Source organism: Dendrobates tinctorius, unplaced genomic scaffold (genome assembly GCF_039654945.1).
Source record: "Dendrobates tinctorius isolate UK_male_01 unplaced genomic scaffold, ASM3965494v1 ptg000011l, whole genome shotgun sequence".
Taxonomy (NCBI): Eukaryota; Metazoa; Chordata; class Amphibia; order Anura; family Dendrobatidae; genus Dendrobates; species Dendrobates tinctorius.
The window spans coordinates 104,738,555-104,810,643 of NW_027361679.1; the positions used below are offsets into that span (position 1 = coordinate 104,738,555).

The 72,089-nt window shown below is 46.6% G+C and overlaps 1 protein-coding gene across 6 annotated transcripts; it reads left to right on the forward strand.

Annotated features, from left to right (window-relative positions):
* The first annotated feature begins 7,238 nt into the window (after positions 1-7,238).
* On the forward strand, positions 7,239-35,207 carry MBD3 (methyl-CpG binding domain protein 3). 6 transcript variants are annotated; one of them, XM_073545779.1, is made up of 7 exons: positions 7,239-7,700; positions 15,621-15,680; positions 22,632-22,791; positions 23,525-23,662; positions 23,747-23,837; positions 24,290-24,467; positions 33,306-35,207. In XM_073545779.1, exons 1-7 carry the CDS (start codon positions 7,591-7,593, stop codon positions 33,475-33,477), a joined length of 909 nt encoding a protein of 302 aa, XP_073401880.1. In that variant the 5' UTR covers positions 7,239-7,590; the 3' UTR covers positions 33,478-35,207. The 6 variants fall into 6 exon arrangements, with proteins under 6 accessions (XP_073401880.1, XP_073401890.1, XP_073401915.1 ...); XM_073545789.1 differs by having other exon boundaries at positions 7,240-7,658; XM_073545824.1 differs by lacking the exon at positions 7,239-7,700 and adding an exon at positions 7,889-7,905.
* The last annotated feature ends 36,882 nt before the right edge of the window (positions 35,208-72,089 follow it).

Consider the following 72,089-nt stretch of genomic DNA (forward strand, 5'->3'; position numbering starts at 1 on the left):
TGTGGGTGGCTGTGGAGGACCACTGAGTAAGTCCAAAGGATGAGGTAAGTGACAGGAGTTTGGAGGCTGCTGGCTGGTGGGTTGCAATGGGTATGTTGAAGTTCCCAATGATGGTGGTGGGATGTCAGCACAAAGTGGAGGAGACAGGTGGAGAATTGGTCGATGAAGGCAGTGGCTGAGCCCAGTGGTCGGTATATGACAGCCATGTGGAGATTAGAGGGAGAGTAGATACGGACAGAGTGGACCTCGAAAGAAGGGAGGATAACGGAGGGTGGGGGATAGATAGGGTTGAAGGAGCAGTTTTTAGAAAGGAGGAAACCCACTCCTCCACCATGTCTGTTGCCAGGGCGAGGAGTGTGAGTAAAGTGGAGGCCACCATAACTCAGTGCGGCGGGGAGGCCGTGTCAGGGGGTGTCAGCCAGGTCTCAGTGAGGGCCAGGAAGGAAAGGTTGCGGGAGGTAAAGAGGTTGTGGAACACGTGGAGCTTGTTGCAGATGGAGCCAGCATTCCAAAGTGCTCCAGATAGAGATGGTGCGGGAGGGTGGGGGTCAGTGGCACAGGTTTTAAGTGTGAGGGATTGCAGCAGTTTCTCTTAGTGTGAGAAAGATAGGGGTGAGGATCAGTGGGATGTATGAGGTGGGGGGCAGGATTGGGGGATATGTCACCAGCAGTGAGAAGAAGCAGAGAAAGGGAAAGCAGGTGGGTGAAAGAGAGTGACCGACTTGTATTGTATTTTAGTGTGGAGAACTTCTAGGACATAGCAAGGGATTAATTCATAATGAAAAGACCCCAACCATCAGTCTTATGTTATAAACAATCTGTGACAGAGCTCTCTGTGAAAGTGGTACGGAGTCGATGGCATAAATAGGAATAGGCTTTGCAAGGTTGAACAAACTAACCCTTGACTTCTAGCAAACTCAGCATCAACCATACTGACTCCTTCTCCATGGTCTACAAACACAAAAATTTTCTCAGACCTGCTCACTAGCACCATCTCTGCTGTCAGGACAAACCGAGAATTGCAGATTGATCAGACTCCTGATGGAGGACCTCCTCTATGGTGCACAGGAGGACCTCCTCCTGGCCTGCTCTATAGTGTACAGGCTCAGTCTTCTGATGGAGGACCTCCTCCTGTCCTGCTCTACAGTGTGCAGGCTCAGACTCCTGATAGCGGACCTCCTCCTGGCCTTCTCTATGGTGTACACGCTCAGACTCCTGGTGGAGGACCTCCTCCTGGCCTGCTCTGTGGTGTATAGGCTCAGACTCCTGGTGGAGGACCTCCTCCTGGCTTTCTCTATAGTGTACAGGCTCAGACTCCTGCTAGAGGACCTCCTCCTGGCCTGCTCTGTGGTGTATAGGCTCAGACTCCTGGTGGAGGATCTCCACCTGGCTTGCTCTATAGTGTACAGGCTCAGATTCCTGGTGGAGGACCTCCTCCTGGCCTGCTCTATGGTGCACATGCTCAGAATGCTGATGGAGGACCTCCTCCTGCCCTGCTCTATGATGTACATGCTCAGTCTCCTGGTGTAGGACCTCCTCCTGGCTTTCTCTATGGTGTACAGCCTCAGACTCCTGGCAGAGGACCTCGTCCTGGCTTTCTCTATGGTGTACAGATCAGACTCTTGGTGGAGGACCTCCTCCTAGCTTTCTCTATAGTGTACAGCCTCAGACTCCTGGTCGAGGAGCTCCTCCTGTCCTGCTCTATGGTGTACAGACTCAGACCCCTGGTGGAGGACCTCCTCCTGGCTTTCCCCATGGTGTATAGCAGGGGTCCCCAACCTGTTGCTCGGGAGCCACATGTGGCTCGCTGTCCCATGAATTGTCGTTTGCGACTGTCTGCTAGACCTGGAGCTTATGCACCACACTGGCAAACAGGTATGAATAGTACATCTCACAATGGTGAATTTTATGAGTAGCCGTGCACAGAGGAGCAGATCTGGATGCATTTAATTGGTCTTAGGGGTTTAGAGATGTTTTAGGCCTGGTACACTGGAGGATGATACTACCTGTTAGAGGAGGTTCTTGAAGCTGGATGTGACTGTGTGTTGGGAGTCCTTGATGGGAGAATACTGAATGGGGGTATTGTGGGAACCCCTGGATCTCAGTGTACTGCTTTGAAGTGATTTCTGTGGAAAAGCTTTGGTTATCATTATACCCGTAATGGGGGCTTTGGTTCACACTACTTTGAAGGGGGTGGGAGCTGGCTGTGGCTCGCAACCCTCTCTCTAAGCTGGATGTGGCTCGTGACCCTCTCTCTAAGCTGAATGTGGCTCTCAAAGGTCAGAAAGGTTGGTGACCACTGGTGTATAGGCTCAGACACCTGGTGGAGGATCTCCTCCTGTCCTGCTCTATGGTGTACAGGCTCAGACCCCTGGTGGAGGACCTCCTCCTGTCCTGCTCTATGGGGTACAGGCTCAGACCCCTGGTGGAGGACCTCCTCCTGGCTTTCTCTCAGGGCTGTGGAGTCGGTAGGCCAAACCTGCGACTCCGACATTTCCCTTACAACGACTCCGACATATATTGCTTATATTTAAGTGAAAAATTTATTGTAGTACAATGTGAACATCAGACATTGAATCATTTTTATGATACAATAATCAAGATATTTAGATAGAACATAATATATATTTATTGTAATACAACTTTAGAACACAAAAACCTGTAATAAATTGTAAATATGTAATATTGATTACATATATATATTGTATGTATGTACAGTATATATAACATTGTGTAATAAACTATGTAAGTGGCAAAAAACAGTTTTCAACAAAAACATACTAAATAACATTTGTGCAGTCTATGAATTTGTTCTAAGAAATAGAATTGCCTCCATCAGATCCTCCTTCATAGAGGACCTCAAATCTGACCTAGTAATTTTAAGGCCAGAGAACAACCTCTCTACACTAACTTGGGTTGGAGGCAAAGCTGTAACCACATGGGCAACATCTAACAATTTCCGGGTATAAAGGAATTGCCTCATGCACAGTCAGTTTTGATGAACGGTTGAATTTTTCTATTTCTTTGAGAGCAAGTGAAACATTTTGCTGAAATATGGTCAATCTGCTTGCTATAGGAGACGGAGTGAAATCTTTTTCCTGGCGGCAACGCTTTGCCTGTTTCATGTCATCCAAATACTTGTCATAGTCAAACTCATCTGATAAGGATGAAGATATGGCAGCAGTAGCACTGTCAGGACCCAAGTCCTCTTGCGTCTGGCAATTCTCCTGTAGGCCACTCATTCTAACTGCTACCTCAGTCAGAGCTTCTTTTCCTTTAGTAAGCCGTTGATCATCAAGCAGTATACGATGACTTGGGTCCACATAAACAGCTGCCAGAAAAATTTTATTTTCCAATAGCTGTGTCTCTCTCCGTTTCATTGAAGCAGAAATGCCATCTGCGATTAAACCTCCTCTTTGGGACAGGCAAAATAGCAAGTTCTTCCACTCCCTTATGAAAATACCAGGAGTTAAATCCTCAGCTCGTAATTTTTTAGTCATGGTAAATAGGTGATTAAGCAATTCCTTCAATTCAGCCACCTGTGTCCATTGCCCTTTATTTAGGGTTACCTGAGGGTTCGCCATATCTATAAGAAACGGTTTTAGTTCAAGCAATCGCTCAATCATTGAATAAGTGCTGCCCCACCGAGTGGCTTGATCGACAATTGCCCCTTTCCCAGCACGTCTCTTCAAGATGGAATCAATTTTAGGGGTTCTGGCGGCAATAACCAATTTCCTCACTTTTCCAATCAGATTTCCAGCATGTCCATCTTGCAGACTATCTCTTATTGCCAGCTGCAGCGTGTGCACAACTTTCTCCAGCTCGGGGCCCAGGAATCGGATCCTGTGCAGGGCAGGCACCCTTTCACCTCATCTCTCTGGTGAAGACAGGACAGAGGAGGGGAGATTTCCCTCCTGCAGTCTGGAGCAGGTGCAGGACAGGAGCACTGCAGCATACAAGTGAGTTTTGATAGGTGTGTGCCCCTGCTTCTGGGTGGCGCGGCGGCCCCCCCTGCCTACGGCCATGATTCACACACGTTTTTGCGGATCCGTTTTTTGCAGTAAAATGCAGTGACTCTGGGCATCCCAGCAAAGTCAATGGGTTTCAAGACATGACATTCAGACATCGTTTTGTGAGGATCCATTTTTGGGCTGAATGAGCATGTCAGTTTGTGTGGCGCTTTTCTAATCTGATTTTGCTATTGAAAACATTATCTATGAGCTGAAAAACCTTTCAGGTGATGCGGTTTTTTGAAAAGCTGATCTGCTTTTGCAGTTGAAACACGTATCCTCAAAAAATGCAGCAAAAATGCTGTGTGTGAATGTAGCCTTAGATCTGGAATAGAACAGCCATTTATAGGACATTTCATAACTTTCCCAAAATCCTATGAAAAATATTCAGCACATTCTGCATTGAACTACTGTACCCAATTTATCATATATTTCAGGAGTCGGTCCATTTTATACCGACTCCAACTCCACCAAAATGAGCACCGACTCCACAGCCCTGCTTTCTCTATGGTGTACAGCCTCAGATTCCTGGTCGAGGACCTCCTCCTGTCCTGCTCTATGGTGTACAGGCTCAGACTCCTGGTCGAGGACCTCCTCCTGTCCTGCTCTATGGTGTACAGGCTCAGACTCCTGGTGGAGGACTTCCCTATGGCCTGTTTCACACTTCAGCTTTTGTCCATCAGTCAAGATCCGCCGTTTTGCAAAAAAAACGGATCCGCCATTTTGTTTGGCGGATCCGTTTTTTTCCCATTGAGTTGCATTACCAGCGGATCTTAACGGATGGCCATCCGTTTTTTTGCGGATCCGTCAAAATTTTGCCGTCCGCCGACATGCCCGAGCGTAGCATGTAACATTTTTTCGGCCGGCAGGATCCGCACTTCACACTGCGCATGCCCGAAAGTCTTCACTCAGTCTGAAATTTAACCCTAAAGTCTGTTCTGGCGGCTGAAAAAAAATCTCTCTCTCCCCTCCCCGGGCTGCGGTTCCTTTAAAATTCTTGATTCATCGGATCCGTCAAAAAAACGTTCCGGTGGCATCCGTTCACATCAGTTAGCAACGGATCCGCTTTCCGCCATTTTGGCGGATTTTAACTTACACAAAAAAACTGAAGTGTGAAACAGGCCTATGGTGTATAGGCTCAGACACCTGGTGGAGGACCTCCTCTTGGCTTTCTCTATGGTGTATAGGCTCAGCCTCAGACTCCTGGTGGAGAACCTCCTCCTGGTTTTCTCTATGGTGTACTGCCTCAGACTCCTGGTGGATGACCGCCTCCTGGCTTTCTCTATGGTGTACTGCCTCAGACTCCTGGTGGAGGACCTCCTCCTGTTCTGCTCTATGGTGTATAGCCTCAGACTCCTGGTGGATGACCTCCTCCTGGCTTTCTCTATGGTGTACAGTCTTGGACTCCTGGTGGAGGACCTCCTCCTGGCTTTCTCTATGGTGTACAGCCTTGGACTCCTGGTGGAGGACCTCCTCCTGGCTTTCTCTATGGTGTATAGCCTCAGACTCCTGTTGGAGGACCTACTCCTGGCTTTTTGTATGGTGTACAGCCTCAGACTCCTGTTGGAGGACCTACTCCTGGCTTTCTCTATAGTGTACAGCCTCAGACTCCTGTTGGAGGACCAACTCCTGGCTTTCTCTATAGTGTACAGCCTCCGACTCCAGGCGGAGGACCTCCTCCTGGCTTTCTCTATGGTGTACAGCCTCCGACTCCTGGCGGAGGACCTCCTCCTGGCTTTTTGTATGGTGTACAGCCTCAGACTCCTGGTGGAGGACCTCCTCCTGGCTTTCTCTATGGTGTACAGCCTCAGACTCCTGGTGGAGGACCGCCTCCTGGCTTTCTCTATGGTGTACAGTCTTGGACTCCTGGTGGAGGACCTCTTCCTGGCTTTCTCTATGGTGTACAGCCTTGGACTCCTAGTGGAGGACCTCCTCCTGGCTTTCTCTATGGTGTATAGCCTCAGACTCCTGTTGGAGGACCTACTCCTGGCTTTCTCTATGGTGTACAGCCTTGGACTCCTGTTGGAGGACCTACTCCTGGCTTTCTCTATGGTGTACAGCCTCAGACTCCTGTTGGAGGACCTACTCCTGGCTTTTTGTATGGTGTACAGCCTCAGACTCCTGTTGGAGGACCTACTCCTGGCTTTCTCTATAGTGTACAGCCTCCGACTCCTGGCGGAGGACCTCCTCCTGGCTTTCTCTATGGTGTACAGCCTCCGACTCCTGGCGGAGGACCTCCTCCTGGCTTTCTCTATGGTGTATAGGCTCAGACACCTGGTGGAGGACCTCCTCCTGGCTTTCTTTATGGTGTATAGGCTCAGACACCTGGTGGAGGACCTCCTCTTGGCTTTCTCTATGGTGTATAGGCTCAGCCTCAGACTCCTGGTGGAGAACCTCCTCCTGGTTTTCTCTATGGTGTACTGCCTCAGACTCCTGGTGGATGACCGCCTCCTGGCTTTCTCTATGGTGTACTGCCTCAGACTCCTGGTGGAGGACCTCCTCCTGGCTTTCTCTATGGTGTACTGCCTCAGACTCCTGGTGGAGGACCTACTCCTGGCTTTCTCTATGGTGTACAGCCTTGGACTCCTAGTGGAGGACCTCCTCCCGGCTTTCTCTATGGTGTATAGCCTCAGACTCCTGTTGGAGGACCTACTCCTGGCTTTCTCTATGGTGTACAGCCTGACTCCTGTTGGAGGACCTACTCCTGGCTTTCTCTATGGTGTACAGCCTCAGACTCCTGTTGGAGGACCTACTCCTGGCTTTTTGTATGGTGTACAGCCTCAGACTCCTGTTGGAGGACCTACTCCTGGCTTTCTCTATAGTGTACAGCCTCCGACTCCTGGCGGAGGACCTCCTCCTGGCTTTCTCTATGGTGTACAGCCTCCGACTCCTGGCGGAGGACCTCCTCCTGGCTTTCTCTATGGTGTATAGGCTCAGACACCTGGTGGAGGACCTCCTCCTGGCTTTCTTTATGGTGTATAGGCTCAGACACCTGGTGGAGGACCTCCTCTTGGCTTTCTCTATGGTGTATAGGCTCAGCCTCAGACTCCTGGTGGAGAACCTCCTCCTGGTTTTCTCTATGGTGTACTGCCTCAGACTCCTGGTGGATGACCGCCTCCTGGCTTTCTCTATGGTGTACTGCCTCAGACTCCTGGTGGAGGACCTCCTCCTGGCTTTCTCTATGGTGTACTGCCTCAGACTCCTGGTGGAGGACCTCCTCCTGTTCTGCTCTATGGTGTACAGCCTCAGACTCCTGGTGGAGGACCTCCTCCTGCCACCCCTGTACTGCCTCCTGAGACAACTACTGTTGATTATCAACAATGAAGTAAAATGAGCGCCTACAGTCACGTGGCCTGAGCGTAATTTACTGCCGCAAGTGTCGCGATATTTGGACTCTTCCACTATGACCTGCTTGTAACAATAGTGGTCGCGCATTCATGTCCGCCCCCCACAACATACTATTCAATCAGCGTGCGTAGTATCGTGTGCAGCAGACAAGCCGTCAGTACGTGCCGGTATCGGCGGAGGGATACGCGCGGTGGATACCCCCGAGAGTGACCGGACCGGCGGCGGCAGCAGCATGGACCGGAAACGTTGGGAGTGCTCGGCTCTGCCACAAGGCTGGAAAAAGGAAGAGGTGACCCGCAGGTCAGGCTTGTCCGCTGGCAAGAGCGATGTCTACTATTATAGGTTGGTTTGCTTTGCTCTAGCGGGGATACACGCCGTTGTAGTGACACGGCCAGCAGTGAGAACAGCCCCGTCACGGCGGTGCCCCCAGGTGGCGCTGCACGTTACTGCACCGCGCCGTGGTGAGAGGCGGCCGCTGCTAGAGCTTTGTCTGTGTGTCTGTCCTCTGTCACTGCTGCGCCGAGGGGAGACGGACACACAGCACAATGTACGGCCAGGTTCAGGAGGCTGTTCTCACACTGCGGTTAGCTCCCATGTGTATGACCCCAAAGCCAGGATTCAGACGGCACCAGCGACTGCGTTATTTCGTGCAGCCCTGCCGCGTGTGGTCTCCAGTGAGGCCGGCGGGGAGACCACGTGAGGCCACGGTTGTGCGTGTTGGCTCCTTCGCTGCTTCCATCTGAATCTATTCATTTTTTAGGAGGGGGTTGAGGAGAGCAGGGGTCCTGGAAGGGCGGGTGAGGACCCCATAGTGGGGAAAGCAGGGGTCCTGGAAGTGTTGGTGAGACCCCATAGTGGGGAGAGCAGGGGTCCTGGAAGGGCGGGTGAGGACCCCATAGTGGGGAGAGCAGGGGTCCTGGAAGGGCGGGTGAGGACCCCATAGTGGGGAGAGCAGGGGTCCTGGAAGTGTTGGTGAGACCCCATAGGGGAGAGAGCAGGGGTCCTGGAAGTGCGAGTGAGACTCCATAGTGGGGAGAGCAGGGGTCCTGGAAGTGCGGGTGAGAACCCCATAGTGGGGAGAGCAGGGGTCCTGGAAGGGCGGGTGAGACCCCATAGTGGGGAGAGCAGGGGTCCTGGAAGTGCTGGTGAGAACCCCATAGTGGGGAGAGCAGGGGTCCTGGAAGGGCGGGTGAGACCCCATAGTGGGGAGAGCAGGGGTCCTGGAAGTGCGAGTGAGACTCCATAGTGGGGAGAGCAGGGGTCCTGGAAGTGCGAGTGAGACTCCATAGTGGGGAGAGCAGGGGTCCTGGAAGTGCGGGTGAGAACCCCATAGTGGGGAGAGCAGGGGTCCTGGAAGTGCGAGTGAGACTCCATAGTGGGGAGAGCAGGGGTCCTGGAAGTGCGGGTGAGGACCCCATAGTGGGGAGAGCAGGGGCCCTGGAAGTGCGGATGAGGACCCCATAGTGAGGAGAGCAGGGTTCCTGGAAGTGCGGGTGAGGACCCCTTAGTCCTGGCAGTGCAGGTGGAGACCCCATAGTGGGGAGAGTAGGTGTCCTGGAAGTGCGGGTGGAGACCCCATAGTGAGGAGAGCAAGGGTCCTGGAAGTGCGGGTGAGGACCCCATAGTGGGGAGAGCAGGGGTCCTGGAAGTGCGGGTGAGACTCCATAGTGGGGAGAGCAGGGGTCCTGGAAGTGCGGGTGAGGATCCCATAGTGGGGAAAGCAGGGGTCCTGGAAGTGTTGGTGAGACCCCATAGTGGAGAGAGCAGTGGTCCTGGAAGTGCGGGTGAGGACCCCATAGTGGGGAGAGCAGGGGTCCTGGAAGTGCGGGTGAGGACCCCTTAGTCCTGGCAGTGCAGGTGGAGACCCCATAGTGAGGAGAGCAAGGGTCCTGGAAGTGCAGGTGACGACCCCATAGTGAGGAGAGCAGGGGTCCTGGTAGTGCGGGTGAGACCCCATAGTGGAAGTGCGGGTGAAAGCCCATATTGACCAGGCTCCATCTACAGGTCTACCCAGTGTCGCTTCGTGGTAATAACTCTGGAACGCTCCTATGTCCCCCTGACTCTGAGGTTGGGTTTTGTGACACGTTGTACTTTATATTAGTGGTAAACTTAACACCATATAATTTGTGTTTATTTGTGAAAAGATTGCAAAATAGGAATAAAAAATGAACAATCCCAAACACTGAATTTTTCAGACCCTATAGCAGTCATTTCACACGATAGAGGTGGTCCGCTGCGCTGTCTAATGCCCCCATCGATTTACACCTTGTAAGTAAGTTTCTGTAAATACCTGCTGTTTCCATATGTGCCTGTAAGTGGCGCTATCACTGCTCACTCAGACCGCATCATGTGACCCCAGCTGTAGCCGCCGCTGATGGCACGTCAACTTCTGGATTTCCTGGATTCACCCAGGCGGGACCCAGTCGCATGCACCCCCGATTGGCTGGACTGTGGGTGGTGTTTCACCGCACGTCACAGTTCATTGTGGCCAAGCGTGTGCAGGATACTTGGTGAAACGTTTAGACGCGTTTTTTTCATTATTTTTCAAAGAAATTTATGCAACATATTTTTTGAGGGCTCCATTAAGTATTGAAGTTTAACTAATACTACATTTCTTTCTTTAAAGGGAAGGTGCCATCAAAACATTTTTTTTCCAGTAATTGAAAAAATGTAAAGAATTAATGTTTAAATTTTCTTTAAAAATATAATTTGTTTATACTTTAGTAAAATATGAAAAATAAGTTTAAAAGGTTTGGTATTTCCACTTTTAAACACTACTGAAATTTGACAAAAACCTAGTGTACAACTAGCTCACATTACTGCCCTGGAGTAATTATGGGGGGAATCTGTTGACATAGGTGTGATGTCACTCCTCTCCTCCCCTTCTGGGTGTTTGCTAAGGGATAAGGGAGGATGACATTTAGGAACACAGTGAGCAGCCATTTTGTTGGTGACTACAAAGTTATACTGACAATTAGATGGTCACCGAGGATGGCAGGCTGCAAGGATTCTGGGAGATATATGGTGGAGGGAGCAGGGTGACAGCAGCACAGAGTATTTCAGGAAAGCAGCGTGCTGGTCTGGGGGGCACCCTGTTCGGTGAGCGGAGCAGCCATGGATTGTACATAGAGCGCTGTGTTTTATACACACGGATGGACCGTCTGCTCCACAGAAATCCTGGAAACATTTCTGCTGATTGATCGCCTATTCTGATCCAAACTTTGCAAGCAAAGACCCCATTCCCCTCCTCAGATCCTGTCCTGGCGATGTGTGAAAGCGAGGCGACAGGCGCAGTCTGGGGTGACGCTGGGAAGCAGGATGGGGGGGAAATGTAGCGATATAGCAACACTAAAAATGAGACCCCTCTCTTCAGCTGCATCACCAGCCCTTCCCTGACTGCACCTAACTGGAGGGCATGCTGCCCCCTCTATTACCCCAGACCCATGTGCAGGTGCTCAGCCAGAACCACCCTAGAATGGGTCCCCTTTCTGCAGATAATACTGCCATAGTGTTCGCACATAACGCCGCCCCATAGATCGCACATAACGCCGCCCCATAGATCGCACATAACGCCGCCCCATAGATCGCACATAACGCCGCCCCATAGATCGCACATAACGCCGCCCCATAGATCGCACATAACGCCACACATGGAAGGATTAGATACACTGCTCAGCACACAGTATCACACAGGATAGGATTGGATACACGGCTCAGCAGTCAGTATCACGCAGCATAGGATTATATACACGGCTGAGCAGTCAGTATCACACAGGATAGGATTAGATACACGGCTCAGCAGTCAGTATCACACAGCATAGGATTAGATACACGGCTCAGCAGTCAGTATCACACAGCATAGGATTAGATACACGGCTCAGCAGTTAGTATCACACAGCATAGGATTAGATACACGGCTCAGCAGTCAGTATCACACAGCATAGGATTAGATACACGGCTCAGCAGTCAGTATCACACAGGATAGGATTAGATACACGGCTCAGCAGTCAGTATCACACAGGATAGGAATAGATACACGGCTCAGCAGTCAGTATCACACAGGATAGGAATAGATACACGGCTCAGCAGTCAGTATCACACAGGATAGGATTAGATACACGGCTCAGCAGTCAATATCACACAGGATAGGATTAGATACACGGCTCAGCAGTCAGTATCACACAGTCTAGGTTTAGATACAAGGCTCAGCAGTCAGTATCACACAGGATAGGATTTGATACACGGCTCAGCAGTCAGTATCACACAGGATAGGATTTGATACACGGCTCAGCAGTCAGTATCACACAGGATAGGATTAGATACACGGCTCAGCAGTCAGTATCACACAGGATAGGATTAGATACAAGGCTCAGCACACAGTATCACACAGGATAGGATTAGATACAAGGCTCAGCACACAGTATCACACAGGATAGGATTAGATACACGGCTCAGCAGTCAGTATCACACAGGAGAGGATTAGATACACTGCTCAGCACACAGTATCACACAGGAGAGGATTAGATACACGGCTCAGCACACAGTATCACACAGGAGAGGATTAGATACACGGCTCAGCACACAGTATCACACAGGAGAGGATTAGATACACGGCTCAGCACACAGTATCACACAGGATAGGATTAGATACACAGCTCAGCAGTCAGTATCACACAGGATAGGATTAGATACACAGCTCAGCAGTCAGTATCACACAGGATAGGATTAGATACAAGGCTCAGCAGTCAGTATCACACAGGATAGGATTAGATACATGTCCCAGGGTTGCTGCTGGAGGAGGCTGGGATGAGGGATGTGTGCTGCTGTGGGACTTCGGTGGTGCAGGGGCTCTGCCGACATTTTATGAAAGCCCAGAGCCCTCGCTCTTACATCGTTAAGGCTGTGTGCCATGTTGCATTTTTTTAAGCGTTTTTGAAGCGTTTGTGCCGGATCAGACGCTTCAGAAATGCTTTAAATAAGTTTCCCATTCAATTTAATGCATTTTGGCCTTTTTGTGCCAATGCATGCGTTTTTTCCGCTCAGAAAACGCTTAGCGGCTAAAAACGCAGCATGCTCATTTTCTGCACTGGTCTGTGTTTTTAGCTGTTTCCAATGTTTCCAGAAAACGCGTGGGAAAAAGACGCATCAAACGCGCGGTTTTTGTGCAAAAATCGTGCGGAAATAAAACGCGCGTTTTCTGGGATGGAGTCCGTTTTTTTGAGCGTTTTAAAACTCTTACGTGGGCACATAGCCTTACTGTGCGGTGGACTCCAGGAAAATGGCTGCCGTGGGCGGCGCATGCGCAGATGGAGATCTCAGCACCAAGATTTCAGGAGACGAGATCTCAATGGGTTTCAAAGTTACAAACTTCATCAGGACAAAACCACACTGTGGTTGTCCTAAGGAGTCTAACTTTGAAATACACTGACAGGCATTTTTGCAGCGGGGTTTTTTAACGCAAATTTTCAGCTGTTTTACAGTACCATTAAAGTCTATGATATTTCAGGAATCTGAAGCACACACATTGTTGGTGGGGTTTTTTGTCATCGTGAATTTGTGCTTTGCATGTTTTGTTTTTTTTTGCACAATTGAGAATGTCACTTTCAGCGTTTTTCACCCATTGAAATGAATGAATGGGTGGTGAAAAAACGCTGCAAAAACACAGGTATCAGGTCTTGCTGCGTTTTTTTTTTTGTGCCAAAACCTGATTCTATAGAATAGTACTTATTTTTTTCGACACTAAATTTTATCAGCGTGCACAAGAGACAAATCTAGCATGCCAAAACTGCAGCAAGGAAAACATGTTTTGTTTTTCTGCAGCTTCTTTCCTGCCAAGAGAACAGGTTTTGCTGCAGAAAAAAGCGCTGAAAAAATGCCTTTTTTGAACTTACCCTTAACCCGTTTTGTATATCCTTTGGTTCCTGGATCCTTGCAAGTTGAGCAGCACAAAGTAAATCCACTTTCCTGATATCTTGGTTGTTGAATCCTCGTGAATGCCTCAGCAGCTGATATTAGACGGCATATTTGGGTTGTGTCACACACACAACCCCATCAGGTGAGCATGTAATACCTGGAGAAGACCCCATTTGCTCTGTACGTTCTTTTATAGCATTAGAATCAGTGAAGTGGCAGTTGCACGGAAGCTCTGCGAATCTACCTTTCGGGATCCCTGGTGTAGCATTTGATTATCTGTGCTGGTGCGACCTCAACCTCCAACTAATGGAAAGTTAGATCGGGGATCGAGGAAGGTAAGTGATTTGCAACTCTCCTGGCCAACGGTCACAGAATACTGATCTGGCCGATGGACCCCAGAGTCCTGTGAATTGATCCACTCAACTCCACTTGTTTGGGTGATGTTGATTTGAGAAAATCAAATTCTTTTTTTTTTGGTAATTCATTTTCTATGCAGGACAAAGGTGCATCAACTTCTAGAGGCGCACGGCGCATAAGGATGCAGCCCATCTTAGTAATGGGGTGTGTGTCGGCAGATTTATTACTTTTGTCAGGGACTTGTTTCTGGCACAAGAAACGCCGTTCTTTGCCTTGTGTTTGACTGACAGACGTAGCCATGGCGTGTGCCTCCCAAATTCTATAGAAAGAACACCGTGAGCACAACTCAAGATGGTGCTAAGGTTAGGTTCCCAAACCGTTAAAGCAACAAATATGAACCTAGCACTCAACTTAAAGGTATTTGTAAGGCGGTTTATTGTAGTACACGAAAAAAAGACGTTTCGGTCAATGTGACCTTCTTCAGTTACGTGTGGTATATAGATTGTGTCTCGTGGACACCGCATCTTGAGGCACGTTTGCCCCTCTCCTATATACTGACAAACTCATTACCTTAGACAGATCATTCTCCTCAATGCCTAAAGCACCATCGTCCTTTCTGATAGATGCCTATAAGCTCTACACAATCTATATACCACACGTAACTGAAGAAGGTCACATTGACCGAAACGTCTTTTTTCGTGTACTACAATAAACCGCCTTACAAATACCTCCCAAATTCTGGCAGAGCTGCTTGAAACTGGTGTGTAAATGCCAAAAATACTTAGGAAAATTACCAGTTTCTTTTAATCAGCATCATGTCATAAGCCGTAAGTCGGGGTCCATGAACACAAATTACCGTACGTGCCCGTGGTGGGTCCTCTAATGCCACAACAGGTAAGTGAAACTGAAACCTTCTGCTGCTAAGCAGCCATGTAATGCCACAGGCTTAGGTTAGTCACCCAGTAGACATGGATTCAGAATTCAATTATCAAGCTGCACTTTTGGCTGGTAGAAATGATTGTCTCAGTAATATATCTTGCTTTAGTCAAATGACTTCCTATGTACACATGAATTGACCACACTTATTCAGATTGCTCCTCACTGCTTACCAAAGTGTCTACTTGCTCTACACATCAAAAATGAAACCTCTCCTTTCACTAAAATGTTTATCAACCATTGCTTGTTAAAAAAGCTTTTGATGGAACTGTGTTGCACATGCTCAATTACTTCTTCGTACACTTCTCTGTATCGTCAGTCCAATAGAAGTGAATGAAGCGGTGATTACCATTGGGACTTTGGGACCCCCCATTCTTGAAATCATAACTTTGTCACCTAACTTGTACATGTATTTCATGGGAAGCCCCCTTTTAATATTCAGCACATTATTCATATCATTTTTGCCTTAAACAGGGGATATGAAATGGGTACATAAAAAGAACATCTGTAAAATTTAAGCCCCAGGCACTGATGTTAAAGATGTAATTGAATAGTAAAAAAAAAATTCTCTTTACATCACAACATATTTCCACCTTTTTGTTACAATCGTAATACATCTATGTAATTACCTCTGTGAGCATATTCTGCAGATCTGTACAGATTATCACTATTCTCATCAGTCCTGGTCCCCAAAAGGGCTCACAGTCGTCTTTCCCACGTGAGACTCGCCATTTTCATTAGAAGCCAACTGATTTTTTTATTATATTGTTTGGAGTACCCAGGGAAAAATCCACACAAACACAAGAGCATGATGCCCCTAGTTGGATTTAAATCCAGGAACCCAGTGCTGCAGGGTAATAGTGCTAACATGTATACAGATTAACAAGAAACTGCATTACTTTAATCCCCATAGTTACTCCCTTAGATTAGATATAAAAGCTGTTAAAATTATTTGTGGGTCAGTTTAAAAAATTCAAGCGTTGTGGCCTAACAAAAACATTTACACGGTTCATGTATGGGGAGAAAATACCAATCAGGCATTCTCTCCCGTTACAGGCCTCAGTTACAGAAGAACTGTGATACCAAAACGCTCGCTGCCTGTGCTGGTGACAGCAGGTGAGTATTCCAGGTTTTGTTATTTTTACACTATCCATGCTGATCTCCATGTAGGAGGAGGTCATCCTCCCTCACTAAATTCTCTGCAAATTGGATGCCTTCTTCATGAGAGCTATTACCATTGATAGCAGAGACATCAAAACAAACATGTTGTGCCTACAGACTGAGTGACTCCCATAGATTTGTAAATGGATTCAGTTTACGGCCCGCCATAAGCTTTTATCCGGCCTCCGGCAGATTCCTGGTGACCTTCCTGGTGGCCAAAGTGTTCTAGCCAGCAGTTGCATTTTGATGGCTGCTGGCCCTTTAATTTGTTATGAAGACGACTCGCATGTAGCATTCACTACAGAACGCTGTGGCGCACGCAATGGAAGGGTACGTAGGTCCGGAAGTACTGTGGGAGGAGTTGGCGCACAATGTGCGACCTTTCCACAAAAGGTCTATGCCACCGTGTCTCCAGTGATGTCTATGCCCCCGTCCCGCTGTATCCCGTGATGTCTATGCCCCCGTCCCGCTGTATCCCGTGATGTCTATCCCCCCGTCCCGCTGTATCCCGTGATGTCTATGCCCCAGTCCCGCCGTCTCCAGTGATGTCTGTTCCCCTGTCCTGCTGTCTCCAGTGATGTCTGTGCCCCCGTCCTGCTGTCTCCAGTGATGTCTATGCCCCAGGCCCGCTGTCTCCAGTGATGTCTATGCCCCCGTCACGCTGTGCTAGTTATTATACTACTATATGTATTTACTGTGTCTGGACCACTGTTTCCAACAGTATGACTTATTACTAGTGATGAGAGAGTATACTCGTTGCTCGGGTTTTCCCGAGCATGTTCGGGTGTCCTAGTATTTTGGTGTGCTCTGAGATTTAGATTTCGTCGTCTCGGCTGCATGATTTGCGACAGGCTGATTACATGTGAGGAATGCCTGTTTGTTATGGAATTTCCATATGTATTCAGCTTGTCCAGCAACCGCAAATCATGCAGCTTAGACGATGAAAACTAAATCTCTGAGCACGCCAAATACTCGGAGATCACCCGAGCATGCTCAGGGAAACCTGAGCAACGAGTATACTCGCTCATCACTACTTATTACTCTAATCTTTACTATTCATGATCATGTTTGTAATTGCAATCATATGAATTTTGAGATGTCATAATTATATTGTAGTTTCTGGAGATGCTGCCTATGCAACTCCATTTTTAATGTTTACTCAGTAAGGCATATCTGTACACATTGGTCTGCCCTTGAATTTGTAGGAGTTAGTAAAGGAATTAGCCATGCAACTCACTGCTTATTCCGCTATGTTTTTTTTAAATGGGTTTTCCACTGTATCGATGACCTATTCTTATGAAAAGCCAGCAGTAAGGCTATGTGCACACGGTGCGGATTCTGCTGCGGATCCGTAGCAGTTTCTGCTGCGGTGTACAGTACCATTCTTTGCAATGGTAAAACCAAAAAACGCTGTGCACATGCTGTGGATTTTTCCGCGCGGATTTGCTGCGGGTTACAATCCGCAGCATGTCAATTCTTTGTGCGGATTCTGCTGTGGTTTCACACCTTCACCATTATAGAGGTGTGAAACCGCAGGGCTAATCCGCAGGTAAACCGCAGGTCTTTTGACCTGAGATTTTACCTGCAGATTTTTACAAATCCGCAGGACAAAAGTCTACGTGTGCACATAGCCAAACAGATAGTGGGGGGCCAACACCAATCTACTACAGGCTATGGCAGTGCCCCATATGTAGACCGATTTAGTACAGAATACCACTGCACCCCACCATCTGTTGTTGAAGACATGTCCAAGGAGTAGTTCATCATTATTGCTGTAGTGGAAAACCCCTTTAAGGCTATGGTCACACGATCAGTATTTGGTCAGTATGTCACTTCAGTATTTGTAAGCCAACACCAGGAGTGGGTAATAAATGCAGAAGTGGTGACATGTTTCTATTTTCCTCTGACTGTTCCATTCCTGATTTTGGCTTACACATACTGATGTAAAATACTAGTGCAACTATAGCCTAAAACTGAGAAACGATAAATTTTTCTGTGTGTTCCAAGACATACGTTTACCCCTTTCTTTTCCTTTTCATCAGTGTCTGCATGTAAAGGAAACCAATACCTCTTAGATGGCAGACTGCTTAATGTCTCTAGCCCCTCTCCCCAACTGCGGTAGATTAGTATATTAATACACTCCTACTACACTCGGTGTAAATTCACCCTTAGTTAAGAACACATGTCTGCTGATGGCTTGTCTGGAGGGAGAACAACAGTATTCTACTGTAGAAGGGGAGTACTCACTCGGCTGGTCGTTGAGGAATATACCGGAACATTCAGGGTTACAAAGCCCATTCGGTTTATTAGAACACAGCATAAACCACTCCCCAGGAACTTCCTAATGTGCAGCCTCCCTACACTGTCCGTTGACTGTCAGTGACCACACAGGCTACCAGGTACCTCTTATCTTCAGAGGCAACCTACAAACATTTCTCACTGACCCTGCTCAGGAATCCTCACGTTTGCCAAGCCGTCCTCTCCGGAGGTATATCACAGGCCTCCTCACTCTGGCTCAGACTAGCCAGCACTGCCCAACATATAATCGACCCTCAGCAGTAGATCGGCTGAGCCAAATAAGTGCAGGCTTCCATCACAGACGCCACCCACCTTTGTGATACATACCGCCCATTAACCACATGACCAGTCGCCATACCACATACCTCCCCTCGCCTAAAGCCACGAGGCTTGGCACTTTCCATTACCCGACCAGAGACCCTTCTCGGTTGCTTTTAAAAGTAAACCTATCTCAAAATCGGGCTCTGTCACTGAACCCTTTTGAAACAATGTCATCTGACTTCGTCACCTCCTCTGGTAGTTGTCCCTTTGTCACACCACCCCCATCCCCAGCGGTCAGTACGGTATTGCGATTCCCTTGCATCCATGCCTACTGTCCGGTCTGACTCTTTGTCACCACATCCGCTACAGGGTCTCCTGCTTAGGCCACTCAGCACTGAGCTAGCAAAAGTGTCACTACTTTTAACCCTTCCATATCCTCTTCCATCAAGCCACTTTCTGTTGTCTCTCTGTTGGCGATTTCCCCTATTGTCTTTATTAACCAGAGACCAGTCATTCCATTTATCTCTACGTTTTAGCTTCAGATTCAGTACTTCCAATCTTTATGGAACCCCTTCGTCTCTCTATACCTCGGGTTGAAAGTGGTCGCCATCATCTTCCCATTTCCTGCAGCTGTTTTATTAATCTGCAGTCTGTCAAGTCTTAAGGCCCTTTTACATTTAGCGATGCACCAGCGATCCGACCAGCGATCCGACCCAGTCAGGATCGCTGGTGCATCGCTAAATGATCGCTAGTGAGCTTTCGTACAGAAAGATCTCGCAGCGATGCAGCAGCGACGCAGCGCACGATACTCACCTTTCACACACAGCGATCCTGACGTCCTCCCGCCCGCATCCAGCGTCGCTCGTCGTCACAGCAGGAAGTCTCAGCAGGAAGCGCCCGACGAGAAATGGAGCCGGACATTCTCGCGCGATCAGCGATGAACAGCGGGGGAGGCGGTCGCTGGTAAGTATCACACATAGCGATATCGCTAGCAATATCGCTATAACGTCACAAAACCAGTGACGTTTTAGCGATATTGCTAGCGATATCGCTTCGTGTAAAACCCCCTTTAGCTGTTCTACCTCTTTTAAAAGAGGTATCAACCACTGAGGACTCTCAATTCTAAATATTCTTCTCTCTACTGGCTAACACAGTACAAAGATATATATTTTTTTTTACCTCTTTTAGGTTCGCCACACGATATTCAAGGATTATTCGGATATTTCTAAGGCTTTCCATTGATCCGACAATGACGAATGGAACCATCCCATCTTCGCCAGCTGCCTGGGCTTCGTCATCAGCCGGAACCCTCAGTCTCTCCAAACTGGACTTATTCATGATTTCCTGTATTACTTTTCCAAGTCTCCCAATAACTTTCCTTACCAGATTTCTGGGCACTTGAAGGATGTCTTCCACCAGCCCAAACCGACTTTGAGCTTCCTTATACGCTCCAGACGTCGAGCGACTTCCTCATTCCTCAACAGGATCATCCGTTTTGTGCGAACACAGCGTAGGTGCATGTCATTCAGGATAGCCACCTGCTTCACTGTGACTTCACTAGTTGACAGTATAACTAACTGCTTAGTCTCTGGCACTCAGTACACACTACACGCTTCCACCGCCTTCCTAAACTCTTCTTGCGCAGACTCACTGGCACAAGCTTCTCAAGTTCTCGGGTACCTCTACTTCGTACTTGAAGAGCAAAGTCTCATCCTCTTCCTATACCGACAGCTCCTGCTTTGCCTTGAAAGCTTCCATCACCAGGTGAACGTCTTGTACAGCCTTTTGCACAAGCTCTCCATGAGCTTCACACTCTTCAAGACACCTCGCCAAGATGGGCATTTGCAGCTCAGCCCCTTTATGACTCTGGAACTGTCGCTTTAAACCTGCAACTACCATCTCCTTCTCCTGTAGAAGTCTCCTTAATGCTTCTTTGAGCACCTCCATATCTTCCAATATGGCCTTGTTCACTGCTTGACATGTTGACAGGTGATCCCTGAGCTCACTTCTCTCTCCAGCTCATCCACTCTGTGTTCAGCCACTTTTCTCAAGACCTTTTCTTGCTCAACATGGTCTTTTACTGTCTCCTTGAACATCTCCATTTCGTGATCCTGTTCCCTTTTTGTTAGCACGTGCCGCACCATAAATTCCTTAATTATATTTTCAGATGGGGCAGCTTGACCACCCACTTTCTGCTGCTTTCGAGTTCTGCCTGTCCTTTCATCAGCCGGTTCAGCTTTCTCTTGGAGTGCCCCCCCTCCCCCATTACCTGCAACTGCCTCTAGGATCTCTGCAGGGTTCTCTGAAACTTCCATATTCTCATTCTCACACTCCATCTCCCCAGCCTCGGGTTCTCTGGAGTCCTCATCACCCAGTGTCAGTGTCACATGCCTCAATACAATTCCCTTCCCCTTCAAGAGGTTTGACGCAGTTGCCCTTGTCCATCACATCAGAGTTGAATGGGCCACCAGTCTGTGACCTTTGTGGGTTTTTCGTCCACCTGGGATTTCTTCTCTTACCACGATTTTCGCTGATCAATATCCACGTCACCATGTGACAGGTTCATTTTCAGTACATCATTGACTCTTTGCTGGGATTTGTCAGCGGCAAGGTGACCTCCTTATCAAGGACATTTAACCTTGTTTGCACCTGACCTTGTCTCTTCTTCGGTCCTCTTTCCAGAGAGAGTAGCCTGTCCTACCTACCTTTCTGCAGCCGCCATGTCCCCAGCGACGAGGGGAATACTTGTCATTTGTACCCGGCTGCTCCTTAACGCCCTCTCTTTCCCTTGCATTAGAGTCAGTCTGAATGGGAGTCACCACCACTCATTTCCGGGTATTCCCTCCCTGCTGGAAAAAAAAAAACCTGGAGGCGGTACGTTATGTAGATCACCCATGGAATCCTCAGGGCCCCAAGGGATTGCCCGGCCTGGCCCCTCACTGCCTGTGCACGGCAGTCTATCTGCAGCAACAGCTCCTCCACTTTTGTCTGGGCTGATTGCTTCATTCATGGCTCCTTGGCACCGTTCTGCCCCCACAAGTCCCCGCACAGCTTTGCACAGCGCGGCTTCGCACCGCTCTGCAAGGCTCCGATCCGCAAACTTCGTGGACCCGCCGATCCACAGCAAGCTGCCCGGAGTTCGTGGCCCCGCCGATCCACAGCAATCGCCTACTGTAATCCTCCCAGTTACCTCCTCGACTGATGCCCGCAATGTAGCACCAACTGTAGAAGAGGAGTACTTACTCGGCTGGTCGTTGAGGAATATACCGGAACATTCAGGGTTACAAAGTATTAGAACACAGCATAAACCACTCCCCAGGAACTTCCTAACGTGCAGTCCCCGTACGCTGCCCGTGACTATCAGCGACCGCACAGGCTCCCGGATACCTCATCCTCAGAAGCAACCTACAAACATTTCTCACTGACCCCGGTCGGGAATTCTCACAGTTGCCAAGCTGTCCTCTACAGAGGTATATCACAGGCCTCCTCACTCTGGCTCAGACTAGCCAGCACTGCCCAACATGTAATCAAAATTCAGCAGTAGATCTGCTGAGCTAAACAAGCTCAGGCTTCCATCACAGGCCACTCACGTATGTGATACATACCGCCCACTAACCACATGACCAGTCGCTGTACCACAGGACATTGAAACCAAAAGCAATGAACTGAAATATAAGTTGATATGCATGCAGCGTTTAGGCGCATGTTCACACTGGCCACTAAACAGACAAAAACAAAATGAGTAAATACCCTGCAGTAAATAAATAGCAATAGTGCATGAAAATAATATAGGGTACTTGGTTAACATAATAACAAAAAAAAAACAGTAAAGCCATCCCACCACGTCATGGTGACTGTGTTCAGAATGGTCCTAATCTGTAATATGAAAACCTTACCATGTGTCTAATGACATATGTGTGAATAAGTGCTGAGAAGGACCAAGGCCTGGACTAATGGACACCCAGCAGTCGAGACCTTTTTAAATGTAAAGTCCAGCTCAAAGAAAGGGAAGGTCATGCCCCTATTTGCACAGGGTGCAGCAACTGAATTTGAACGTATTGGGCATTACCTCCTAATTGGTAGGCTCCTATTTGCATTAGATGGTCATCAAGTTGATGAGTTAGACCGACTTTTCTCTGTGTAAGCTGGCCTGAAGACAGCTGGCTGCAGAAAGTGCTTATGCCCTCACCCTAGAATGTATTTCAGGATTTTATGGAAAATCTGACAGTGGGGGCAATTTTAACTTCCTTTTACTAACTTGTCATTCATTTCTAGGTTTTATGTTCCCTTTAATAATAATAGCGGTCAAACTAGGAAAACGATTTTCAGTCTTGCCTTCATTTTCAGCCCAAGTGGTAAGAAGTTCCGTAGTAAGCCACAGCTGGCGCGATACCTTGGAAACTCCATGGACCTAAGCACATTTGACTTTCGGACTGGAAAAATGCTGATGAGCAAAATCAACAAGAACCGCCAGCGTTTGCGATACGATGGACTAAATCAGGCTAAGGTAATTCAGTTATATCTTAGGAGTACCGATTAGAAATAAAGTATTTGCTACCTAATGAGTTCATTTTCGTTAAGTCCAAGTGGGAGTTTTCACTGAGGGCGTGTACTCCTCCCTGTATGATGCTGACCAATCATAAGAAGTCAGCATCACAGCAGAGCAAAACCACCCACCACCACCACACACACACACACACACTAGCTCAGGGCAGGTTTTTCAGTGTCTGAGATGTAATGATACAGCCCACATCTCCTGGTCTAATATCCTACATCAGTCAGTGTGTGGGGAGGGGCAGTGCAGCGGAGTTTACCTGTGTCACACTGCAAACCTTTCTGGCACAGACACCTCTGCTTTACTGCCCCCATCACCACCACAGTGTCTCTAAAGCTGAGCTCTCAAATGTGGCAATGACACTTGTCTGTAATTGCTCTGCAGTGAAATCAGAACATTTAATCTTACACAGGAGTCCAGAACAAGCGGTTTGCTCCTGAGATCTAATAACAGCCTGATCTCACTGCATAGCGAGTACAAGTTGAGCACAGGAGACACGAGTGTGATTACTGGCGCCTGAGTGTTGGGGCCTGTTTGATTGGTCAGCGTCATACAGGAAGAACATATTGAAAAATTTGGTGAAAGCTGCTCTTTAGAGAAGAGGCCAGTATACTCAGAACAGAACCGCAGAAAAAAAGTGAAACTGCACTGTTCCATTTACTACTTAATCATTTTATTTTTGTAGGGCAAGCCTGATCTGAACACCGCACTTCCAGTTAGACAGACTGCCTCCATCTTCAAGCAACCAGTCACCAAAGTGACAAACCACCCTACCAACAAAGTGAAAAGTGACCCCCAGAAAGCAGTTGACCAGCCCCGTCAGGTAGCTAAGTACAAAACGTATTCAAAACCCCTTTTGAGGAGTACACCTTACAGGACTAAACTTCTTCTTTATCCTTATAAATAGCTTTTTTGGGAAAAGAAACTAAGTGGCTTAAATGCTTTTGACATAGCCGAGGAGCTTGTGAAAACTATGGAATTGCCAAAAGGACTTCAGGGTAAGTGCTTTGTTCTCACACTATTCTTTTCTAGACACTTCTTCGGTACATTTTTTTCTGATTATTTTCTATCTATGCCATCTATAAAGGATCCGGGGCTGATTTTAGATGCCCTGATTTCTTTCACATAGCAACTCTGGGAAATATAATTCTAGCTGCCTATAGCCCACCATGTGAGGTTCTCACGCTGCTGGCGTTGCTGTGCTTTGGCTGACATGACGTTGCACAGATTCGGCTGGAAGTGGCTGCACTTAGCCTACATTTTGTCTTCTAAATGCCGACCAGTTGGTGATCAGACATTGGTAAAGCAGCAGAAACCTCCTAAGCGGTTATCATGAGGAAGGTGGTTTCAAGTATGTTACATGGTGATCGTCGCTGTTTGCTTTTAGTTATTGTGTTTTAACTTTTTACCTTGCTAATGATGGTGTTCCTGACCTTTTCTCCACTATTAGGTGTGGGCCCTGGATGCACTGATGAAACTCTCCTTTCTGCTATCGCTAGTGCCTTACATACAAGCACCATGCCAATCACTGGGCAGTTGTCTGCTGCAGTGGAGAAGAACCCAGGAGTGTGGCTTAATACTTCTCAGCCACTTTGTAAAGCATTTATGGTGACAGATGAGGACATCAGGTAGATGTATATTTGTGCACCATTACAATATGTTGAGCGAGCTATACATATAGTAATAATAAATTTTATTTCTATAGCGCCGACATATTCCACAGCACTTTACATTTCGGAGGGGATTTGTACAGAGAATAGACATTACAGCATAACAATAATCACATAGATCATAACAGATACCAAGAGGAATGAGGGCCTGCTCGCAAGCTTACAGACTATGAGGAAAGAGGTAGACACGAAAGGTGGCTGGTAACAGTTGCCCTGATTGTATGTACCAGGCATAATGTTAAGTGTGTAACAGTACAGACACAGAGGGCTAATGGATTATTATTATTTTTTATTGTTATAGCGCCATTTATTCCATGGCGCTTTACATGTAAGGAGGGGTATACATAAAAGCAAGTACAATAATCTTAAACAATACAAGTCATAACTGGTACAGGAGGAGAGAGGACCCTGCCCGCGAGGGCTCACAATCTACAAGGGATGGGTGAGAATACAGTAGGCGAGGGTAGAGCTGGTCGTGCAGCGGTTTGGTCGATCGGTGGTTACTGCAGGTTGTAGGCTTGTCGGAAGAGGTGGGTCTTCAGGCTCTTTTTGAAGGTTTCAATGGTAGGTGAGAGTCTGACATGTTGTGGTAGAGAGTTCCAGAGTAGGGGTGATGCACGAGAGAAATCTTGTATGCGATTGTGGGAAGAGGAGATAAGAGGGGAGTGGAGAAGGAGATCTTGTGAGGATCGGAGGTTGCGTGCGGGAAAGTACAGGGAGACGAGGTCACAGATGTATGGAGGAGACAGGTTGTGGATGGCTTTGTATGTCATGGTTAGGGTTTTGTACTGGAGTCTCTGGGCAATGGGGAGGCAGTGAAGGGATTGACAGAGGGGAGAAGCTGGGGAATAGCGGGGGGACAGGTGGATTAGTCGGGCAGCAGAGTTTAGAATAGATTGGAGGGGTGCGAGAGTGTTAGAGGGGAGGCCACAGAGCAGGAGGTTGCAGTAGTCAAGGCGAGAGATGATGAGGGCATGGACTAGGGTTTTTGCAGATTCTTGGGTGAGGAATGAACGGATTCGTGAAATATTTTTGAGTTGAAGTCGGCAGGAAGTGGAAAGGGCTTGGATATGTGGTTTGAAGGAGAGATCAGCGTCAAGGATTACTCCGAGACAGCGAGCTTGTGGGACTGGGGAGAGTGGGCAGTCATTTACTGTAATTGATAGGTTCGTAGGGGGGGCCACGTGAGATGGGGGGAAAGATGATGAATTCTGTTTTGTCCATGTTGAGTTTCAGAAATCTAGCGGAGAAGAAGGATGAAATAGTGGACAGACATTGAGGGATTCTGGTTAGTAGGGAGGTGATATCTGGCCCAGAGATGTAGATCTGTGTGTCATCAGCGTAGAGGTGATACTGAAAGCCATGAGATTCTATGAGCTGTCCCAGGCCAAAGGTGTAAATAGAGAACAGCAGGGGCCCAAGGACTGAACCTTGTGGGACTCCGACAGATAGGGGGCGAGGTGATGAGGTGGTGTGTGAGTGGGAGACGCTGAATGTCCGGTCTGTTGGGTATGATGAGATCCAGGATAGGGCCAAGTCTGATGCCGAGGGATGAGAGGGTCTGTAATAATAGGGAATGGTCCACTGTGTCAAAGGCAGCCGACAGGTCCAGGAGGAGGAGGACAGAGTAGTGTCGCTTGCTCTTGGCGGTTAAGAGGTCATTGGTGACCTTAGTAAGGGCAGTTTCAGTGGAGTGGTGTGACCGGAAGCCAGATTGTAAGTGGTTGAAGAGGGAGCAAGAAGAGAGATGGGAGGACAGTTCAAGGTAGACGTGTTGTTCCAGTAGCTTGGAGGCATAGGGGAGAAGTGATATAGGGTGATAGCTAGATACAGAGGATGGGTCAAGAGAGGGCTTTTTGAGGATAGGTGTGATGGAGGCATGTTTAGAGCTTGAGGGGAAAACACCAGTTGTTAGTGATAGGTTGAAGAGATGGGTTAGAGTTGGGATGAAGACTGTGGTGAGGTTTGGTATGAAGTGGGATGGGATCGGGTCGAGTGCACAGGTGGTGAGATGTGATCTTGAGAGTAGAGTGGAGAGTCGATCTTCTGTAATGGTAGAGAAGTTGGTTTTGAAGGTGGAGGGCTGGGAAGTCGGGGGGGAAGGGCTCTGGGGGTTGTTGACCAAAACTGTCTCTGATGTTATCAATCTTCTGCTTGAAAAATGAGGCAAAGTCTTCAGCTGAGATGAGTGGGGAGGGAGGAGGTGCTGGGGGACGGAGGAGAGAATTGAAGGTGTTAAATAACTGTTTAGGGTTGTGAGACAGGGAGGATATGAGAGATAAGAAGTAGGTTTGTTTAGCTGTGGCGAGTGTGGTCTTGAAAGTAGTGAGGGACTGTTTGAATGCGATGAAGTGCTCATTGGAGTGGGATCTTTTCCATCTGCGCTCAGCAGCCCTGGAAGCTTGCCTCAGCTCTTTGGTCAGGCTGGTGTGCCAGGGCTGTCTGTTGATTTTGCGAGTTTTGGTATGTGTAAGTGCGGCAGCGGATTCCAAAGCTACAGCTATTGTGGTGTTATATAGAGCGGCAGCGTCATCCGCATTGTGTAAGGAACTTATATCTGTGAGAGGGAGGAGGGATTCAGAGAATGAGTGTAGGTCAAGGTGTTTAAGATTCCTGCGAGGGTGTGAAAGTTTGTGGGGTGGGGATTGTAGACATGGAGTGAAGAGGGAAGAGAATGTGAGAAGGTTGTGGTCAGAGAGAGGAAGAGGTGAGTTAGAGAGGTTAGATAGGGAGCAGAGGCGGGTGAAGATGAGGTCCAGTGTGTGGCCATCTTTGTGGGTGGCTGTAGAAGACCATTGAGTGAGGCCGAAGGAGGAAGTGAGAGATAGGAGTTTAGTGGCAGCTGAGAGGGAAGTGTCAATGGGGATGTTGAAGTCACCCATGATGATAGTAGGGATGTCCATGGAAAGGAAATGAAGTAACCAGGTGGTGAAGTGGCCAAAGAAGGTGGTGGCTGGCCCTGGGGGGCGGTAGATGACAGCCAGTTGGAGGGGGAGTAGATGCGCACAGAGTGCACCTCAAAGGAAGGGAGGGTAACAGAGGGTGGCAGTGGGATTGGGGTGAAGGAGCAGGTATCTGACAGGAGAAAACCAACTCCTCCGCCATGTTTGCTGCTGGGGCGGGGGGTGTGAGAAAGGTGGAAGCCGCCATACGAAAGTGCAGCAGGAGAGGCTGTGTCTGAAGGGGTGAGCCAGGTTTCGGTGATGGCGAGGAAGGAAAGTTTGGTAGTAACAAAAAGATCATGGATGTAGGAAAGCTTGTTGCAGACAGAGCGAGCGTTCCACAGAGCTCCTGTTAGTGGGACTGGGGAAGCGGGGGCTGGGTGAATGGGTTTAAGGTTGGAGAGGTTACGGAAGGTTGTGATAGCGCGTGGATGGGAGGTAGAAATGACTGTGGGAATGTGGTGAGGAGGACCGGGATTTGGGGAGATATCACCAGCAGTGAGAAGGAGCAGAGAAAGTGTTAGCAGGTGGGAGCAGGAGAGGGAATGAGGGGGCTGTCTGTGTTTGGAGACAGATGATTGTATGTTAAGGAACAGTTTTGAGACGGAGGTGAGGTGGATGGGGAGGATTGAAGAAGAGATGAACAGTTCCTTACTAGGAGTAGGGATTAGGGGAATTAGCAGAAAGTTGAAGGATTATAGGGGTGAAAGTGAAAACAAACAGAAACATTGTTTACAGTGACTGTGCACAGTTCCCTTCTGGTTCAATTCTGGTTTTAATTCTTAAATTAATCTTCACACTTCTAGAACACACTTATAGCAATCACACTGCAGACATAAAGCATGTGGGAACATGATGAGGGGCACCTGGTTATGGTAAGACTTTTGACTGTGCCACACAGGGATAGATTAGGTTAATGTGTTGAGGCGATAGGCCAGTCTGAATAAATGTGTTTTCAGGGCACACTTAAAATTGTGGGGATTGGGGACTAATCGTATTGACCTGGGAAGTGCATTCCAAAGAATTGGTGCAGCACGTATAAAGTCTTGGAGACGGGAGTGGGAGGTTCTGATTATTGAGGATGCTAACCTCAGGCCATCAGCAGAACGGAGGGCGCGGGTAGGGTGGTATACTGAAACAAGGGAGGAGATGTAGGGTGGTGGTGAGCCATGGAGGGCTTTGTGGGTGAGGGTAATAAGTTTATACTGAATTCTGGAGTGGATGGGTAGCCAGTGTAATGACTGGCACAAGGTAGAGGCATCGGTGTAACGATTGGTGAGGAATATCATCCTGGCTGCAGCATTCAAGACAGATTGGAGAGGGGAGAGTTTGGTAAGAGGGAGACCGATTAGAAGAGCGTTACAATAGTCGAGACAAGAATGAATAAGAGAAACAGTAAGAGTTTTTGCAGAGTCAAAAGTAAGAAAAGGTCGAATTCTAGAAATGTTTTTGAGGTGCAGATGACAAGAGTGAGCCAGTGATCGAATGTGGGGGGCAAAGGAAAGTTCGGAGTCAAGTATGACCCCAAGACAGCGGGCATGTTGCTGGGGAGTAATAGTGGAACCACACATGGAAATGGCAATGTCTGGTATAGGTACATTAGTAGAGGGAGGAAACACAAGGAGTTCAGTCTTTGACAGGTTCAGTTTCAGATATAGTGAGGACATGATGTTAGACGCATCGTTTAGACAATCGCCGGTGTTTACTAGAAAGGCTGGCGTGATGTCAGGAGAAGAAGCATATAATTCGGTGTCATCAGCATAGAGATGGTACTGGAAACCAAATCTACTGATTGTTTGACCAATAGGGGCAATGTAAATGTGGTATCTCTGTAATCATACTGACCCAAAAAAACAGCTGTCTTATCACTCAACTGAGTACATTTTTTTTTCCCCATAATCACTGTTCCATTCTGTATCTGAATAAAAAGTAATTATAAAATATTATGTACCCCAAAATACCAGTAAAAAGCTTCTCGTCCCACAAAAAACACTCATACAGCTCTGCCAGCCAAAGAATAAAATTGTAGTTCTTGGAATATGGCAACAAAGAAACAATTTTCAATAAACTTGTGTTCATAATGGCTAAAACATACTCATACTCCATGGTGAGTAGCGGACAAAAAAAAATGTAACACATAGGTAAAGAATTTTTTATTTTCACATTTTACCTCTTAAAAATCAGTATAAGACTCGGTTCTCATTATCCTGTGCACTACACTGAGCACTAATGTTGAGGTTTCCATCTAAATTCCCCCCCCCCCCCAAAAAAAAAAAAAAATAAAATAGATTCAGGCCAAACTCCCAATGAAACCATACACTGTATTGAGGCAGGAGACATTTGGGTCACTATCTGGTCTTTGCGCCTGCAGTTCCCGTATTTTCAACGCACAAAAGTGTTATTGGCTGCTTTATGCATACCTAAAAAGACTTGATACTGCTGGAATAGAAGCCAAAAAACTGACTTTCTGCCTCAGTGAATGGTCATCTGAATTGCATTTTTCTGGGGTTTACTGTGTAAGTGCGGTATAAATGTAAAGTTTAGGCTTGGAAGCAAACAGAAAATGTTATAAACCCAAAAATGCTGCCAATAAAATTTTTTAACTTTTCCTGGAATAAATAAGTATATGCTTGGGTATATTATCTGAGGGATTAGAGGGGTTTACATTACACAGGCACAGAAGCGTGACGTGGTTCCCGCATCCCCCTCCCCCCAAAAGAAAAAAATTTCCTGCACATTGACAATACTTGAAAACTAAATGGGTCAGTAAAAAAAAAAAGAAGATAAATATCAGCTCAGTGTTCTCATCTAAAAGCCTAATCAAATGATGCCAACATAATGTAGATATATGGGAAATGTTGTTTAATAATTAGCCTGTGTGGCATGACTATCATGTTTAAGGGCAGAAACTATTGAAAGTTTGAGACAAATTTATAAAAGTTTGCAATTTTCAGATATTTTCATGCAAAATATATCGGTCTAAATTCAGCAGTAACAAACTACAATGTGTATTGAAATAAGCAATCCCTGAATCGCTGAGAAATCTAGAAGCATTCTAGAGTTATCACCTAAAGTGACACGTCAGATTTGACAGTCAAAATTGTCTCCGTCATTAAGGTTAAAAATAACTCCCCCAAAAATGACCACTGTTATTTCCTTCTAAAATGAAATATGATTCAGTGTTGGACTCTGTTCACATTAGGTTTTGAGCCTTCCACCAGAGAAATACGTCTGGATGACTTGTGATGTAGATCCCAACAGGAGGCTGAAACAGTCTCCAATCAGTACTGGTCAAGAAGTACAACTGATGCACCTTATAACCCCAGGCCAAGCCCTATTTGTCACTGGTAAATTCCATGTATTCTCCAGCAGTCTGTGATTGGATGACAGTGACCAGCCTGTAGCATATGATTCTGTTATAAGCGCTACAGCAGGGTGCTTCTTACCAGTATCTACCCCATTCCCTGTCCCCTCCCTCTGATTTCAGTGTACTTACATGGGTTGTCCACTTTCAGGAAAACAAGCCCAAAACTCTGTAAAATATAAAACGATTCAGTGCAGGCCCTGTTTGGCTGAAACGGTGATGTCCCCGCTTTAGGCACTCGAGCTCAGCTGTAGGTGCTCTGAACCTTGTGGCAGCGCAACGTAGCTGAACTCTATGATCAGCTAGAACAGTGTCGTACGCTATTGACATTGTGATGTGACAGTACCATGCTACAGGCAAGGTACAGGGACAGTCGGTGAACCCCGGGATGACTAGTACCTGATGAGATCCTTTTAGAAATTTTACAGAATCTGGGGCTCACTTTCCTGAAAGTAGACAACCCATTTACCTCTACAGCTCCATTAAGGCACTTAACCCTTGCAGAGATCAGGCCCTGTTTCTCCCTTCTGATGTTGTCCCATGGTTTCTGTATATTGGAAAGGTTCAGACAACATTACAAGCTGTGTTTCCCCCCCAGTGAAGGATAAGAATGAGAAGTTTATGCTCCAGTGTGTCGCGTTCTTAGCATGGAAAACATGCATTTGTTGCATGTCATAATGGATGGAGGTGCAATGTGTACAATGACTCGTTCAGGAAGGAACAAGGAAGGAAGTTGCCTATCGTGTCCGGTGTTTAACCCCTTTAGCCCCAAGGGTGGTTTGCATGTTAATGACCGGGCCAATTTTTACAATTTTGACCACTGTCCCTTGAGGTAATAACTCTGGAACGCTTCCAAGGATCCCGGTGATTCTGACATTATTTTCTCGTGACCTATTGTACTTCATGTTAGTGGTAAAATTTATTTGCTATGACGTGCGTTTATTTGTGAAAAAAACAAATTTGGTGAAAATTTAGAATATTTTGCAGTTTTCCAACTTTGAATGTTCATGCCCTTAAAACAGAGAAATATGCCACAAAAAATAGTTAATAAATAACATTTCACACATGTCTACTTTACATCAGCACAATTTTGGAACCAAAACTTTTTTTGTTAGGAAGTTATAAGGGTTAAAAGTTGACCAGCGGTTTCTCATTTTTACAACACCGGTTTTTGTTTTTTTTAGGGACCACATCACATTTGAGGTCACTTTGAGAGGTCTGTATGACAGAAAATACCCACAGTGACACCATTCTAAAAACTACACCCCTCAAGGTGCTCAAAACCACATTCATGAAGTTTATTAACCCTTCAGGTGCTTCACAGGAAGTTTTGGAATGTTTAAAAAAAAAAAAAAAAAACATTTAACTTTTTTTTTTTTTCACACCTTTTTTAATTCAATCCAATTTGCTTTAATTTTTTGTTAACAAGGGTAGCAGGAGAAATTGGACCCCAAAAATTGTTGTGCAATTTGTCCTGAGTATTTGACTTTTTTTGGCTGGAATTGAGATTGGATGCCTTGTCGCATTTGGAGAGCCCCTGATGTGCCTAAACAGTGGAAACCTCTCACAAGTGACACCATTTTGGAAAGTAGACCCCCTAAGAAATATCTAGATGTGTGGTGAGCACTTTGAACCCTCAAGTGCTTTACAAAAGATTATAATGTAGAGCCGTAAAAATAAAAAATCTTTTTTATTTCGCCCCCAATTTTTTATTTTCCCATGGGTAACAAGAGAAATTGGACCCCAAAAGTTGTGCAATTTGTCTTGAGTAGGCTGATACCCCATATGTTGAGGTAAACCACGGTTTAGGCTCATGACAGAGCTCGGAAGGGAAGGAGCACGGTTTGACTTTTTCAACGCAGAATTGGCTGGAATTGAGATCAGACGCATGTTGCGTTTGAAGAGCCCCTGATGTGCCTAAACAGTGGAAACCCCCCAATACTAACTCCAACCCTAACCCTAATCCCAACCCTAAACCTAACTAGCCCTAACCAGAAAATGGAAATAAATACTTATTTTTATTATTTTTCCCTAACTAAGGGGGTGATAAAGGGGGGTATGATTTACTATTTATAGCGGGTTTTTATGTTTGGCAGCTGTCAAGCACTAAAAGATGCTTTTTATTGCAAAAAATAATTTTTGCATCACCACATTTAGAGAGCTATAATTTTTCCATATTGTGGCCCACAGAGTCACGTGAGGTCTTGTTTTTTTTGAGGGCGAGTTGATGTTCGATTCATATATAGCTGAAAAATGTGGTTTGTGAATTTTCTCTGAATACTTTTATTGCCTTAACTTCTTTTTGTGTAGGCTATAGTGCGTCACACTGAGGATTTCTGTACAGAAAAATACCTGATGGACCTGGATATATTTTGTTTCTCCATTAATACATACTGTGTTTGCTGAAAATCTAACACCTTGCTTCTCCATATAGAGTTGGCCTGGGTCAGGTAATATGTCATTGACACCAAAATGTTTAACATTTTCCAGGAAACAGGAAGAACTCGTGCAGCAGGTGAGGAAAAAGTTGGAAGACGCTCTCATGGCGGACATGCTAGCTCATGTAGAGGAGATATCGAAGGATGGCGGTGCCCCACTTGATAAAGATCTTGATGACGATGAAGAGGAAGATGTCCCAGGACAGGAAGCAGATGATGCATAAGTGCGAGAATTCAGTTCTCTGCTTTCAATATTGTAGACATTTGTGGCCCTTTTTTATATTCTTTCTTCCCTTGGTAAACACTTCAACAAATATACAAGGGGAAGATTAGTAGATATGGAGCCTCCTTCATCTGGAACTTTAGTCACTACAGGTTTCTACAGTTTTTAAATCTCAAGTACATTTGGGCTTCTGTTATTTTGTTTAAGTTAACCCCTTAGTGACAGGGCCAAATTTTTCAAATCTGACCAGTGTCAATTCATGTAATAACTCTAGAACATTTCAACGGATCTCATTGATTTTGAGATTATTTTTTTTTTTCGTGACACATTGTACTTTATGTTAAAGTTCTAAAATTTTGCAATTTTCAAACTTTGAATGAATATCCCTTGAATCCCGATGGTCATACCACATAAAATAGTCATTAAATAACGTTTCCCTCATGTCTTTTTTACATCAGCACCATTTTTAAAATATCATCCTGTTAGGATGTCAAATGTCTTAAAATTGTAGCAGCAATATTTCATTTTTTTTCAAGGAACTTTACAGAACTTCTTTAGGGACCTATTCTGTTTTGAAGTGACTTTGGTGGACCGACACGTTGTAAAATCCCCAAAAGTGAGACCATGTTAAAAACAGTACCCCTCAACATATTAAAAACTGCTGTGAGGTAGTTCATTAAGCCTTGAGGTGCTTTTCAGGAATTTTTAGCAAAGTGACATGACAGGAAGGAAAAATGATGATATTTTTACCACCTAAATGGTGCTAGCTTCTGAACAGACCAATACAGCAGGGAGACTCTAAGGCTGATATTTGGCCATGAACTTCCATGGCAAACATCGGAACACACAACCATGATCTCGGCGTGCCAATGGAATTAAAGAGGGAGCCCCTGCCCCGCACTATAGTGTACAGTCGACAACTGCTACACTTTCACCAGCTGAGGGATGCTATTGTCTGATTTGTGAGGTCAGTTAAAATGAGGTTTTGGTGGTCACTAAGGGGTTAAGTTACCAATGTGGGTTTTTTTAAATTTTTTTTGCCACGTATAAATCTTGGATGAAGGAACAATAAACAAAAACCTAAAGATGTTTCACCTCTGTTTAAATCGATGCAGTGTTGACCCCCCCCTTCCCCTGACAGCAAAGTGTTAAAGTTTTACCGTGTAAACAATTACTGTTTTTGTTTTCATTTTTTTTTTTTTTTTTCTGCTGGTAATTTTAGTTCTTCAAAAACGGTTGTTGGATATAAGAGAACCTGCTGGGTGTTTGTTGCTGGTTTATTATGTACATTAATATTCTTCATGAATGTTTTTGAACATCTTTCATTAGAACTCCCTTTTTTTTTTTTTTTTTGTTTCCTTCCTCCTTAATGTTTATGAAACAAATTGGGTGATACTATTCCCCTTGTCAGTTGTGTGACCCTACAGTCTGGGGTCTCCACTCTTTAGAGGCTGTCAAGAGTCATACACGTGCTCAAATGATGAAGCCCGAGTTAAAGTGGAATAACAGAGGAACGGCACAATCGAGGAGCTAAAGGACGCTTCAGAATTGTGCCTTCATCGAGAATACAACGAATATGTACTGAAGATGAAATGCCAAGAGCGATGATAACCCCCGTAGCAACATGTACCACATTCACTTGGAAAAAAAAACTCTTAAACTTAGTGGACATTTATACTGCTAATTATGAATGTGTGTTTTTAAGAAAATAAAAAGCTTGTTTCACGATTATCTTGCCGTGTAAATAGGCTGCAGATCATCCAATGAATGAACAAAATACTTGTTCACTGGGTGAAATGATCTTTTGTGCAGCACCAAAAAAAAAAAGAATCTTGGTTCTCGATGGAGCATCATCCTGTGTAAACAGGACTCGCACCACTGAGAATCATGGCAGCCTATACATACTGAGAAATCTAAAGGACAAAACAAACTGAACAAGTGCAATACATATATATCCTGCTGGTGCTCCATTAGTCACTTTAGTCAAGTATACATAATATATACGTGCAACAAATGGAGAAATGGCATACCATTCGGAAAATTGAATAAGAACCAATGGGGTTTGAAAAACAGAGTTAGGTCACAACACCATAGGCAAAGGGTGAAGATAAAACACCTTTATTGAAATAAGTGGTGAAATGGTGGCACAATAACAGAGGTGCCTGCACATATAAGTAAATAAATACATGAAATTTCAACACATTAAAAAGTACAGTACAAAAAGTGTGTGAGCACAGAGTTAAAACATAGATATCAGTAGGGGGAATCGCCAAGATAAAAAGTGAATAATTCTAATAGATTACCAGTATATATCAAGAAAGGTAGTGGATTAATTCAATGCACTGGGAGTGGTAATATAAGTCACAGTACTGTGATATATACTAATAATGACATGGAAACATGATAAACCGGATCCACATAATCAATAAATACATATGTGCACGCAGAGTAAGCACACAAGATAAAGGTTAAAGTGTAAGGCTAGTTTCACATTTGCGGATAGAGGAGCTGCGGACGTCCTCTGTGAAGCTCCGCCCTCTGCCGCGCCTCCTCCGTGAAGCTCCACCTATGGCTGCATACGCCTGCATGCAGCCTGCGTACCTATCGTTAGCATTGGGTACGCAGGTTGTGCGAATGCCTCCACATGCGTCGTTTTGACGATGCGGCAAACAAAACAAATTCCAACATGATGCGTTTGGCGCAGGTCGCTGCACCGTCAAAACGACGCATGCGGAGGCATCTGCATACAGCGGCACGGCCTACGTACCCAATGCTAAAGATAGGGTACGCAGGCTGCATGCAGAAGTATGCGGCCATAGGCGGAGCTGATCGGAGCAGGCGTGGCAGGGGCGGAGCTTCAAGGAGGAAGTCCACAGCTCCCCTGTCCGCAAATGTGAAACCAGCCTAAGGAGTGCTGCTGCCGCATACACCTATCACAAGTATACAGATAGGAAGTGCGATCCAAGGCTGAAAGTCATATAGGGATATAAGACATCCATGTTACCTGGTGATGCACTGCACGGGTGCGGACACGTACCCTGACCCTCGTTTCGGACATCCGATTGAAATCAGATAGCTATAACATGCCAAATTTCCCATATGTCTACTTTACATCTGCATCATTTTTGTAACATTCATTTTTTTCCGTTAGGAAGGTAAAGGGGTATAAAACTTTAACAGCAATTTTCTCATTTTTTTCAACAAATTTACAAAACCTCTTCAGATTTATCGTAAATGCAAGCAGTAACACCAAGAAGTGAACTCCACAGTTTGTTACCCAAATTCTTATGAGTGCAGCGATGCCCCACATGTAGTCAAAAAGATTTGTTTGGACAAACGGCCGTGCTCTGAACTGAAGGAGCATAACTTGAATTTTGGAACACAAATTTGGCTCTATTTGGAAAAGATTGTCATATTTGCAGAGTGTTTTCAAGAACAAGCTAAATCCCCCATAAATGTATTTTTTTTAATTATACCCACTAATGTATTTATCTAGGGAGGTAGTGAGTAGTTGATACCACCATTTTTATGCAATTGAGACAAGTTTGAAAAATTATAATTTGCATTTTTTCAGTCAGGTTCATGAATCTTTTTTGAAGGTTCTGAGTGAGGAAGACGCCTCAAATTTTATTGCGCTACTTTTTGTAGTAATTGTCGGTGTACACATGGTACTAGTTACCAGACAATTTTACCCGGGATGCCAATTGTCTGGGGTCAGCTTGGTTGGTTAATATAGCGTTCCCTACCTTCATGAAGTAGAAAGGTGTACGTGTACCCTATTGTGTTTTTGCACATTTTGTACAATTTTACACCGTATTTGGTGTGCATGGAGGGAATTAATTGGCAGAATGACAGATGGCCCTTGAAACTCATAAGCCATCAACAGTAACATTTTGCTTGGGGGTGTAAGAATTTAGAAATTAATTTTTTCTTTTTAGAAGGGAAATGAGGGGTCTCAGTTTGGTAAGGTGATCGTATTTGGGGGTCATTTCTTTGGGGGGGACTTGGGAAGTAAAATGAAAGGCTCACTAGAGCTTCAAAAATGGGCTTGGGACATGACAGCTGCAAATACAAGGGTACTGTGGATAGATTTAATTGCCCAGTATTATAGGGGAGTTTTGTTTCTTTTTTCACTAAAGCCATATTGAGCGTAAGGCACCCAAGTTTTTTTTATTTTTATTTCAGGGATCCATGAATAGAAATGAAAGGATGTTTGTTTTTGGGAAATATATTGTTGGGCATATAAAGTGGTTTGGTGGGCAATTAATTGTTGGACTTCTGGGGTAATAAAAATGTTGAAAAATTCAAAGGGGGTAAAATTGATGAATAATTTTTTTCCAATGGTCGCGGAAAAATGGGCAATTTTTAGGGAAAATGCGTTGTTGGGGTATAACAATGGATGGGGAAATGTGGAATTTGGCCCTGCCTTTGACGCTTCAGCAGTGACCACTACAGTCGGGCTGTGGGATGCCGTGGAGGAAGAACAGTCGTCACGGTCTGAAAACTGTTCTGCTTCAGAAGCAGATTCGGTTTCATTGCCGGAGCAAACGTTCTGTGGGTCATTGTCTTATTTTATATGAATGCCTTTAAAAAAAAATACTAGTAGACATAACTACTAATAGTAGTAATAATGACCTAGGGAGAAGAAAAATATTGGGCTTTTGATCACTGTGATCGGATTTGTCACAGTGATCAAAAGTCAGGGACCAATATAAAAAATCTCTCCTGGGGCCAGTGGGCAGCTCTCTGTGGGCACACCCAGCATTTGAGCCCTGGATGGCCTTTTTTTTTTTTAGTTCTTAACTGAAGATCTGACTCAGCTGCTCTGAGGTAAATAAAGCCGCAGATTTGAGGCCTACCTGCCTCTGTTACCACGGTAACCACCTGCATAAGTGTGGTCTCGGGCAGGGCCGGCTCCAGGTTTTTGAGGGCCCCGTGCGAAAGAATTTCAGTGGGCCCCCCTTTAACATACCACGATTCATGCCGTGTGGTATCCGTGGTGCCGACTAAAAACGGACTTGTCTCCGTGTGGATCACATGGACATGCACAGAGGGAAACAAAGAGGGAAAAGAAAGAACAGAGAGAAGGAAAGAGTGGACAGAAAATACAGAGCGAAAGAAAGAAAGGGAAAAAAGAGGGAGAGAAAGAAAACAGAGAAAGAAAGTGGACAGAAAAAAAGAACAGAGAGAGAAAAAAAAATAAAGAAAGGAGAGGTAGAAAGAAAGGGGAAGGAACAGAGAAAGAAAGGGGAAAAACAGAGGGGAAAGAAAGAACAGAGAGAAAGAACAAAAGAAGAAAGAGGAAAGAACAGAAAGAAGAGAGAAAGGGGAAAGAACAGAGAGAAAAAGAAGGGAAAAAACGGAGAGAGAAAGAAAGGGGAAAGAAAAAAAGGACAGAGAGAAAAAAAGAGTGGACAGAAAAATCAACAGAGTGAAGAAAGAACAGTGGTAGAGAGAAATATGGGAAGGAACAGAGAGAAAAAGAGGGAAAAGAGAGAAAGAAAGATGGGAAAGAAAACAGAAAGAGAGGAGAGAAAGAACAGAAAGAAAGGGGAAAGAAAGAACAGAGAAAGAAAAAAGATTAGAGAGAAAGAACAGAGAGAAAGAAAGAACAGAGAGAGAGAAAGAAATAATCTATAAAGATACCATAGCAGCCTGGCTCCCATGGTAGTGCCCACCTGAGCCTTCCGATGCCGGACATATGATCTGCTCACATGGCCGGCATCCCCAATTCCCAGGCATTCGCGCTGTCGGAGGAGGACATGGTAATGGATCTGAAGCATTCCCGGAAGTGCCTCCATGGTTCCATCAAAATCTCCCGAAATTACCTCATTTCGGGTCAGCTTCCAGCACGTCACTTCCGGTAGAACTTCACGTGCGAGTTTTAAATTGCTCTTTGGAGCTTCGCCGTGTACTCCTGTGTTGGCGGGAAAAGTAAGCTCCCGGCTGGGGCAGTCCCTCTCAAAATCAGGACTGTCCCGCTGGATCCGGGACGGTTGGGAGATATGAATGCTCCCCACCATACACCTCATATGCATATGGTTCCGGTTTGTATGCCTCGTACACACACGGCTCCGCTCCATAATCATGCGGCTTCACTCCGTACACACCTGGCTCTGCTCCGCTCTGTAAACATGGCTCAGCTCCATACACTTTGTAAACATAGGGCTTCGTTCCGTACACCTCGTACTCACACGGCTCCGCTCTGTACACCTCGTAAAACATGACTCCGCTCCGCACACCTCGTACACACGCGGCTCCGCTCTGTACACCTTGTACACACAGCTTCGGACCGTACACCTCGTACACACGCGGCTCTGCTCCGCACACCTCGTACACACATGGTTTCGCTCTGCAAACCTTGTACACAGCGCCACTCCATACACAGGGCTCCACTCCGTACACCTCATACACACAGGGCTCTGCTCCGTACACCTGGTAAACATGTGGCTCCGCACACCTCGTACACACACGGCTCCGCTCTGCAAACCTTGTACACACACAGCTCCACTCTATACACACGGCTCCACTTCGTACACCTCGCACACATGGCTCCGCTCCGCACACACACAGCTCCGCTCCGTACACCTCGTGCACACACGGCTCTGCTCTACACCTCGTACACATGGTTCTGCTCCGTACACCTCGTACACACGGCTCTGCTCCATACACACAGGGCTCCGCTCCGCAAACCTCGTACACACAGGGCTCTGCTTCGTACACCTCGTACACACAGGGCTCTGCTCCGTACACCTCGTACACACAGGGCTCTGCTCCATACACCTCGTACACACACGGCTCTGCTCCGTACACCTCGTACACATGCAGCTCCGCTCAGTACACCTCGTACACACACAGCTTTGCTCTGTACACACACAGCTCTGCTACATCCCCCCTGTAAACCCCTCCTGACCCCACACATAAACTTCCCTCATCTAGCACCATGATGACGACCACCAGCACAGCAGAGTCCTGCAGACAAGGATGCTTCTGATCATGTGCCCCCTGACTCCTCCTCTCCTGTGCCAGAAGAGAACACAGCCTAGCGATGACATTGCTGGCTGCGGTGGAAGGGCGAGAATGGGGTCGGTGCAAGGGGGGCGTGGTGCCGGGTATCCCAGACAGCGTGAGTGGCCCCCCCCCCTTTCTCGCTAGGGCCCCGGCACTTGCCCGGGTGCTGATGCCGGCCCTGCTCCCAGGACAACATTGGAGTAAACACTCTCCAACAGCATTCACCGGCGCCTCCAGCCTAAAGAGGAAAGCCTGCGGGGTGTTTCCCAGGAGAATTGGTAAAATCACAGAGGTGCGCGCGAGCACAGCTCACAAGCGGTGGACTATTCTGAGTAACGGCACCACTGATTACCTGAAAAAAACAGAGGCCTCCGGTTTAAAGACAGGCAGAAGAGGTGAGCATCGAAGAAGACCGCAGCAGACTTGAAACACACATCCCACGGTGGCGGACAACCCCGAGCGCTCCAGGGTAATAGCGCCGGACTGGAAGTGGGTGGGATAAGTGGCAACAAAATATAAATAGAAGGAATCGTTAGGAGTGCTCCTGCAGGCCCTATAGGTACTGTCACACTTCGCAATGCACCAGCGATCCCGAACAGCGATATGACGCGGTCAGGATCGCTGGTGCATCATTAAGTAGTCGCTAGTGAGCTGCCACACAAGCAGATCTCACCAGCGACATCGCAGGGGTCGGGGGTCGCTACTTACCTGTCAGACGAGGCGATCCTGACGTCCTCCCGCCCGCGTCCACGCGTCGCTCGTCTCCACAGCAGGAAGCCCAGCAGGAAGCTGACAACAAGAAACGGTCCAGGACGTTCTCGCGAGATCAGCGATAACCAGCAGGGGGGCGGTCGGAGGTAAGTATCAGACATAGCGATATCGCTAGCAACATCGCTATAACGTCACAAAAACCAGTGACGTTATAGCGATATTGCTAGCGCTATCGCTTAGTGTGACAGGCCCTTAAGAATCCGTCAGCGGACCTGGAGAGACGACACAGAAAGCAAGAAAGCGTCTGCTCTGCTGTGAGAATAAAAGACAGACGGCGGACATAGACCGGCTCATCAGGCAGTTTTAATACAGGCTTTTCTGCTCCACTGGACCCCGTACTAAGTAAGACAAGGATGTAAATAGAGGGGTAGAAGAAAGGGGATTCTAGGGATACTTTATGCTATAGTACACAGCTATGCTTTCTCAAAGGAGCTCACAACCCCGAGCACAGAAAGATAATCGCTCATATTAATAATATAGCGGTAAGCACGCTAAAGTAGAATCCCCTCTGCAGGACAAACCCTATATCTTCTTGGGCATCTGGAAGGTCCTACAGAGACACTTGTAACACAAGAGGAAGTCCCATTACTAGTGTTGAGCATTCCAATACCGCAAGTATCGGGTATCGGCCGATATTAGCTGTATCGGAATTCCGATACTTAGTTCCGATACTTTTTTCATATCAAATACCGGAATCGGAAGTTCCCATAATGCTAGGAGCCCGCTCGATTTGATTCAGCCAATGGGGATCCTCAGAAGTGTGGGCATATCCTGTTAGGCATGTAGGCATGTTAACTACTGGCATGGCTGTGATTGGCTGCTGAAATGATGTCATGATGCACTATAAAAAGCGCTGCAGCCGCCATTTCTGGTCACTCTGCTGTGAATTCAGTTAGGGACAGGCTGCTGTTGAAGACTGTGAGGGACAGTTAGAAATAGCGATTCTAAAAACAATATTGTGCTTTATCCAGGCTACATAAACCACCACTGTAGCTTGCTTTTCCCTAGCAGCGCTGTTTTCACAGCTGTCTGCAAGGGCTGTGTGAGTGCAGACCCACGCTGTGTAGTGTGTCCTGCAGGCACGTCTGCTTGTAGGCCGGCCAGCGTGCGTCTCTGCCTCATACACATTTTTCTTTTATTGCTGCTTTTTTTTTCTCCTGTATAGTGTGCTTCCATACGTATCCATATACGTTGGTTGCAAACACTAAAGGAGTGGACAGCGGAGCCTTTCAGCAGCCTTTCAGTGCTATAGCCCATTTCTCTGCACTGTTTTTGGCTGTCTGATAGGTCTCTCTGTGTGTGAGTGCAGCTCACGTTGCAGTGTGTTCTACAGCCACCGCTAGCTGTAGTCCGCTCAGCGTGCGTCACTGCCTCATACATAGTCCTTTTTTGGCAGCAAATTTAGCCAGATTTTTGCTCCTATATTAGTGTGCTTCCAACCGCATCCATTGTCATTGGTTGGTTGCAAACACTATATAGGATTAGATAGAGGAGCCTTTTTGCTGGCTTGTGCCCTTCAGGGCCAGCCAGGCTAGTATCACCCTATTTTTTGGAGCCTCATCAATTGCATTGTAGGTTAGCTTCCTGCATTGTAATCGCTCCAAAAAGTTTGTGATACTATAGCTTTCAAACTTTGGTCACATCCTTTCCTTTCCCCCCACCCAAAAAAAAAAAGGAAATAAAGTTCACCAAACACTCCACTTTACAGTTGTCTAGGCCACATTAGATCATATTAAAGTGTAGTACACACTCTTAGCCAAATTAGTGTTTCTTATACTGGTTAGCAGGTGTTCAGGAATAAGAACACTAAGCCACCCCTTTTTTACTTTTCTGCCTATCTTTATCAGTCTACCAAGATGAAGAAGGCAGGGAGTAAGGCACGTGGTCGTGGCCGTGGAGTTTCAGCAGGGAGAGGACGGGGGGATTCAGCAGGGAGAGGACGTGGGGATTCGGTATCTGCTGCAGCCACCAGTGACCCGGCATCCCCCACTTTTACCAGGCAACAGTCCTTCATGCGCAGCTTTGTAGGACCTCGCCGTACCCCACTGCTGCGTGACGAACAAATTGAAGCCGTTGTCGGATGGATGGCAGCTAACGCATCCACTTCAATGACTTCCGCATCCTCCCAAGGCCAGAGCACTGAAGAGCAACCATCTGTCTCTTCACCACCTGCCAAATTGCCCAGGCAGTCTGAGAGCCCTGGACAGGAGCCATCTCAATCTTTACTTCTGTTCTCAGAATCTGTTGGCTTGGAAAGAGGTGGCCAGCCAAGCAGCATTCTAGAGCGTGAAGAAGAGGGAGTATGCAGTGATGCGCAACTGCTTTGTCCCTCTGAATCTGAAGAGGCGGGTGGGCCAGTGCCTATGGTCAGCACACTTCAGTATGCATCAGATGATGATGAGACTCAGTTGCCAATTTCTGGTGCGTACGGTGCTGGCGAGACAACCCAGGACCAGCCGGTGCTTGAAGAGGGGAGTGGAGATGATGAGGTCCTTGACCCATCATGGCGTCAGCCACAGGAAGGTGGTGGGAGCAGCTCTGAGGAAGAGATTCCCCGAATGGCCAAAAGAGGAGGGAGAGGGCGGGGGCAGACTTGGTTGCCTGTAGCCTCCACTTTGGCACCCGTGAGGAGCAATCCTCTTCCAAAACACAAAACGGGCGCTCCCAGGACTTGCAGTGCGTGGTCTTTTTTTGACACAGTTGCAGATGACATTTGCTTTGTCAAATGCAAGCTGTGTCATCAGAAAGTGAAACGAGGGAAAAATGTGAGCAACCTCAATACCACAAATATGTGGAAACATGTGCGTACCAAGCACGAGGTGGAGTTACCCAGACACACTGAAGATGTAGGCCAACCTTCAGCAGCACCTACCACCTCTTCAGCTCGTGTTGGGGCCTCTTCCTCCAGCTCACACACAGCTGGTTCGGCTTCCTCACTGGAACGCCATGGAAGAACCACTGCCACTGTTGTCCAGAGACCCAGTGAAATTCCACCCACTGAACCACGTTCGCAGTCATCAGCACCCTCCCAGGCCACTCACCAGCAATCGGTAGCACAGGCATGGGAGAAAAAGCGGCCATACTCGGCAAACCATCCCCGAGCACTGGCTCTGAATGCCGGCATTGCCAAACTACTGGCCCTTGAGATGCTGTCATTCAGGCTGGTGGAGACTGACACATTCCGGAACTTTATGTCATTGGCAGTTCCACAATACAATGTGCCCAGCCGCTTTTATTTCAGCAGGCAAGCTGTCCCTGCCCTGCAAAAGCATGTGGAGGGAAAAATTAAAAATGCGCTACTAAATGCCGTCAGCAGCAAGGTCCACCTGACCACCGATGTGTGGACCAGTAGCCATGGACAGGGACGATACCTTTCCCTCACTGCCCATTGGGTCAATGTTATGGAGCCGGGTACAGATCTGGAGAGTGGCTCTGTACGTATTCTGCCAACTCCAAGGATTGCAGGAATGCAGTCTGTACATATTGAGTCCTCCTCCTACTCTAGTTCCTCGGAATCAGCACTGCGTGAGCCTGTTAGGCCAGATATGAGCACAGCTGTGGCCAAACGTCAACAGGCCGTCCTTAAATTAATTTCTTTGGGGAATCGGAGCCACACAGCACAGGAGCTCTGGAATGCCATCAAGCAGGAGAGCGATGTGTGGTTTGTGCCAGCGAATCTCCAGCCAGGTTTGGTAGTGAGTGACAATGGCCGAAATCTAGTGGCAGCTCTGGGCCTAGGCAACCTCACTCACATACCATGTCTGGCACACGTGCTCAATTTGGTCGTGCAGAGCTTTCTGAGAGACTATCCGGATCTTGATGCACTGCTGCACAAGGTTCGCCTAGAGTGTGCTCACTTGCGGCGTTCCAGCATGGCAAGATCGCGCATTGCATCTCTGCAACGCCGATTCCGCCTGCCAGAACATCGCATCATATGTGACCTCCCCACCAGGTGGAATTCAACGTTACATATGTTGGAGCGGTTGTGGGAGCAGCAGGCAGCAGTAATGGAGTACCAGCTGCATCAGGCGCAAACAAGTCGCACTGTGCGCCGGACACACTTCACCACCACTGAGTGGGCCACTATGAGGGACATCTGCCAAGTTTTGCGTGCCTTCGATGACTCCACGTGGATGGCCAGTGCAGATGATGCACTAATCAGCATGACTGTCCCCCTCATCTGTCTGCTTCAAAAAACCTTACAAGCACTAAGTGAGGAGGTTTTTGAAGAGGTCGAGGATGAGCAGTCAGAAATGCCATCTGCTTCTGGCAAGTCTGCGCAACGTGCTTCCACACAAAGGCCCAGGCAGGGGACACTTAGTGAGGAGGATGACGAGGAGTCAATGGAGGAGGAGGAACACATCTCTCCAGAGGAGGGAGGTACACAAGGCTCTAGTAGTCAGTGTGTACAGCGAGAGTGGGGTGATGCTGAGCAGGCAGAGATGCTGCCTCAAGCTGGGGACAGCGTTTCCGGTCCAGTTGGCAGTCTGCAGCACATGGTTGATTTCATGCTGCAGTGCTTGTTAAATGACCGCCGCATCGCCAACATTCTCCACACGGCTGATTATTGGGTGTACACCCTCCTAGATCCTCGCTACCGGGACAACTTACAAAGCCTCATACCACAGTTGAACCGGGAGCGAAAAATGCGGGAGTACCAAGAAACACTTGTGCAGGCCATCATGTTCTCCATTCCCCCCAAAAGTGTTGCTGGTAGTGCTTTTCAAAGCAGCCATGTGGGTAGAGGCAGTGGAGGAAGCTCTGCACAAAGAGGTAGCAGAGGCAGTGCCGCAGGACAAGGCAAGGCCAGTATGGCCCAAATGTGGAAAAGTTTTGTGGGACCGCCACAAACGGCTACACCATCACAGACGGCTCCAGTCAGCAGGAGGCAACGTTTCCGTCAGATGGTGACAGACTACTTGTCGTGTCCTGTTAGTGTTCTCCCAGACGGCTCTTCCCCGTTCAAGTATTGGGTCTCTAAGCTGGATACATGGCCAGAGCTTAGCCAGTATGCATTGGAGGTGCTGGCTTTCCCTGCTGCCAGTGTATTATCGGAACGTGTCTTTAGTGCTGCAGGTGGTGTGGTAACAGACCGTCGCACGCGACTATCCGCCGATAATGTTGACCGGCTTCCTTTTTTGAAAATGAACAAGGCCTGGATCTCACCTGAATTTGCCAGTCCTCTTCCAGAATAAATAATTGGCTGGCAACAGGATCCAGGTCTCCTGTTGTGTTCATGTTTCTATGACCTGAACTTTATTTCCTGGGCTACAGCAACGCCCATTGTTGCTCAGAAGTGCTGTCCGCACAGACAAAACACTCGCTCATGTGTAAGTGGGATTCGGTAACGTCAGCTGAGCCCCTGCTGTGTGTACGGCAAACTCTCCTGCTGCCTACAACTTCTGACTACCTCTGATTTAATATGTTCTCTGATTTGCCCTCTGTCTCCACTCTGTTTTGAGTATTTCCTCCGGCCTACAACAACGCCTGTTTCTGCTCTCAAGTGCTGTCTGCACAATCCACACTTGTTCCTGTGGTACCTGGGTCCTGTAACATCTGCTCATCTCCAGAGTTGAGCACGGCAATGTCTCCTGCTTTGTCTACATTCCCACTACTTGTAGTGGAAATGTGGACAGAGCAGGAGACATTGCCTGACTCAACTCTAGGGAGAAGCTGCTGTTACAGAACCCCAGTAACACAGGAACAAGTGTGGGTTGTGCAGACGGCATTTCAGAGCAGCAACTGGCATGGTTGGAAGCCAGCGGAAATACTCGAAACAGAGTGAAGACAGAGGCCTAATTGGAGTACGTTGACAGTTAGTAGTAGTCTAGAAACAATCGCAAACTGCCACCAAGTAGGCCTCGGCCTACTACCTGATTTTCCCTGGGCTCCGACACCGCCAGTTGGTGCTCAGAAGTGCTGTCCGCACAGACAAAACACTCGCTCATGTGTAAGTGGGGTTCGGTAACGTCAGCTGATCCCCTGCTGTGTGTATGGCAAAGTGTCCTGCTCCCTCCACAGTCAAACAACCTCAGATTTACACCTGGCTCCAAGTAGGCCTCGGCCTACTACCTCATTTTCCCTGGGCTCCGACAACGCCAGTTGGTGCTCGGAAGTGCTGTCCGCACAGACAAAACACTCGCTCATGTGTAAGTGGGGTTCGGTAACGTCAGCTGATCCCCTGCTGTGTGTACGGCAAACTCTCCTGCTGCCAACAACTTCTGACTACCTCTGATTTAATATGTTCTCTGATTTGCCCTCTGTCTCCACTCTGTTTTGAGTATTTCCTCCGGCCTACAACAACGCCTGTTTCTGCTCTCAAGTGCCGTCTGCACAATCCACACTTGTTCCTGTGGTACCTGGGTCCTGTAACATCTGCTCATCTCCAGAGTTGAGCACGGCAGTGTCTCCTGCTTTGTCTACATTCCCACTACTTGTAGTGGAAATGTGGACAGAGCAGGAGACATTGCCTGACTCACCTCTAGGGAGAAGCTGCTGTTACAGAACCCCAGTAACACAGGAACAAGTGTGGGTTGTGCAGACGGCATTTCAGAGCAGCAACTGGCGTGGTTGGAAGCCAGAGGAAATACTCAAAACAGAGTGAAGACAGAGGCCTAATTGGAGTACGTTGACAGTTAGTAGTAGTCTAGAAACAATCGCAAACTGCCACCAAGTAGGCCTCGGCCTACTACCTGATTTTCCCTGGGCTCCGACACCGCCAGTTGGTGCTCAGAAGTGGTGTCCGCACAGACAAAACACTTGCTCATTAGTAAGTGGGGTTCGGTAACGTCAGCTGATCCCCTGCTGTGTGTATGGCAAAGTGTCCTGCTCCCTCCACAGTCAAACAACCTCAGATTTACACCTGGCTCCAAGTAGGCCTCGGCCTACTACCTCATTTTCCCTGGGCTCCGACAACGCCAGTTGGTGCTCGGAAGTGCTATCCACACAGAAAAACACACTCGTTCATGTGAAAGTGTGGTTCGGTAACGTCAGCTGATCCCCTGCTGTGTGGAGGGCAAACTGCTGCTGCCTCCAAATTTTAGCTACTTCAGATTTAAACATTCTCTGATTTGGCCTCTGTCTCCACTCTGTCTCTAGTATTTCCCCTGACCTCCAACACCGCCAGTTCCTGCTCACAGTTGCCGTCCACGCATTCCACACGTGTTCCTGTGTTACTGGGGTTCTGTAACGTCAGCAGATCCCCCAATATGTGTCCGCCACTGTCTCCTGCGCTGTCCACCTTCCCACTGCAAGCGGTGGGAATGTGGACAGAGCAGGAGACAGTGGCAGACACACATCAGGGGATCTGCTGACATTACAGAATCCCAGTAACACAGCAACACGTGTGGATTGGGCAGACGGCTGCTGTACGCATAAACTGGCGGTGTTGGTAGTCACGTGAAATCCTGGAAACAGAGTGGAGACAGATGCCTAATTGGAGCACGTTGACAGTCTGTTGTAGCCTACAAACAATGTAAAACTGCCACCAAGTAGGCCTCGGCCTGCACCCTGGTTCTCCCTGGGCTCCAACAACGCTAGTTGGTGCTCGGAAGTGCTGTCCACACAGAAAAACACACTCGTTCATGTGAAAGTGGGGTTCAGTAACGTCAGCTGATCCCCTGCTGTGTGGAGGGCAAACTGCTGCTGCCTCCAAATTGTAACTACTTCAGATTTAAACATTCTCTGATTTGGCCTCTGTCTCCACTCTGTCTCTAGTATTTCCCCTGACCTCCAACACCGCCAGTTCCTGCTCACAGTTGCCTTCCACGCATTCCACACGTGTTCCTGTGTTACTGGGGTTCTGTAACGTCAGCAGATCCCCCAATATGTGTCCGCCACTGTCTCCTGCGCTGTCCACCTTCCCACTGCAAGCGGTGGGAAAGTGGACAGAGCAGGAGACAGTGGCAGACACACATCAAGGGATCTGCTGACATTACAGAATCCCAGTAACACAGCAACACGTGTGGATTGGGCAGACGGCTGCTGTACGCATAAACTGGCGGTGTTGGTAGTCACGTGAAATCCTGGAAACAGAGTGGAGACAGATGCCTAATTGGAGCACGTTGACAGTCTGTTGTAGCCTACAAACAATGTAAAACTGCCACCAAGTAGGCCTCGGCCTGCACCCTGGTTCTCCCTGGGCTCCAACAACGCTAGTTGGTGCTCGGAAGTGCTGTCCACACAGAAAAACACACTCGTTCATGTGAAAGTGGGGGTCAGTAACGTCAGCTGATCCCCTGCTGTGTGGAGGGCAAACTGCTGCTGCCTCCAAATTGTAACTACTTCAGATTTAAACATTCTCTGATTTGGCCTCTGTCTCCACTCTGTCTCTAGTATTTCCCCTGACCTCCAACACCGCCAGTTCCTGCTCACAGTTGCCGTCCACACATTCCACACGTGTTCCTGTGTTACTGGGGTTCTGTAACGTCAGCAGATCCCCCAATATGTGTCCGCCACTGTCTCCTGCGCTGTCCACCTTCCCACTGCAAGCGGTGGGAATGTGGACAGAGCAAGAGACAGTGGCAGACACACATCAGGGGATCTGCTGACATTACAGAATCCCAGTAACACAGCAACACGTGTGGATTGGGCAGACGGCTGCTGTACGCATAAACTGGCGGTGTTGGTAATCACGTGAAATCCTGGAAACAGAGTGGAGACAGATGCCTAAATGGAGCACGTTGACAGTCTGTTGTAGCCTACAAACAATGTAAAACTGCCACCAAGTAGGCCTCGGCCTGCACCCTGGTTCTCCCTGGGCTCCAACAACGCTAGTTGGTGCTCGGAAGTGCTGTCCACACAGAAAAACACACTCGTTCATGTGAAAGTGGGGGTCAGTAACGTCAGCTGATCCCCTGCTGTGTGGAGGGCAAAGTGTCCTGCTCCCTCCAAAGTCAAAATACCTCAGCTTTACACCTGGCTCCTAGTAGGCCTTGGCCTGCACCCTGGTTCTCCCTGGGCTCCAACAACGCTAGTTGGTGCTCGGAAGTGCTGTCCACACAGAAAAACACACTCGTTCATGTGAAAGTGGGGTTCGGTAACGTCAGCTGATCCCCTGCTGTGTGGAGGGCAAAGTGTCCTGCTCCCTCCAAAGTCAAAATACCTCAGCTTTACACCTGGCTCCTAGTAGGCCTCGGCCTGCACCATGATTGTCCCTGGGTTCCAACAACGCTATTTGGTGCTCGGAAGTGCTGTCCACACAGAAAAACACACTCGTTCATGTGAAAGTGGGGTTCAGTAACGTCAGCTGATCCCCTGCTGTGTGGAGGGCAAACTGCTGCTGCCTCCAAATTGTAACTACTTCAGATTTAAACATTCTCTGATTTGGCCTCTGTCTCCACTCTGTCTCTAGTATTTCCCCTGACCTCCAACACCGCCAGTTCCTGCTCACAGTTGCCGTCCACGCATTCCACACGTGTTCCTGTGTTACTGGGGTTCTGTAACGTCAGCAGATCCCCCAATATGTGTCCGCCACTGTCTCCTGCGCTGTCCACCTTCCCACTGCAAGCGGTGGGAATGTGGACAGAGCAGGAGACAGTGGCAGACACACATCAGGGGATCTGCTGACATTACAGAATCCCAGTAACACAGCAACACGTGTGGATTGGGCAGATGGCTGCTGTACGCATAAACTGGCGGTGTTGGTGGTCACGTGAAATCCTGGAAACAGAGTGGAGACAGATGCCTAATTGGAGCACGTTGACAGTCTGTTGTAGCCTACAAACAATCTAAAACTGCCACCAAGTAGGCCTCGGCCTACACCATGATTGTCCCTGGGCTCCAACAACGCCAGTTGGTGCTCAGCAGTGTCTTTGGCACGGGGACTCCCTGTTGCCCAGCCTGGTTCCAGCATGCCTGCTGTTTCCGGGTAGTGTCATGGTCACTATGCCACCAATCCGTTGTCCTGTCATCTTGCGGCCGGGTTAGCCGACTCTACGGTGCCTGCAGTTTAGGTGATTCCTATGTGGGCTGCGGGAACTGGCACTGAAGGCTGGATCCGTAGTGCTAATGGGACATGGACCCCCTGTAGGACTGTGGGTTTCGGTAACTGCGGCCGGCTTGCGGCCTGGCTACTTTGCTTTCAATGGGTACCTTCTGCTACCCACCCGGGTTCCAGCACTGTCTGCTGGTTCTCGCCAGAGCCTTTGGCCTAGGTGCCTCCATCTCGGTATCCAAGGTCCAGCACCGTCAGCTGGTCTTTGGTAGTGCTTTCTAGCACAGGTACCTCCTGCCTAGTAACCGTGGTCCAGCACCGTCAGCTGTTCCTCGGTAGTGCCATTGGCTCTTGTAACTTTTGCTACCCATCTGGGTTCCAGCACCGTCAGCTGATTCTCGGCAGTGTCTTTGGCACGGGGACTCCCTGTTGCCCAGCCTGGTTCAAGCACGCCTGCTGTTTCCGGGTAGTGTCAAGGTCACTATGCCACCAATCCGTTGTCCTGTCGTCTTGCGGCAGGGTTAGCCGACTCTACGGTTCTTGCAGTTTAGGTGACTCCTATGTGGGCTGCGGGAACTGGCACTGAAAGCTGGATCCGTAGTGCCAATGGGACATGGACCCCCTGTAGGACTGTGGGTTTCGGTAACTGCGGCCGGCTTGCGGCCTGGCTACTTTGCTTTCAATGGGTACCTTCTGCTACCCACCCGGGTTCCAGCACTGTCTGCTGGTTCTCGCCAGAGCCTTTGGCCTAGGTGCCTCCATCTCGGTATCCAAGGTCCAGCACCGTCAGCTGGTCTTTGGTAGTGCTTTCTAGCACAGGTACCTCCTGCCTAGTAACCGTGGTCCAGCACCGTCAGCTGTTCCTCGGTAGTGCCATTGGCTCTTGTAGCTTTTGCTACCCATCTGGGTTCCAGCACCGTCACCTGGTTCTCGGCAGTGTCTTTGGCACGGGGACTCCCTGTTGCCCAGCCTGGTTCAAGCACGCCTGCTGTTTCCGGGTAGTGTCAAGGTCACTATGCCACCAATCCGTTGTCCTGTCGTCTTGCGGCCGGGTTAGCCAACTCTACGGTGCCTGCAGTTTAGGTGACTCCTATGTGGGCTGCGGGAACTGGCACTGAAGGCTGGATCCGTAGTGCCAATGGGACATGGACCCCCTGTAGGACTGTGGGTTTCGGTGTAACTGCGGCCGGCTTGCGGCCTGGCTACTTTGCTTTCAATGGGTACCTTCGGCTACCCACCTGGGTTCCAGCACTGTCTGCTGGTTCTCGCCAGAGCCTTTGGCCTAGGTGCCTCCATCTCGGTATCCGAGGTCCAGCACCGTCAGCTGGTCCTTGGTAGTGCTTTTAAGCATAGGTACCTTCTGCTTAGTAACCGTGGTCCAGCACCGTCAGTTGGTCCTCGGTAGTGCCATTGGCTCTTGTTCCTTCTGCTACCCATCCGGGTGCCAGCACTGTCTGCTGGTTCTCGCCAGAGCCTTTGGCCTAGGTGCCTCCATCTCGGTATCTGAGGTCCAGCACCGTCAGCTGGTCCTTGGTAGTGCTTTTTAGCACAGGTACCTTCTGCTTAGTAACCGTGGTCCAGCACCGTCAGTTGGTCCTCGGTAGTGCCATTGGCTCTTGTTCCTTCTGCTACCCATCCGGGTGCCAGCACTGTCTGCTGGTTCTCGCCAGAGCCTTTGGCCTAGGTGCCTCCATCTCGATATCCGAGGTCCAGCACCGTCAGCTGGTCCTTGGTAGTGCTTTTTAGCACAGGTACCTTCTGCTTAGTAACCGTGGTCCAGCACCGTCAGTTGGTCCTCGGTAGTGCCATTGGCTCTTGTTCCTTCTGCTACCCATCCGGGTGCCAGCACTGTCTGCTGGTTCTCGCCACAGCCTTTGGCCTAGGTGCCTCCATCTCGGTATCCGAGGTCCAGCACCGTCAGCTGGTCCTTGGTAGTGCTTTCTAGCACAGGTACCTCCTGCCTAGTAACCGTGGTCCAGCACCGTCAGCTGTTCCTCGGTAGTGCCATTGGCTCTTGTAGCTTTTGCTACCCATCTGGGTTCCAGCACCGTCAGCTGGTTCTCGGCAGTGTATTTGGCACGGGGACTCCCTGTTGCCCAGCCTGGTTCCAGCACGCCTGCTGTTTCCGGGTAGTGTCAAGGTCACTATGCCACCAATCCGTTGTCCTGTCGTCTTGCGGCCGGGTTAGCCGACTCTACGGTGCCTGCAGTTTAGGTGACTCCTATGTGGGCTGCGGGAACTGGCACTGAAGGCTGGATCCGTAGTGCCAATGGGACATGGACCCCCTGTAGGACTGTGGGTTTCGGTAACTGCGGCCGGCTTGCGGCCTGGCTACTTTGCTTTCAATGGGTACCTTCTGCTACCCACCCGGGTTCCAGCACTGTCTGCTGGATCTCGCCAGAGCCTTTGGCCTAGGTGCCTCCATCTCGGTATCTGAGGTCCAGCACCGTCAGCTGGTCCTTGGTAGTGCTTTTTAGCACAGGTACCTTCTGCTTAGTAACCGTGGTCCAGCGCCGTCAGTTGGTCCTCGGTAGTGCCATTGGCTCTTGTTCCTTCTGCTACCCATCCGGGTGCCAGCACTGTCTGCTGGTTCTCGCCACAGCCTTTGGCCTAGGTGCCTCCATCTCGGTATCCGAGGTCCAGCACCGTCAGCTGGTCCTTGGTAGTGCTTTTTAGCACAGGTACCTTCTGCTTAGTAACCGTGGTCCAGCACCGTCAGTTGGTCCTCGGTAGTGCCAATGGCTCTTGTTCCTTCTGCTACCCATCCGGGTGCCAGCACTGTCTGCTGGTTCTCGCCAGTTTCTCAGCCTTCTTGTACCTTCTGCTACATTTCCAAGATCAAGCTTTTTGAAATTGTCTTTGGTAATCCTTATTGATCTCCATGACGATGACCCTGATGATGACGACCCTTAAGACCACACCAAAGAAGACCAGAAATATGACCCTAAATAATAAGACCAAGAGGACAAAGAACATGAAGACAACCACCAAGATACAGAACAAAAGACAGAAGAACAAGAAGCAGAAGAAGCAAAAGCAGAAGAACAGAAAGCAGAAGAACATTAAGCATAAGACAAAAAATCAGCATAGAAGAAATCAAAATTATAAGCAGAAGAAGACTAAGCAGTAAATGGGGGTGAGTCCGTTCCTCCTCGTGGTGCCCCTGGAAAATACCTGCTGCTGCAGGCCAAACTGAACGCGGACAAATCCTGTTGTAAATCTTTTGTGACAGGCAGAACGTAAGGTGTAATCTTATAACTTTTATAGATAAGTACTACAGGAATGCCTGTCACCATAAGAAAATGAAGACAAAGAAGAATAGGAAGAAGATGAAGAAATAGCATATGAAAATTAATAATAGCTGAATAAGAAGAATATGAAGAATGGAAAAAAAAAATTAATGGGAAGAAGGTGAAGAAGAAGATGAATAAGGTGAAGAAAAAGTTGATGAAAAAAATGCTACTGCTGCGGATCATGAAGGAGATAGTGTGAGAGAAGTACAAAAGAAGGTGAAGAGCATGGAAGTTGCGAAACATACATATCTGACTAAATATAAAAAAGTTAACATAGTCAATATCTTTTTAACTCCGAACGTCTTGAAAAAAAAAATTGGAATTAATGCTATGCCATGTGATTTGAATAAACCACTATGCTTTTAATGTCTCCTCCACCTCCCACAATACATTCTACATGATTCTTATTTGTTTTCAATTATGTAGAATTAGCCAACAAGGAAATAAAAGCCTTTTTTTAATTCCGATACCGGAAGTCCCATTGACTTGAATGGGACTTCCGGTATCGGAATCGGCGATACCCGATATTTTTTTCGTATCGGGCGATACCATCCGATACGATATTTTTGGGTATCGAACGGTATCGCTCAACACTACCCATTACCCATTATTGCAAATGTCAACAGCAGAAATAGCAGCTATATAATATTCACAACTGTGGTGGATAAGAGTTCATCTTCACTTCAAAAGTTTGCTGTACAAATACATTCTCATTGTCTTCAGGTGTTAACCTTTGCCTTTCAGATCAACGAAGACTGAGGGTAAAGCTGGAGTCACACATTGCGACTTACCAGCGATCCTGACAACGATATCAACGTGTCAGGATCGCTGGTAAGTCGGTATGTGATCGCTGGTGAGCTGTCACACAGACAGCTTCACCAGGGATCAGCACAGCGACGCCGAGCGTGCGGCGACGCTGTGTTCGTTAGTTACCAGCGCGCTGATGCAGGGAGCTGGTAACTAACGTACACATCGGGTATCCAAGGGATGTGCATCCCTTAGGCCTGTTTCACACTTCCGTTTTTGTGTCCGCCAAACGGATCCGTTTCCGTTTTTTTGACGGAAACTGATGCAAACGGATCCGTTTTTAAAAAAACGGATCCGTTTTTTTGACGGATCCGCGGTAACCGTAATGGAAGTCTATGGGACAAAAAAAACGGATCCTGCAAAAAATGGCGGATCCGTTTTTTTACGGAAAACAACGGATTTTGACGGATTTGAAAAAACGGAAGTGTGAAACAGGCCTAGATACCCGATGTGTAGGTTAGCTACCAGCTCCCTGCATCAGCGCGCTGGTAACTAACGCACACATCGGGTATCTAAGGGACGCGCGTCCCTTGGATACCCGATGTGTACGATAGTTACCAGCTGATCGCTGGTCTCCCGCCTGTCACACGCAGCGATGCGTGCTGGCCAGCGGGAGATCAGCGACAAAAGAAATGTCCAGAGGTTTCTTGCAGCGATCAGCGATACCGGCAGCAGGGGCCGGTCGCTGATCGCTGTCACACACAGCGATCTCGTTGGTGAGATCACTACTGTGTCACAAAACTTGTGACTCAGCAGCGATCTCGCTAGCGAGATCACTACGTGTGACGGGGCCCTTACAGCTGCCAATAACTTTAGAGGGGAAAAAATATCGTTTTGTTTGCGTTTTCTTAATTGCTTTTACACATTCTTTCTTCTCGGCAACTAACTACCAATTTCAGGTACAAAGCCATTGTATATCCTGAATTATTGAATGCTAAAATTCATTTTAGCGTCCTCTTTGTAATATGTGTATATATTGCTCAATGTTTTGAGATTTTTTAATTATATTCCCCTTAACTAACATATTGTCCATATCACATCCATATAAAGCCCATCATGGATGATAACTGAGGTTGACTAGAATCTAAATACGCATAAGAGACATACTGTATTCAGAGGCCAAATTGGTACTAACCAGAAAAGTTCAATACCACATCAGAAGGTCAACCTACTACCCTATAGAGGACAATATATCTAACATAATCTTATAACACAATAGTTGTTTCCTATTTAATGTAATCTAATATCACATCAGGTGGTTATATGGGTCGCCCTCCCAGGGCTGTGGGGTACTCGGTACCGGGCCGGTGTCAGGGGAATGTGTCACTGCAGCGGTGACCCGGTCCGTGGCCCTGGGCGCCCAAGTAATGGGGGAATGTAGTTAATGGAATGGAATAGTTCATGACGCCACCTGTGGTGCTCGGCAAGGGAGGTGTTAAGCCGACGCTGCATGCAGATCCACTGGGATTGATGGTAGGGTGCAGCAAGGATGTAAAAGCTCCCCACAGGTGAAGCTATAGTCCCAGGGCAGTGTAGAGGTGGTTGGCACGGGGATGTAGCAGTGCCGTAAGGGTAGGAAGCAGACAACTTGATAACTGCAGTCCAGGGTCCTGATTACAGATGGTAATGGAGCAGGCTAGCCTGGAAGCAACTCATGGATTCTCTCTCAGCAGACGGGCTGTGCAGTCTCCTTCCTAGCGCTCGTTTGAATGAAGTACTCCAAGTACTAAGTTACTCTGAAGTTCCTCCTGTCAGATGTTCCCAAGAACCTTACTTGCACGGCAGACATCTGTAGCCTTTCTCGGGGACTCCTTTCTTGAGTCCTGGCTCTCTATCCAAGCTGCTGTTGTGCCCTCAAGTCTTAGATGGGAGTAGGGCATTTACAGCCTCCTACTCCTCTGGTATCTGTTGTAGGACCATTAGTATCCGTACAACCGTGGAGACCAGGCTCCAGTTCATGTGCTCACTGTGAGGGAGCTCTCCTTTCCGAGCTCAACCTCCAGCTTCTCTCTCCACGTCTGCACACTTCACCTTCCGCAGACAAACTGACCACTCCTTCCTCTTGGCCCTCAGAGAGCACTCCTCCCCTTAATCCCGGTTCAGAGTTCCCCCTGCTGGCCTGGAGTGGAACTGTGTTGCATGTATGGATTGACTGCGAGAGAGACCCATCATTGCATCCAAGCCTGGCAATACCCTCTCCTGGAGGAAGGCAAAGCCACTGTGGCGGCCATACTCCTGGGGGCGCCACATCTACATATAACCTAATATTACTCAGGGAGTTATATATATCTAAATCTGATACCACAACAGGGGGCTATATATATATGTATATATATATTTTACTTAATCTAATACCACATCAGGTGGTCATATAATCTTATACAATATTAGTTGGTCATTGCCCTATTGTGTTCAAGATAGTAAACAATTCTGTATATAACAAGATGAGCTACAAGAGTACTAAATCGAAAGCAACAAACATGACTTCATCTATACAGCATAAATCAAATAAGGACAATGGATTCTACCACAACCCTTCAGAAGATCCGGTGAATACTTTAAGTCCAATGAAATCTAGATCCCCAATAAAAAAAGAGGAAGAACAGGTTCCTAATAATCCCAATGGAGTTAACTTATTAGATAGCAACAATAAAATAACTGACCCCATCAAACTAAATAGTTTTCCCCCAAAACAAACAGAAGTCATGGACACTTCTTTTTCCTCTAAAAGGAAAGGCCCGGGAGATTGGGGAGAAAAATTTGACAATCAATTGACAACTCGGAAGTAGATTCATGTGATTCATCAACAAACCCTAGCCCTGAGAAATCCAGGTTTAAAAACAATGTATCATACAAAGCTGGATCCTCAAAAGCGGATATAGACTCCATACATTCGTACGTGATGAGTTTAGCCGAAAAAATTAGCGATAGTATGAAAATCAGTTTTGAAAAGCAGACAAAAATATTCCAAGACACATTTTAATTGTTTAATAGGAAATTGGAAAACCATGAAGAAAGACTAGCAGAGGGTGAGAGGAAAACTGAAACTATATCAAAGGAAAAACAGGACAACAACACTGAAATATATAGACTAATAATCAAAATGGCAGACATTAAGGATAGAAGTAGGAGAAATAATATTAAAATCAGGGGTATTCCCGAAAGTGTAACCCCCAACAAACTATCCGATTTGCTAAGTCAACTTTTAAAAAATTATCCCGAATCTCTCTGACTCTGATTTAACAATTGATAGGATCCTCATCTGCCTAAGTCAAGAGGTGTACCAATAGATCTCCCAAGGGACACTATCATGCATATACACGTTTTCCATGTCAAGGAACAGATTCAAAATTTCATCAAAAATGAAAAAAAGGTTCCTGAAACCCTACAGTCACCTTAAATTATATGCTAACCTCTCAAAAGAGACTATAGAGGGTAGGAAAAACTTCAAATCAATAACCACCCCTTTAAGAGATAATGAGATTCCCTACAAATGGGGTTTCTTGCTAAAACTCTTGGTTCACTACAAAGGTAAAACCACTGCTTAATTCTCACCTGAAGAGGGACTTGAATTCCTGGCCTCTATTGGCATCTCGCTTCGTACCAATTTATCTGTTCCCCCCAGGGTCTAATCTCTTTACATGAGGACCACAATTGCTTTAAGAGCATTTGGGACTTAATAGTATGTACACTTTAAACACACTCTTAATTTGATTGAGTTATCTTTTGGAAGTATAAAACGCAATTCTGAACTTAAGTTAAACTGTGCAATATTGTTATACAGGGTCTCACTTTATTTTGTAAAGTTTTTAGAAGTGTTTAAGGTTTTACAGATTCCCTCTACATCCGAGGATGCTGCCTCAAGTTCTTTTATCACAGACTTTCCCCCACAAACGTAGGAAACTCCTACATTGAAGATTCCCTCAAGATGACTTTTTTCACAAAATTGTATCTCCACATTGTTATTTGTTAGTATTGTTATTGTTATTACTGCTTTTTCTTTATATCAAAACCGCTTTCACGTTCTTCAAATTTTAGAGTTAACTTTCCTGACTCTATTTAAAACTAATATTTCTCAAACCCATTCAGTTTAATATACATTATCCATCGGATTCTTTCAAACCAAAATGACTATAAAACTCTTGACATACAATGTCAGGGTATTAAACAGCCCTTAAAAAACGTTTTACAATTCAAAAAGAAATTAATAACTCATACTCAGACATAGTTTGCTTACAGGAAACAAAATTCAAAAACAATGGTCACCCAAACTTTGAAAATAAAAATTTCCCTAATGCTTTTGAATCATCCAACTCAAAGAAAAAAGCGGGTGTCATTACAATGATTAAAAACTCACTATCTTTTGAATTCCTGGAGGAGGTCATAGATAAAAAAGGATATCATATTCTAGTATGTAATTTAAATAACCAAACTTATACTATCGCTAACGTTTATGTTCCAAATAAAGGTCACATACGATTCCTAGACAAGTTTAACAAAAAAGTTACCAAAATCAAAAAAGGTACGCTGTCATAAACCCCTTCATGACCCAGCCTATTTTGACCTTAATGACCTTGCCATTTTTTGCATTTCTGACCAGTGTCCCTTTATGAGGTAATAACTCAAGAAGGCTTCAACGCATCCTAGCGATTCTGAGGTTGTTTTTTCATGACATATTGGGCTTCATGTTAGTGGTAAACTGAGGTCGATAATTTTTGCGTTTATTTGTGAAAAAAATGGAAATTTGGCGAAAATTTTGAAAATTTCACAATTTTCAAATTTTGAATTCTTATTCTGTTAAACCAGAGAGTTATGTGACACAAAATAGTTAATAAATAACATTTCCCACATGTCTACTTTACATCAGCACAATTTTGGAAACAATTTTTTTTTTTGTTAGGAAGTTATAAGGGTTAAAAGTTGACCAGCGATTTCTCATTTTTACAACAAAATTTACAAAACCATTTTTTTTAGGGACCACCTCACATTTGAAGTCACTTTGAGGGGTCTATATGGCAGAAAATACCCAAAAGTGACACCATTATAAAAACTGCACCCCTCAAGCTACTCAAAACTACATTCAAGAAGATTATTAACCCTTCAGGTACTTCACAGGGACTAAAGCAACATGGAAGGAAAAAATGGACATTTTAATTTTTCCAGCAAAAATTTTCTTTTAGCATCATTTTTTTCATTTTCACATGGGTAACAGGACAAAATGAATCCTAAAATTTGTTGGGCAATTTCTTCTGAGCACACCGATACCTCATATGTGGTCATAAACCACTGTTTGGGCACACGGCAGGGCTCAGAAGGGAAGGAGCGCCATTTGACTTTTTGAATGGAAAATATGCTGGAATATTTATCGGTTGCCATGTCGCGTTTGGAAAGTCCCTGTGTGCCTAAACATTGGAGCTCCCCCACAAGTGACCCCATTTTGGAAACTAGACCCTCCAAGGAACTTATCTAGATGCATAATGAACACTTTGAACCCCCAGGTGCTTCACAAATTGATCCGTAGAAAAAAAAGTACTTTTTTTTTCACAAAAATTTTGTTTTAGCCTCAGGTTTTTATTTTCACATGGGCAACAGGGTAAAATGGATCATAAAATTTGTTGGGAAATTTCTCCTGAGTACACCGATACCTCATGTGTGGTCATAAACCACTGTTTGGACGCACGGCAGGGCCCGGAAGGGAAGGAGCACCATTTGACTTTTTGAATGGAAAATTAGCTCCAATCATTAGCGGACACCATGTCGCGTTTGGAGAGCCCCTGTGTGCCTAAACATTGGAGCTTCTCCACAAGTGACCCCATTTTGGAAGGAACTTATCAAGATGTGTGGTGAGCACTTTGAACCCCCAAGTGCTTCACAGAAGATTATAACGCAGAGCAGAGAAAATAAAAAAATATTTTTTTTCCTCAAAAATGATTTTTTAGCCCGCTATTTTTTATTTTCACAAGGCTAACAGGAGAAATTGGACCCCAAAAGTTGTTGTCCAGTTTGTCCTGAGTATGCTGGTACCTCATATGTGGGGGTAAACCACTGTTTCGGCGCACGGCAGGGCTCAGAAGGGAAGGAGCGCCATTTGACTGAAAAATTAGCTCCAATCGTTAGCGGACACCATGTCGTGTTTGGAGAGCCCCTGTGTGCCTAAACTTTGGAGCTCCCCCACAAATGCCCCCATTTTGGAAACTAGACCCCCCAAGGAACTTATCTAGATGCATAGGGAGCACTTTGAACCCTCAGGTGCTTCACAGAAGTTTATAACGCAGAGATGTGAAAATAAAAATATTTTTTTCCTCAAAAAATAATTTTTTAGCCTGCTAATTTTTATTTTCACAATGGTAACAGGAGAAATTGGACCCTTAAAATTGTTGTCCAGTTTCTCCTGAGTATGCTGGTACCCCATATGGGGGGGGGAACCACAGTTTGGGCACACTTCGGGGCTCGGAAGGGAAGTAGTGACGTTTTGAAATGTCGACTTGATGGAATGGTCTGCGGGTGTCATGTTACGTTTGCAGAGCCCCTGATGCGCCTAAACAGTGGAAACTCCTCACAAGTGACCCCATTTTGGAAACTAGACCACCCAAGGAACTAATCTAGATGTGTGGTGAGCAATTTGAACCCCCAAGTTCTTCACAGAAGTTTATAACGCAAAGGCATGAAAATAAAAAATATTTTTTTTTCATCAAAAAATGATTTTTTTAGCCCACAATTTTTTATTTCGCAAGGGTAACAGGAGAGATTGGACCCCAAAAGTTGTTGTCCAGTTTGTCCTGAGTATGCTGGTACCCCATATGTGGGGGGAACCACTGTTTGGGCACACGTCGAGGCTCGGAAGGGAAGTAGTGACGTTTTAAAATGCCGACTTCATGGAATGGTCTGCAGGCGTCATGTTACGTTTGCAGAGCCCCTGATGTGCCTAAACAGTAGAAACCCCCCACAAGTGACCCCATTTTGGAAACTAGACCCCCGAGGAACTTATCTAGATGCCTGGTGAGCACTTCGAACCCCCAAGCGCTTCACATAAGTTTATAACGCAGAGCCATGAAAATAAAAAATCATTTTTTTTCCACAAAAATAATTATTTTAGCCCCCAATTTTTTACTTTCCCAAGGGTAACAGGAGAAATTAGACCCCAAAGTTGTTGTGCAATTTTTCCTGAGTACGCTGATACCCCATATGCGCGGGTAAACCATTGTTTGGGCACACGTCGGGGCTCGGAATGGAGGGAGCACTGTTTGACTTTTTAAACGCAAAAATGGCTGGAATAAATGGTGGCGCCATGTCGCGTTTGGAGACCCCCTGATGTGCCTAAACAGTGGAAACCCCTCAATTCTAACTCCAACCCTAACCCCAACACACCCCTAACCCTATTCCCAACCCTAATAACCCTAACCACAACCCTAACCCCAACACACCCCTAACCCTAATCCCAACTCTAACCCTAACTACAAGCCTAACCCTAATCCCAACCCCAACACACCCCTAACCCTAATCTTAACCCTAATTCCAACCCTAACCCTAATTCCAACTCTAACCCTGATTCCAACCCTAACCCTAATTCCAACCCTAACCCTAATTCCAGCCCTAACCCTAATTCCAACCCTAACCTTAATTCTAACCCTAATGGAAAAATAAAAATATTTTCTTTATTTTATTATATGTCCCTACCTATGGGGGGTGATAAAGGGGGGTTTATTTACTTTTTTTTTTATTTTGATCACTGTGAGAGTTTCTCACAGTGATCAAAATAAATGAATGAATCTGCAGCCGGCGCACTGCGCATGCGCCCGCCATCTTCCAAGATGGTGGTGCCCATGACGCAGGACACCGGGACGGCCAGAGGGACAGGAGGTACCGGGGCCGGTGGTGGGGGGGATCGGAAGGCTGGGGGGAGCGGAGGGAAGGGGAGGGGACCTGATGAGGGGAGGGATCGGACAGCGGGGGGGATCGGAGGGAAGGGGGGGGCAGATCGTGACAGCAGCGGCCAATCACTGCTGTCAGTCTGTGGCGGGGGCCGATCGCCCCCGCCAGCCGGTGTGGGGGGGTTAAATTAGTGTCTCCAGCCATGTCCGATGCTACTGCAGCATCGGCCATGGCTGGATTGTAATATTTCATCAAATTTCATTGATGAAATATTACTATCGCTCTGATTGGCTGTTTCACTTTCAACAGCCAATCAGAGCGATCATAGCCATGTGGGGGCTAAGCCACCCCCCCGTGGTGAAACATAAAGGGTCCTTTGTGTGTGGGTCGGGTGACCTTTCAGTGACCTACCCGCAGGAGGGTGATTTATAGCTTGACGCCTATGTAGGCGTCATGGGTCATTTGGGCACGACTTTTCATGACGCCTACGTAGGCATCATGGGTCGGGAAGGGGTTAATGGGAGATTTCAAAAAGTGTCCCAAACAGCCACCTTGAGTCCACTACAGCAAGTAGACATAAATCAATTTCCTTAAATAGCTGGCTGTTCATAAATGAATTCAATGTGTTTCACTGTTTAAATAAAGCTTCCAAAGAATACACTCACTTTTCGGATGTACATCAATCCGCCTCCAGAATAGATCTTATCTTAACAGATGTGTTTTCCCTGCCTAGGTTTATTTCTGTCTCCATAGGCCTAAAATCTATCTCAGATCACACCCCGGTATTTGGTGAGATAGTGGCTGGCCAAACCATAAATAACCAGTTTCTTTGGAAATGAAATCACAACCCAACCTACAACAAAGAAATTTCATCAGCCCTAGAAAACTATTTTAAAGAAAACAAATCAGACCTTCATAACCCATTCTTATGCTGGAACGCGCATAAGGTCGTGATTAGAGGGGTTCTAATTCAGATATCATCTAGAATGAAAAAAATTAATAGATCAACAATAAAAGACCTGCAGTCATTAATAAAAGCTAAGGAAATTTTACAACCAAACAGTTCCATACCATGCCCCACAATTCTATCAGAATTGACTAGTCTTCGGCAGGACCTGAAGTTGGTCATCTTTTCCTTTTATGATGTGGCGGTTAAATTATCTAAATTTAAACAATATGTCTCTCTAAATAAACCATCTAAATTTATGACTAACAGAATAAAAAACAGCTAAGGCTAAGAAACACAATAGACAAAATCGCATCCCCTAACGTTAGCCTGTAGAGTTAAAAAAAAGAAAGGGACGAGCTAGAATTGACCATTTGGTAGATCAACAAGGGAAATGTATCAGAAATCCATTAGAAATAGTAAAGGTTTTTGCTAATTAATATAAACATCTCTATAATCTAGTGACTGATCCCACCACTCCGCAGCCCTCCCAAACTAATATTGATAGATAACTACAATCTATAAACTTACCCCAAATATCACAGGAACAACTGAACATACTAAATGCCCCATTTACAGAGGAGGAAATTCGGAACACCATCAAACTTACAAAATGTCATAAAGCCCCTGGCCCAGATGGGTTATCAAATGAGTACTATCGCCAATTTCATCAATATTTGACTCCCTACCTCCTTCGTATATTTAATTCATGGCAAAATTTAGAATCTGTATCTGTCACAAAATACCACCCACCTTTCATGTCTACCTCTTTCCTCATAGACTGTAAGCTTGCGAGCAGGGCCCTCATTCCTCTTGGTATTTGTTATAATCTACGTGATGATTGTTATGCTGTAATGTCTATTGTCTGTACAAGTCTCCTCTGAAATGTAATGTGCTGTGGAATATGTCGGCGCTATAGAAATAAAATTTATTATTATATTACTTAACTTGATAAAGAATCTTACTGTCACGACTGCGGCCGCGTCCATGGCCCAGCAGGCGCCTCCACGCCAAAGGTGAGGGGCGGGCGTCCCCCGGGGACGCAATATGGACCCTCTATACCACAGAGGGGGACCTGAGCCTGCCTAAACTAGGGAAAGGCAGCCGAGCATGTGAACAAGGAGAAGACACGTAGGACTTGATGACACCGCACAACTTCAGGTATAAAGAAAGTAAAGTTTACTAAAATAAAGTCACACAGTACATAGATGAGACAGGGCTATGCCAGGCTCCCGATTCCATACCCCCCAGAAAGGTACAACCCAGTGGACCCCAAGGCACAAACGGATCACCGAGGTGGGACATCGGGACACAGGCAGGACATAAGGGTACATGAGGACATCACGAAACAGGCTGGACATCAGTACACAGGCTGGGCATCAGGACACAGGCAGGACATCAGGGTCACCCACAGGACATCAGAGTCACCGGCAGACATGAGTCATTCGGTTCCAGACATCCAACACGACCTACAGGCACCACTGCAGTCATCAAGCTCCAGGCAGCGGTCATCAGGTTCCAGACTGCGGTCATCAGGCTCCGGGCATCGGACCAAGAAGGAACTCAAGCGTGATGGTACTAAAACCGCAGGATTGCTGGGCCTGCATGGTAGTCAGAGCACAGGGTAGTAGATGCTCGGCATGCCCAAGATTCCCAGCCCCGCAGTGTGAATAAATCATAAGCGACTGCGGGGTGGGATCTCTGGCCGCACGATAGGAAGGCCAGGAAGTCATGAGAGAGGACGGGCAGCGGTCACTGCGCATGCCCCAGAATACATACTACAGTGCGGGCGCCAGGATTTGAAAAGAAAAATGAAGAGGCGGAGCAAACAACGCAAGAAGACATGAGTGATGGATGTGAGGCGTCTCGGTCAGATGGGGAAAGACCTGCCCCCCTGTCAAATATCAGGTATGTCTGACCAATTTTTAAAAAGATTATTTCTGCTGTGGAAGGTGCCCTAAATAAAAGAGCTACCTTGACAGAATGCAGCATTAGTGCTGCACAAGGTGGCTCTTTTACTTAAAATCGCCTGGAGGGGGGTGACAGGTTACCTTTAATTTTGTCTTTTAACAAGCAAAACCTAGATCCCCTTTGGGGTGAATTTGGGATTAAAAAGTTACAACACACACATGAAGGCAGAGTGCTACCCTTTCAGCTATATTAGAAATCACTTGAAAGTATCTTCTACTGCTTACCTGCAATACGTAATTCTTAACCCTCCGTCAGTGGCAATATGTTTCATAACGAGTTTAGGGGCATTGCGCTAGAAAATTGGCTATATTTTCCTTTTTTAAAAATTTCAATGCTCTAAAAGTGATCAGTTACCTTAATAGGAATGTAATAAATGAGAATACACATAATCAGGTGGAAAAAAAATGTTTACTAACCAGAAAAGTAATATGTTTCAAAGTGCACACATTTTGCTACTTGCAAAAAAAACTAGACAGTTCTCTTCAAAAACTATTAGTAAACATAAAATTTAGATAAGCAAAATAAATTATAAGGTTGCTGAAATAGTACTGTACTCAAAATCAAAATTCTATGTCTTGAGCATCCTCCTCACTCTCTCCATCTTGATCTGTATCAGACACATCTGGACATTCTTCCACATCATCTTCTGAATCAATGTCACTTTCTTCCCCTACATCTTCTAGCTGTAAGGGGTCTGTCTCATCATCATCAAGCAGTATATTTTGCACTTGCTCAACATGAAGGGCATTTGACAAGTCAAATATTCTCCTCACCATTTCAGAAGAAAAGCAAGAGAGAGAATATGTGTTAGGGCGCAATGTGCCTGAGAAGCACACTCTTATTTCTAACAAAACCTTCTATGACAAATCCACAAATTTAGCACTAGCTATTCATAAAACAAGCTAAAAAAACAATTGGGATGAATAAAAACAGCAAATACTAACCGTCAAAGGTGTGACGCATTCAGGGGCAATGAGCCGGAGAAGCCAAAACACTGATATCTGATCTCCTGCAGCTCTGCAGCACAAGAGGCTTCTCAGGTTTCTCACAGCCTTAAGGCTAAGTGCACACGTACCGGAACTCTCGCGGAAATTACCGCGAGAATTCCGGAATTCCATTGCACGGGAAAATCGCATTTTAAATTCCCGCGGAAAAACTAGCATTTTGTAAGCATATTTAGCTTGGTGCTTTTTTGTTGTCACTTTCTAAGAATCATAGCATTTTGTTCCTTTTCCTCTGGTAGATACATGTGACCCAAGTATAAAAAACAGGAAGTAACGAGACACATATTACAGGTCCCTTTCCTGTCCCCACAAACAGTATAATGTTCCCACAGTATCACCGTCCCCACATACAGCATAATATTCCCCCAGTACCGCCATCCCCCACACGCAGTATAATGTTCCCCACTTCCGTCACCCCCACACACAGTATGATATTCCCACAGCACTGTCACCCCCACACACAGTATAATGTTCCCTCAGTACTCAGTATCAGCCCTTGGTTTATGCAGGACTCTGCTGTCTGTGCTGGTTCTCATCGTCCTGGATGAGGTGAAGTTTGTGTGGGGTCAGGGAGGGTTTACAGGGTGGATGTAGCAGAGCCTTGTGTGTGTACGGAGCAGAGTTGCACGTGTGTGTATGGAGCGGAGCCACGTGTGTGCGAGGTGTATGGAGCGGAAACGCATGTGTACAAGGTTTACAGAGCGTGGCCACGTGCGTACAAGGTGTACGAAGCAGAGCCGCATGTGTACGAGGTTTACCGAGTGGAGCCGTGTGTGTGCGAGATGTACAGAACGGAGCCGTGTGTACGAGGCATAAAAAGCGGAACCGTGTGTGTATGATGGGGAGCATTCATACTTCCCAGCGGGACAGTCCCGATTTTGAGAGAGATAGTGCCCCGGCTGGGAGCTTACTTTTCCCGCGGACACAGTAGTACACGGTGGAGCCCCGAGGAGCACTTTAAAATTCGCACGTGACGTTCCACCGGAAGTGACGTGCTAGAAGCTGACCGGAAATGAGGTAATTTCGGGAGGAGATTGTGACGGAACCATGGAGGCACTTCAGGGAATGCTTCAGATCCATCACCGTGTCCTCCTCCAACAGCACGGACAGCATGATCACCTTGAACTCGGCGATGCCAGCCATGTGAGCGGATCATGATATGTCCTGCATCGGGAGGCTCAGGTGGGCACTACAGTGGGAGCCGGGCTGCTATAGTATCTTTATAGAATATTTCTTTCTCTCTCTGTTTCTTTATCTCTCTAATCTTTCTTTTTTCTTTCTCTCTGTTCTTTCTTTCTTATTTCTTTTCTTTCTCTGTTCTTTCTTTCCCTTCTTTCTTTCTTTCTCTGTTCTATCTTTCTTTTCCTCAGTACCAGTCAGTGTGCCCACAGTACCAGTAGAATAAGGGGGGGTAGGAAACTAGGTGGCACTGGTCACTTTGAGCCTCTCATACTTTTTACTGGTGTATGGTCATATGCCCTGAGCACCCCCCATAAAGAGGGCCAGCCCCAGACAACAGGGTACAAACAAATCACTATTACTATCAGTCCAAGTGGACAATTATATACGTAAAGTTAATGATGTCCCTGTGCCAAGCAGTGCAGAGGATCAGAATACACTGAGGAGACCAGAACAGTGGGGTTTGGGGAGAAGAATTATATGGGGCCCATTGCACTGTATGAAGTAATATATGGGGCCCATTATGCTGTATGAAGTAATATATGGTGCCTATTATTCTGTATGAAGTAACATATTGGGCACATTATACTGTATGAAGTAATATATTGGGCCCATTATACTGTAAGCAGTAATATATGGGGCCCATAATACTGTATGGAGCATTATGTGGGGATAGGGGATGACTTTCTGTTTGTTGTGGATCTGACCACTGGGACCCCCATGACCCTGGGAAACGTAGCTTTGAAAAGCACCATGTAAATGGAGCTGTGGTCAATCATACGCACTGTGGTGCCATTCACATGTGGCTCTTCAAATAACTCCTTAAAGAGAGTGATATGGGGACAACAAAGTATAGGAAAAATTCACTGATTGGGGCTGATGAGTGTTATAGTTTGTGGGCTGGTGGGATTTGTGTGGCATGGCTGCATTTTTGTCCCAGTCCGGCCCTGTGCCAGGCCTACCATTGCCATTATTGACCCTTGTTCTGGATACTTCTGTGTTGTTCTTGTATGTGCGTGTGTTGGTTCTGACATCCTTGTGTTTGGACACCTTTTTTTTTCTATTTATCTAAATCAAAGTGTCCACTATTGAACTCAGTCTTACAGGATAGATATGAAAATTTACTTTGTGTGTGTGTGTGTGTGGGGGGGGGGCGTCATTTTGCTGTTCGCCTCAGGCAGCAGAGAGGGTAGGTTCACCCCTGTTCAGAACCCTCCACAATTCTCATTTGTAACATCGGACATAAGATCTTTTGGAGCTTTAGCTATATTTATAAATGGTTTAATAATGATATTTAAATAACAAACATCCTATATGCTAAAATGGGAGTCAGAACTCCACCTGACTATAGAACCTGAAAACTGGGAAAGAGCACTATCCCTCACTTACTTGTCGGCCATCTCAATGTCATTACCGGAATCTTATTACAAAATCCTGACAAGATGGTACTATACCCCGGCCAGATTGTCTTTGATTAATTCAGAAAATTCTTCAGCATGCTGGAGGAATTGTGGCCGATATGATAGTATACTCCACATAGTCTGGAAATGCCCAGAAATTAGGCCTTTGTGGGTGAAAATTTCAGCTCTCATTAGTAAGATTTTGAACAAAAACGCTTCATCTTAACGCCCCAACTAGCACTCTTGTCACTAGACTCAAACCAAATTGACCCTTCATTGAGACAAATCATAATCCATGTTTTGTTGGCAACTAAAACCACCCTGACATACCCTCAATTCAGGACATAACCGACAAAGTACCCTTACACAAATCTTTTGAACATAAACTTGCTATGGTCAACAATTGCTATGACATATTCTCCAGGAAATGGATCCGATGGATGGAACTATTTTCTTAAAGGCTTGCGAGACTATTCTAGTTCAGTGTTAATATTTGTTTGTTTTTATGTATAACTAGCTGAAGAGCCCGACGCTGCCCGGGCATAGTAACTAACTGTGGTTAGTTATAGCAAATTATAATTATCATCCATCCCATAGTCCCGTGCCCATATACCCATCATACATATCCTCCATCCCATAGTCGAGTGCCCATATACCCATCACACATCCTCCATCCCATAGTCCCATGCCCATATACCCATCACACATATCCTCCATCCCATAGTCCCGTGCCCATATACCCATCATACATATTCGCCATCCCATAGTCGAGTGCCCATATACCCATCACACATCCTTCATCTCATAGTCCCATGCCCATATACCCATCATACATAACATCCATCCCATAGTCCCGTGCCCATATACCCGTCATACATATCCTCCATCCCATAGTCCAGTGCCCATATGCCCATCACACATCCTCCATCCCATAGTCCCGTGCCCATATACCCGTCATACATATCCTCCATCCCATAGTCCATTGCCCATATGCCCATCACACATCCTCCATCCCATAGTCCCGTGCCCATATACCCGTCATACATATCCTCCATCCCATAGTCCCATGCCCATATACCCATCATACATATCCTCCATCCCATAGTCAAGTGCCCATATACCCTTCACACATCCTTCATCTCATAGTCCCATGCCCATATACCCATCATACATATCCTTCATCCCATAGTCCCGTGCCCATATACCCATCATACATATCCTCCATCCCATAGTCCAGTGCCCATATGCCCATCACTAGTGTTGAGCGATACCGTTCGATACCCAAAAATATCGTATCGGATGGTATCGCCCGATACGAAAAAAATATCGGGTATCGCCGATTCCGATACCGGAAGTCCCATTCAAGTCAATGGGACTTCCGGTATCGGAATTAAAAAAAGGCCTTTATTTCCTTGTTGGCTAATTCTACATAATTGAAAACAAATAAGAATCATGTAGAATGTATTGTGGGAGGTGGAGGAGACATTAAAAGCATAGTGGTTTATTCAAATCACATGGCATAGCATTAATTCCAATTTTTTTTTTCAAGACGTTCGGAGTTAAAAAGATATTGACTATGTTAACTTTTTTATATTTAGTCAGATATGTATGTTTCGCAACTTCCATGCTCTTCACCTTCTTTTGTACTTCTCTCACACTATCTCCTTCATGATCCGCAGCAGTAGCATTTTTTTATCAACTTTTTCTTCACCTTATTCATCTTCTTCTTCTTCACCTTCTTCCCATTAATTTTTTTTTTCCATTCTTCATATTCTTCTTATTCAGCTATTATTAATTTTCATATGCTATTTCTTCATCTTCTTCCTATTCTTCTTTGTCTTCATTTTCTTATGGTGACAGGCATTCCTGTAGTACTTATCTATAAAAGTTATAAGATTACACCTTACGTTCTGCCTGTCACAAAAGATTCACAACAGGATTTGTCCGCGTTCAGTTTGGCCTGCAGCAGCAGGCCTTTTCCAGGGGCACCACGAGGAGGAACGGACTCACCCCCATTTACTGCTTAGTCTTCTTCTGCTTATAATTTTGATTTCTTCTATGCTGATTTTTTGTCTTATGCTTAATGTTCTTCTGCTTTCTGTTCTTCTGCTTTTGCTTCTTCTGCTTCTTGTTCTTCTGTCTTTTGTTCTGTATCTTGGTGGTTGTCTTCATGTTCTTTGTTCTCCTTTTCTTATTATTTAGGGTCATATTTCTGGTCTTCTTTGGTGTGGTCTTCAGGGTCGTCATCATCAGGGTCATCGTCATGGAGATCAATAAGGATTACCAAAGACAATTTCAAAAAGCTTGATCTTGGAAATGTAGCAGAAGGTACAAGAAGGCTGAGAAACTGGCGAGAACCAGCAGACTGTGCTGGCACCCGGATGGGTAGCAGAAGGAACAAGAGCCAATGGCACTACCGAGGACC

Excerpts from the sequence above, each read along its gene's own strand:
- MBD3 (XM_073545779.1), top strand. The coding sequence starts at position 7,591 with ATGGACCGGAAACGTTGGGAGTGCTCGGCTCTGCCACAAGGCTGGAAA. Across the intron at positions 23,838-24,289 it reads ATTGCCAAAAGGACTTCAGG|GTGTGGGCCCTGGATGCACT; the intron begins GTAAGTGCTTTG and ends CTCCACTATTAG. Across the intron at positions 24,468-33,305 it reads GTGACAGATGAGGACATCAG|GAAACAGGAAGAACTCGTGC; the intron begins GTAGATGTATAT and ends AACATTTTCCAG.